Raw genomic sequence first — 51,223 nt, 5'->3', positions numbered from 1 at the left:
AGTTTTCAATGACCAGCAATTAACATGAACAATCATCTGTTTTCTTCCCCTGTGTAGTTTTAATGGTACAGAGTCTGAATGTCCCACACTCAGTGATTGGTTTCAACACCTTAAAGTTTCAGTTGAAGTTGAATTGTGAACAGGTTTTATTTCCTGAGGACTGGTTCTCATTTTAACTAATATCTGCTATCCATCATTTCATAACCCCAGAATAATACCTAACAGTGATTATGTGAGGACTGGGAGTATTAAGTGGTGTTCAATTGAATTAAAGCTGGTAAATTGGGAGATTAACAATTTGGGAATCAGTTTCTAATGATATTGCTGGAGGAATAAGTATTGAAGAATTCCCTGCACTTCCATGAGATCTTTTAAGTCCATTGAGAGGATAAAAGAGTGCCTCAATTTAATGTCTCATCTGAGAGATGGCACCTCAGTCAATGTAGTACAGGTCCTCCCCAGCTTACGAATACCTGAGTTATGTACAGTCCATACATACGAATGAGCATTTGGGAGACCAATGGTTTGGATTTGCTGGCTGCTGCAGGGCTGCAGGCATCTTCCACCATGTGAGAACTCGGGTTGCAGCTGCATTTTCGACTTATGAACTCTTCGGGTTACAAAGTTTACAGGAATCGAACCCTGCCATAACCTGAGGACAACCAGTACTCCTTTGGAGACACAAGAATTCTGCAGATACTGAAATGCTTTGGTACTGCTGTGAGAAAAACCTAAACAATTGTTGGCTGTAATTTATATGGCACAATGATAATAATTTGTATTCATTTAGGAGCTTGAACACAGAAAATCATTATTGGGCTCTTTAAAATAAAGCAAACAAGAATGGATGTTGAAACTTGGTAGGAGAATTAGGAGAGGCAATTGAAAATTTGATTCTAAGAACAGAAGGTTCAAGAGAGGAAGCTGCAGAAATAGAGAACAAGACCATAGAGGAATTTGAAGATAATTTTAAATTTAACTCACTGGGGTGTCTAGTAGATAGTGTGGGTCAGTGAAAGTGTTATAATGGGCTACACTACCTGATGAAGAAAAGAATGTGCATGACTGAGGTTTAAACCAGTTGGAGCTTATTGTGTGTAGGATGGAAGATGGTAAATTGTTAAAGAGATCAAATTGAGTGGTGACAAAGCATGAATAAAGGATACGGTGGCAGTGGGAGATGAGGTGAAATAGAGAGGGATCTTGTGGAAGAGGAAATAAATAGTCCTGGTGATAAAAAGGAAGGTGGGATTTTATATCATTTGGTTTGCTGGCACTAGGTGTTCTTGCACAATGTGGGAAAAATAATTTCTGAAACCTTTCATGCATCATCAAATAACAATTTTACTTATCATCAATGCATTACAGTGGAGTCAGAAAAACTACTGCACATATACTAGAAAACACAAAGATGGGGAAAAACAAGAAGAATGCAATAAAAATTAGGAAACAAAGGCAGAGATAAAGAGAAAAAAATGACTTGATTTGTATAACATTTTCCTGCCTTTCAGATGTCTTAAAGCATCTCACAGTCAATAGATTGCTTATTTGAGTGCAGTTGTAGGTTAGCCTAACAGCAAAGTCCCGTAGATATAGCCATGAGATAGGTGGCTGGTTAATTTGTTTTTGATGGTGGTTGAATGATAAATGTTGAACAGAATGTTGTAAGATTTCTCCTACTTTTCTGCAATACTCACTGTGGGAATTTTATGTCAACAGCTAGATGCTCAGTTTAAATTTCATCTATTAGAAAACATCCTGTATTTCAAATCACTCTAAATTCCAAACAAGCCTTTGAGTGAAACGTAACCCTACAACCTTCAAATTTAGAAGTGAGACAATGAGAGTCGAGTCAATCTAAAGCTATATTGCATTTTGTTATATAATATATGCAATGTGGATAAAGGCCAGACTATTCTGGTCTTTTTTCTTTCATAACCAAATTGATTTCAGTAGTAACTTCTAATCCTGATATTGTGGAAACCACCTCACTAAATCTGCAGGATAATTTGAATAATAATAGAATTGACTGAACACATTCTCAAGTCAAAAACTGCAACTTTTTTTTTCAATGTCAATACCTTACCCAGTAATATCAACAGATAAACCATTTTGCTGGTAATTTACACATTGACAGGAAGTTCTTGAAGGGGTTGGTAGAATTGTGTCACTTCAAAGCAATATCTCTAATTGCACATTCTGAGTTCACCTGACCAAATGTAGTTTCCATGTAAAATCTAAATGAGCAATTGCATCAGAAACTATTTAACGCATCTTATTGAACTGTGTGATTTTTCTCTCATATTTTCTTGTACTTTATTATACAATCGCTTATTAGCTACATAGGAGGGTTGCTGCTGGTGGTGTATGAACTAAATTATCTCTGTATTGTATCTCTCTTCTCCCCCCTTCCACTGGGCAGAAGATACAAAAGCTTGAATATATGTACCACCAGGCTTGAGGACAGCTGCTATCCTGTTGTTATAAGACTTTTGACTAGACTTCTTGTATGATAAAGATTAACTCTTGATTTCTCAATCTACCTCATTGTGGCCTTTGCAGCTTATTTGTCTACCTGCACTGCACTTTCTCTGTATCTGTAACATTTTATTCTGCATCCTGTTATTACTTTTCCTTTTGTACCACCTCGATGTATGTATGTTTGGAATGATCTGTCTGGATAGCATGCAAAACAAAGCTTTTCACTGTATCTCGGTACATGTGACAACAATGAATTAATTACATTTGTTAATCAACAAAAAGACATCATCGGGAGATACAGCATGAAAACAGGTCCTTCATCCCACTGAGTCCATTAACCACCAATTTACACTCACCCTACATTAATCCCATTCTCATACAATGCCATTATGATCTCCTACGATATACTTCAAGCAAAAACTACAGTAAAATAAGAAATGTCCATTATTAACATTGCTAAGATCAACAACTAACTACATAGTTAAAGAGAGATTACTGAAATATTAAACAGAATGCTCATTCATCCCAACAAGACTATTTACAAAATCCACTTATAGGAGTTAAACTACCATAGATAAACGTCAAAGAAAATGAATCTTCTACTTGATTCCGAGTGATCAATCTAATTTCAGAAAATTGTTTGGAATCTACAACCCATTGTAAAAAAAATGCCTGACTGCATTGCTCTGGTTCTCATTCATGATCTCCATAGAACACAACAGCTTTTGTTCCTTATTTGTTTCAGTGTGCCTTATAAGCATTAATTTCAAAGTTATCCCTATACAGATATTTGTCCAACATTGACTTAAATGAGTTAGTCGGCCAAGTATCAATTGTTTCAGCTGAATCTCTGTTTGTGGTTCTGTTTATCTCTAACCTTGAAAGTATTTAAATCAGTAAACCAGATTTAGAATCAATCATATAATTAATTCATGTTAAAGTATCTGTAGTGCAATCTTTTTAATATCATAAATAAAAATGATAATTATTTGCAACGCATTTTAAAATGAAATTTGTTCAAGACTTGCTCTTTAAAATTATCTATATGGCATTAATTTGATTGTATTTGTCTCGCAGTATTTGAGCCTTTTTAGAAATCTTTATATTTAATGATTTCCAACAATGCTCTGGGTAACAACTGTTATCTGCATTCAGTTTTTATGCAGAGGTGTGGAGACCAAATCCAGTAGAACCAAAGATCAAAGCAAACTAGATGTGGACCGAAATTCAGATAGAAAGTTATTTTTTACCCACTCTCTCAATGCAGATATTGCTGGCAAGAGTGGCATTTATTGGCCAGAGATGAAAGTCACGTCCTCTTTAAACCATTGCTGCCTGTGATCTCAAGAGACTTACACAATGCTGCTATGATGGTTATGGCATTAAAATAACTAAAAAAACCTGCATTTTCATTTTAATTTTAAATTGATCTATATTAATTCTGCAAAGATTCACGTACACAATGAAATACTCAACTTTGAAAACAGTTTGAGCACATTTGACGTTAAGTTTAGGTATAGTGTGAATATTAATTTCAATGACCAAAACTCCAATGATTGTAGGAAAACTAATATGTAGAGCAATCGAGTGAACATATCTTTATGATTTAGGATATATGAATCACGAAATTTGGCATTTTGTATATTGGTATTTAACATTCCAGCATCCAGCCCAAGTACCTGTGATTTCTATTGTTTCCTTGCAGGCTGGATATTTCATGGCACTCAGTAGGTGGCAGTAGAGTGGTGCCAGCTTGGTAACATTGCATCTCAACAGCAGCACCATGGAAAGTAAGGGTCTGCAACACTTTAAAAGCCGCAAAATGGAAACTGGTTGAAATTATATTCTCTAAGCAATGTTTCTTGTTTAATCTAGATTCGGTAGCCAATGATTGTACGAGAATTATAATGCGGTGATATTTGTTTCTTTTTTTTAAAAAGCCGAAACTTAAAATATACAATTTGCATCATTATTTCAGAAAGTTTTAGAATAATCATTGTGTTATCAGCTATCTGTAAACAGTCTCCCTTTTTCACTGGCCATCAAACAGAATAAACCAGGGATTCCTGCCTGTCAGCGCAGATGTTGTTTACGATTCACGGACCGACTAAACATGCTGAGTCTGTGCTCCCTACATCGATGTGTTTATGCGTTTTTCAATTATTAAACATTGTGGATTAATTAATTTATACAATTGAATCCCTTTCCCCAATCAAAGGAGAGCTTTATAATTTAATTATTTGAAAATGCGTTCGCTTGCCTTTTTCATGTGGTTTCGTGATATGGCAGCTGTAATTGCGGAACAGTTCAAAAATTACGAGGTAACGTGTTGTTTTTCTTTGAAAACGGCAAGAACATTGTGACGGCACCTGGGGTAACGTGCAATGCAGAGAAGATTGCGGAGGTTGGGATTTGAATCCTAACCCCGCAGTTCTGCATCACAAACTTGCAGCATTGCTATTTCTCCAGGGATTTAAATAGGCACATTTTTAATGATAATATCACTAACGAAAGAAACTACACCATCTCATGATGTGAATTTAAAAATTATACTATCCAAACCACATGAAGGTTCCAGTTACAACTGCATATGGATTAGTCTATTTATTTTAGATCTATCTAAAGGTCTACAGATTTTGCAAGTAGTCTTAAATTTGCCACATATCACTTTCTCACATAGACAGAGGAAGGAAAATGCACCAAGCACTACAAGGGAATACACTATAATTTGAAGCTACAATGGTGGGACCTTCTTTTGGCCTTGGCTATATCAATAATAATGAATGGCGGCTGCACCTTACTACGTTGCGCGTCCACCGAACCAGAAGGCGGGGACGTCTGCAGAATGAGATTGTCGGGAGGGGAGGGGAGGGTCGAAGGAGGAGATGGCGAGTGAGCAAGAGGGGGAGCAGCCCCCCAGGGGGATGATTGGCAGCTCGTCCGCGTGAAGGAGGCGCGGGGACGCTACAACATTCCGAAATAGAACGTAAACAAGGGGGAGGGGGCGGGGGGCAGCTGACCAATCAGGGGCAGCGGCGGCAGGCGAGGGGCGGGGAAGGTGAGGGAGGCGGGGTGGCGCCCGGGCAGGCGGTTGGCTGGGGCGTGAGAGCCAGCCGGCGGGGACGCGCGTACACGCGGGCGCCGCCCCCGCGACACCGCGGGCAGGCGGGCGGGCGCGCGCGCGATTCAAGCCGGGTTGCCAGTCGCGGCGCGTGCGCGCGCGTCACACGTTGTGGGCGCGGGAGCGCGCGCGGAGGGAGGAGGGTCGCTCACATCGGGCGGGCTGCGCGCTTGTTGTGGTTCCCTCTCGGAGGCGGAAAAATAATTTTACATTTAATTGAAAAGAGAGAGAGAGAGGGGAGGGAGTTTAAAAAAAACAAGTGGAAAGTAATCCCGAGTGTGTTTTATTTTGTCGGGGGGGAGGGAATCAGCCGTCTACTCTCCCTCACTCACCACCCCCCTCAGCCTCCTCGCTCTGCTGTTTGTAATTTGTTTTTAATTTATTTGCCGGATCCTGAGAGCGTGTCCCCGGCCGGGGCCAGCTCGCCCGGGGGCTCCCGAGCAAATGGCGAGTCCGCCCGAGCCCAACTCGCCCGGCGCCGACGGCTTCTCGGACGTGAGGAAAGTAGGCTACTTGAGGAAGCCGAAGAGCATGCACAAGAGGTTCTTCGTGCTGCGGGCGCCCAGCGACCTGGGCCCGGCGCGGCTGGACTACTACGAGAACGAGAAGAAATGGAGGCACAAGGCGGGCGCGCCGAAGCGCTCGGTGCACCTGGACAGCTGCTTCAACATCAACAAGAGGGCCGACTCGAAGAACAAGTACCTGGTGGCCCTCTACACCAAGGACGAGTACTTGGCCATGGCCGCCGACTGCGAGAGCGAGCAGGACAGCTGGTACCAAGCGCTGCTGGAGCTGCACAACAAGGGCAAGCTTGCCGGCGAGGAGCGGGAGGCTGCGGCGGGCTCGGCCGCCCACCCCGGCGGCCCGGCGGCGCTGGAGGACAACTACGGCGAGGTGAGCCCCGGGCCGGCCTTCAAGGAGGTGTGGCAGGTGGTGCTGAAGCCCAAGGGTCTGGGGCATACCAAGAACCTGGTGGGCATCTACCGGCTGTGCCTGACCAGCAAGACCATCAGCCTGGTGAAGCTGAACTCGGAGGCGGCGGCCGTGGTGCTGCAGCTGATGAACATCCGCCGCTGCGGGCACTCGGAGAACTTCTTCTTCATCGAGGTGGGCAGGTCGGCGGTGACGGGACCCGGCGAGTTCTGGATGCAGGTGGACGACTCGGTGGTAGCCCAGAACATGCATGAAACCATCCTCGAAGCCATGAAGGCCATGAGCGAGGAGTTCCGGCCGCGCAGCAAGAGCCAGTCGTCGTCCAGCTCCAACCCCATCTCGGTGCCCCTCCGGCGGCACCTCAACAACCCGCCGCCCAGCCAGGTGGGCTTGAGCCGCCGGTCGCGCACCGAGAGCATCACGGCCACCTCGCCCGCCGCCGGCGGCAAGCATCACTCGTTCCGGGTGCGAGCCTCCAGCGACGGCGAGGGCACCATGTCGAGACCGGCCTCGGTGGACGGCAGCCCGGTCAGCCCCAGTGCTGCCCGGACACACTCCCAGCGCCACCGGGGCGGCTGCAGGCTACACCCCCCTCTCAATCACAGCAGGTCCATCCCCATGCCGTCGACCCACTACTCGCCGTCGGCCACCAGCCCGGTCAGCTTATCGTCAAGCAGCACCAGTGGCCACGGGTCCACTTCCGACAGCCTTTTCCCCAGGCGATCCAGCGCTTCCATCTCTGGGTCACCGAGCGATGGGGGATTTATCTCATCGGATGAGTACGGATCCAGCCCGTGTGATTTCAGGAACTCCTACAGAAGCGTCACGCCGGATTCTTTGGGACACACTCCTCCTGCAAGGGAGGAACAGGAGTTAAATAATTACATCTACATGGGGAAGCATTCGAATCTGCTTCCAAATTGTCAGAACAGGGGTACTCAAAGGTGGACTCCCACTAAATCAGAGGATGCAGATTCCGATAAAGGATTTAGGAAGAGGGCTCATTCATCAGGCACGTCGCCACCCACCGTGATGCACCAAAAGACCTCTTCTCAATCTTCCACCGCTTCGTTTGAGGAATACACGGAGATGACACCGTGTTACCCTGGGGGTCATTTATCCACATGTAAAAACTCTGCTTTTGTACCTACTCATTCGTACCCTGAGGAATGTTTAGAGCTCCAACTGGGTGAAGGCAGGCGTTTCAGTCAGATGGATGATGGATATATGCCAATGTCACCAGGAGTAGCCCCTGTGCCCAATAAAAATGACTACATGCCAATGAGTCCCAAAAGTGTTTCTGCTCCACAGCAGATTATTAATCCACGCCAACACTCTCGAAAAGATGGTTATATGATGATGTCACCCAGTGGTAGCTGCTCACCAGAAAACGTGAACTATGGAAAAATATGGACCAATGGAGGGAACTCTAAGTTGTCTGTTGAAAGTAATGAGGGAAAATTATCAGTTAGTGACTATATAAATATGTCTCCTGCAAGTTGTTCAACCACAAGCACACCACCAGACTGCTTCTTCAATCCAGTTGAAGAACCTCATAAACCAGTTTGTTCATATTTCTCACTGCCTCGTTCCTTCAAACATGTGCATCGAAAAAGTGAGGAGTCCCCTTTACGAATTGCTGTAAATTCAGGTCGTCTTTTATACGCTGAGGATTCTTCATCATCTACAAGCAGTGATAGTTTAGGGGGACAAGATGGTGGGCATCATGTGGTTAATCCTGTTAAAAATGAGTTGTATGTACCAATGAAAGGTAAACTTGTACGACCCACTAGGCTATCACTTGATAACACTAAAGCAAGTACACTGCCCAGAACACGAGAGCATCCACTTCCACCAGAGCCAAAAAGCCCAGGGGAGTATGTAAATATCGAATTCAGTGACAAAACCTATTCTTCTAGTTCATTGTCTCTTGTTGAGCCCTCTTCAGGTGTAGGGAATCTCATTCAACAAAGGCCATCAATGTCAGAATACATGAATATGAATTTAAGAACTGATGCACCCAAGTTTTCTTACGTATCAAAATCATCAGTGGACATCAGGTCTGCAGCCAGCTGTGCTTCCAGCACTTGCAGAAAGGATAGAGCACAGGGAAGCTGTGATTATGTTACCATGCAGCTAGTTGCTACCTGCTCAGACTTAGTGGAACCGCCAGTGAGTAACTATACTGAGATGACAGTTGGTGGAGGTGTAACGCCTTCTACTTCCGTTCTACCTCGGGCAGAAGAGAGCTCATTGAACACTGTTTCTGACGTAGTACCTGGTCCTCTGATGGACCAGATTTCAGGGAGGAGTGCCTTTACTGTGCTTAATCTTGCCCCTAATCGGAACCAAGGTGCCAAAGTCATCCGTGTTGATCCCCAAGGTAGAAGAAGACATAGTTCAGAGACTTTCACTTCCACAGCCAGTGTAGCTGGCATGACACTGTCTTACGTTGACCACATTAAGCGACATAGTTCAGTGTCTTTTGAGAATGTGTGGCTTAACAAACCAGGAGATTCTCTGGCTTCAAGTTCCAAAGATCAGTCAGATGATGTAACAGTGCAGAATGATTGTAAAAATGGTATGAACTACATCGATTTAGACTTGGTAAATGATTTTAACAAAGAATGGTCCTCCTCTCAACGTGTAACCCCTCATCAACTTCAAGGAAGTACCTCTCGTGGTGGTGGTAATAATGATGATGATCTGAATTCGTATGCAAGCATCACCTTCCAGAAGCCAGATGAAATAAGCAAGCCTGCAGAAAGGGAAGGTAAAGGCACCACATGAAATCTAACAGTTGCTTTGAGAGTTGCTTGCGTTTCACTTCATTAACAATGTATTTTTGTGGTTTTTGGATCATTTTGCCAATAACTACAAAATACATTTTTCCTCTTTATTTAAGTGGTTAACTTAAAATTGTTATTTAAAAATATTAATTTTCTTTTTGTAAATGCTTTAATATTTTCAATCTTGATTGGATAATTTATGATTTGCAAATACAGACAGTCATATTGGGGAAATAGAATCTAATTTAAATATGTCACTGAATTAGTAGGGAATGTCCTTTCCACATCAGCTGCAGGTTTGGAAGTTATAGTCATATCTGTGGAAAAACTGGCTCAGAAATTATTTACTTTATTGTCTGTCAATAGATGTTGGGCTCCATCTAGTTCTTGGACAAATAATAAAGCAGTTCTGTAAATGTTAAATGTGGCAGAAAACATTTCTCCCAAGCGCTAAGATTTGTATTTATGTGCGTTCAAATCTTCTGAGTTAAGCAGGAGAAACATGAACCTCAAGAATTAGTTGCCTTGGTTGCATGAAATGTTTTGCAATTGAGAAGTATATGCATTTTCCCAATTAGGTCTGTTTATGGAATTTTTAGTGCTCAGCAAGAGTTGGTTTTGAATCAGTCAATTCCAGTGAGAGTTGCTCTTATGGAATCCCCAGCCTGAAAGGGGAACAACATCATGAGAGACCAGTGTACTTAGCTTATCAATTTAGATGCATGATCAGCACTACTGAGTTAACGTGCGGAGCTTCAAAAGGTTTTGATGATTAGAAAGTGAGACCCAGTGGATCCAAGCGTCACTTCCTGTGACTTGGCAGGAACACAGTAGAACCTTGTAGCTTTCCTTGTATCATGCTTATAAAAATAGTGAAATGGCTGCAATATATATTGAATATTTTGGAGAAATCTGTGGAGCCACTGAGCTGCCTTCATGGTTTGGCAGACTGTTACTTCACCACAAGAACACGTCACTTAACCCTTTTGACAACTGAAGCAACAGTTCTCTAGCAAAATAAGTCTTCTGTTAGTTCAACAAATGTGAATTAAGAATAATTTCCTGAATCCATGTGTTTCTCTGATGCAGTGCCTGAAGGGGGAGGAGAGTCTTCAAGAATGTATCATTGAAAACAGGAATCAGGGTCAGAGTTGAAGTTCTTGTAGAGTAAATCATATCTTCTGGAAAATTTCCAAATTGTATTTTTGTGAAGTACAGGTATACTACATTTTATGAGACTGGTTGCTAATTGTGAAGAAGTCTTGATTATAGTGTGCACATTTTTTTTAAGGATTCCGTGATGCAGGTTATGTTCTACAATAGTCTGGAGGGGTAGAGTAGTATACATGTTTACTGGGTACAGCAGAATAGCATTGAAGTAGTTGAAAGTCTTCTAAGGAGTTAGTAGTGGGGGTTGGAATGTGAAGATGGGGAGGGCAGAAAAAATATCCAATTCATCGATATATTTGTAATATAATTTTAATGTAAGTACTTGCTGTGGAAACTAGCAGAGAATGCTTTCACAGAAATGTAACATTACTCTTCAGTGAGTTAATCTCTCACAAATTGAAGAGGCAAATTCTATTGGGCTCTAGAGTGTGGATAGTTAATGCCGTACAGTCATTTGCTTATCAAGGGTACAAAGTATGGATTTTCTCTGGTCGTATTGCAGAAACATTGATGCATTCATAAACAGCATTGTCTAGCAAAAGAGTTTTGATTTTGTGATCTCCCATAATTATCAATTTTGCAGACTGTTCCTTTAGCTTAAAACTTTTCTTACTGTTGGAGCACGGAGTGGGTTTGGGTTAGGGCTGGGGGTTGGTGATGAAAGAAGCATAATGTGTATAACATGTGGCTTGTATATTTAATGGTACTGACCTCTGCTCTGCTCCTGTTTAGTAACTGGTAAGAACCCAAAGCATGTGAAACAGGTCAGTATAATAAAACAAACAAATTGTACTTGCATCGTATCAGAGGAAGATATTGGATGTCTTCCTGTGCCTTCTTTGTTTAATTTTTCAAGGAAAGCTTTTGTTTTTGAATTTTGAAGTACAAACAAAAACGTGATGTGGGGGAAAATGTGGAGAATATTTGAAATAGGTATGAGATTTAATTAAAGCAGTGTGTCACTTCCAATTTGGGGTAGTGATCATTTTGCAATAAGAATCCATATTGGAGCGGAAGAACCAGATAAAGCCTAGAGTTTAGTAACTGTAGTTGGGCATCACCCACATCTTATTGTGGATTTATTTCATGATCAGGCTTGTGTCTATGTTCTAGTTTTGTTTTCACTTTATTAAAATTTTTGATTTATTTAAAAAAGCCATGATGCTTATGGTGAGAGTTTTGTGCATTTGTGACTCTTTCTGGACTTGGCAGCTGCTTTAGCAACTTGTATGTTATGGTAGTAAAGCATGACTTCAGCTCTAAAGAGAGATTGCACCATTTTAAAACTATGTAACATATCGATAGCCTGTTTTAACCACAGAGGTTGATTGGAATGGGAAATCATTGCCAGAGTTGAAAGGAAATTATCTGTTTACTTCATTCTGAAAATCACTTGTTGGAAGAAAGTCTGTGTGTATTTTGCATTCTGTTCTGCACCATAAGAATCAAAGGAGCTTCTTTCATCTATGCCCTATCCATTACATTGCTGATTTGTGAAACCTTTTTATCATATGGTTTTGGTTCACAGCACAGTTTCTGAGGTAATTGCAGACTCTAATGGCTGTTTACACTGCAGTTTTGATACTAGTTACTAATAGTGTGTGAATGAACACGTGTCTGCTTGTTTGTTCATTCAAGCATTCTGACATCTATCACTCACTCTTTCAGTTACCTCTTCATGACAGTCTAAGGTGCACTGCTTTGTCAACCAAACATTTTAAGAGAACTCTATTCATTGAGCTCTTTTCCATTCAACTGTATTGTTGGTTGTGCACTTTATCTGGGCTACTTGGGGTATGCTATTTGATAGCCAAACATGCATTCCTGGAATTATCTAAATTCCTTTGAGGACTTGTCTTTAACTTGAAAGAGGGAATTTAAGTTCAGGGGCATACTTTCTATGATTATACTGTATCTATTGCAGTAACTATCTCTCTCTATCTCTTCATACTCATTGTATACCTCACCCTTGTCCCACCCCTTTTATCTGTCTCTTCATTGCACACATGCATTCTTTTACTGAAAAGCAGTTCTTTAATTTAATGAATTATGCTTTTGAGTATGATATTTAGTTGCTAACTTCTCAGAGCCAGTGCAAAACCTAGCTTTCCAATGCTTTAAAGTTTTTGAAGACTAACCTGGATGATACTTGATACCTTGGGAACTAACATTTAATAAGCTATTACTCATTTCAATAATACTGTGTAAACTGTTCTTGCCATTTAGCTTTCTATGTAGCCCAGTATTTGTGTGTCCACCAAGACAGTGCCTGTGGTTTTGTCCAAAAACTGCACAGCACAAACTAAATAACTTGAACTGAGTGTGTGACTTATCATTTTAATTGTAAAATTAGCGAAAGTTTGGGAAGTTATGAAGTAAAAATGAAAAATCCTAAATACATCTGACAATGCTTGACTATGATAGGTGTGAGACTCAGTTGTCAGAGAAACTGAATGAGATATTCTCCTTTCAAAACAGTGAACCCTGCCTTTGACCGTATTTTCTTCTGTAGGAAAATGTTTCCAGCTGTGTTACATCAGTCTATTTTTCCTTTGTTCCACAATAAATGAACATTGTGGGGGTCAGGGATCAATTAGACATTTTTGTAAGTGGATAGAGATGAATCTGGTTCCAGATGCTTTTTCATGAGATTCAATCATTTACTTCTGTTTCTGATTTAGACCTTTACACAATTTTGCAGTCTTTATTTCGTATGAAAGTTTAAAAAAAATCATATTTGCTGAAGATTTGGAAATGAAAATGGGCATCTTAATCAGTTAATCGCAGTTTTAAAAAATATGTAGTCCAGGGTGGTAAAAGAAGGTAAAAGTATGTTTCCTGCAATGGTAGCAGAGTGGAAGAGGATTATCTGAGGATGAGGTATTGCATAAAAGCTGTTATGGTGTGGGTGTGGAAGCTGCTGTAGGGCAATGGTAGTAATATTATAGTAGCTGGAAATTGGTATCTGCAGGGTGTGGTTTTTAGCTGGTAAAACCCTGTTATATGGGATGCTTCAGCTGTAAGTGTGAACACTTGCACACAGTTCAACTCTTGGTTGGTAAATATTGATGGTCCATAAAGTGTGGGCAGGAACATACTTTGAAGAGATTTTGAAAAGTCATTTAAAAAAAAATAATTCAAGAGGTCTTGAGCACTTTTTAAAACCCACTTTTGACAACGAAGTGGAGTTATCTAGTTAATGTAGCACATAGAGTGGAATGTGACTGCATCATTGTGGGAGGTCTGCCAGCATTGTGTTTTTACTGATTAGGACCCTGAACTAGTTGATGCCTTTACATTAGCTTTTCTTCCTTGTGTTCTGAATGAAATATCTGTGTGATACTCCCTTCAGTTTACACTTCTGTATCTTGCCTATATTTTCAATGCACATTATTGTGTAATGTGAGCTTCATCAGAGCAATCCAAAGGGATTGTGCAGTGGCAACTTGTTTGGGGTTGCACTATCGAAGGGGGATCTATTGTTAATGAAGACTGATAAAAGAAAATGAGCAACCTTTTAGGCTAAGGTGTGCAAAGAAAAGTATTTTTCTCAAATGTCCCCAGTACATACAATACCGACCTGTCATTTTACATCTGCTTTTTATTTTGTGAATTCTTATCCTGTACCTCTTTATAACTGAGAACAGGTTTTCTGATAATGATGGGACTTGTTTTGCAGTTGGGTTTCAAACATTTCTTGACAGCAAACAAGTCTCTGCAGGAAAGCCTTTCCTTTTCAAAGCAGGTGCTTAGTTGCATGTGGTGGGGGAATTGACTTATTGGAGCCTTTGAACTGGATAAGGAATGTGTTGAGAAGAGACTGAATGATCGTTCGCTGCTACAAGCCCCAGGGCCAGAAACTGTTAGGGAGGAATGTCATTGTGTCTTTTAAAGCATGTTTCTCACATGTCTTTATGAGGCAGAGTGCCTGTGGAGTATCCTTCATTACCCAGTCTAACAGAGGCTGCTTGGCCTTCCTAATCTGATCGGAAAGTAATCGTTTGGCCATCCTTGAGGCAAGGAGCATCTGGAAGGTTCCCTGTTTCACTTAACATGACCATCGAGTTGAGTTCATAAGACCAAAGAATGTTTTGAATGCGACCAAAGAAGCATTCCTAAAAGTTAATGGATTTGGTTTTGGGCCATATAGTGTGGACAGAACACACAAACTATATTGAAAGTTAGGTAGCATTTTCCTGTTGAAATAACACCAAATTTAAATACTTATGGTCTTTATTTTATTTCATGTAATATTAGAAAAACCTTGGGAGTCTGATCAAAAGATCAGACATGTGAGTCATGATATCTTGGGTTCAAGTCTCACTCCAGAGACTTGAGCACAAAAATCCGGACCAAGGCTCCTGCTAAGACATTCCCTAGTACTTTGCAGGATTGGTGGTCCAGATTTCTATGCTGTGGTTTTGGCGGCGCAATGTTTTGAATGAGACCTTAAACCAGTTTTCTTCATTGCACACCTCCTGAGCCAGTGGCGGCTCCCATTTGACCCTAAGTGACATTCCTGCGGGAGCCAGAGTGTGGCTAGGAACAGGCCTGTATGTTTGGATAGGATACAGTGGGAGCTGGACCAAATATGCAGATGGAACACCTTGAGGAACATCGGCTGGAATTAGGAGCTGGAGACTAGAGTGGCTGGGCACGTGCGGGTATGGCTGGGGGAGAAAACTCTTATGTGAAAGGGTTCAGGGACGGGGATAATTGGGTGAAAGGGAACTAGGGTAGCGTGATGGAAGAGTGTGGAAAGTGGTGGGGGGGCAAGATAAGGGCACACATGTGTGGTCCCTTTTGGGGAAAAATAGTGAAGGTCATTTTCACTTGGTTCTCTCTGGTTGATAACAAAATATCATTGTTAGGTGGTGTTCTGCCCAATATCCCTCAATCAGTATTAGCAGAACAAATTACGTGGTCATTATCACATTACTTTTTGTGGGAGTCTGCAGTGCTATAGGTAGGTTATTGCATTTATAACAGTACAATTATATTTTGAAGGTACTTCATAGCTGTTAAGGATAACCAGGATATCCAGAAGCAGTGGAAAGTCGTTGTGTAAAGGCTATATAAATGCCTTTCATTTATCTGGATGACAGTATTTACATGGGTACCAGTGATCAAATTAACATTGTCGAGATTGTCCACTTGCTGGGTCACATTAAGCTTTTTAAGCATTCCTGGTGCATTCCATCACTTTGTGCCTTGAAATGGTGGAAGGTAGTTAAGGCTGCAGCATGTATGCCATCATGTAGCAAGTTCAAGGTGGAGACAAATCTCTGTGTAGCTGAGTTGTTGAGGCCTTGTCAGCACTGAAGAAACTCTGCACGTTATGTTGATCAGCAAGTTGCTAGACCTCAAACAGTCTTTCCATCCACCATCTGTTCCTTACCATATACATGGCCAGCAATGAACATCCGTTACAAGAAAGAGTTTAACCAACTTCACTTGATGTTCAAAGAAAATAGTGTCACCAAACACCCACCAAATACATCTTGGTGTGGCTCACCATTGTCAAGAACTGTAACTGAACAAATCATGTCATTATTGTGGCTGCAGGAAATCAGTCTGGGTTTATGCTGCAGTGATGATCTAACTTGACTCCCCATGGCCTTTTCGTCATCAAAACATAAGGTAACAGGGTGATGGAATACACTAGCTACACTTCTAAGACAATATATATATATATATATATTTATTAGTCACATGTACATCAAAACACACAGTGAAATGCATCTTCTGCGTAGAGTGTCCTGGGTGCAGCCCACAAGTGTTGCCAAGTTTCTGGCGCCAACTTAGCATGCCCACAACTTCCTAACCCGTACGTCTTTGGGATGTGAGAGGAAACCGGAGCACCTGAAGGAAACCCATCCAGATACGGGGAGAACGTACAAACAGTGGCTGGAATTGAACCCGGGTTGCTGGCGCTGTAATAGCATTACGCTAACCACTACACTACCATGTCTGCCAATATAGTTAAGAAGCTTAATATGATTGTGGCCACAGCAGTTGCTTCATAGAACAACACCTGTAGCTCTTCTTTACCCTATTGCCCCCACGCTGTGACAACCCCTGCCAAAGAAATGGCTCATAATCACATCACATTCTCTCGACCAATACAAAACAAAATGGTAATGAGACAGATGAAGAAACTAAAAGTGAGTGTAGAAGAGATGAAAAGGGGAGCAGTAAATGTTATTGTACCTGACCACAAGGATCACGGCAACATAATTAGCTAAGTTGAGGGTTTCTTTTTGAATTAAATATATCCTGCTCAAACTTCAAGCCTTTCTGTCTGAAAGAGCAGACGTGGCTTTGGTTTGATAACTTTCGTAAAGGGTGGCACCTAAGAAGGTGTAGCACATTTATATACAGTGGACTGTCAACCTGGATGTCCGTGCTCTGGTGTTAGGAATGGGACTTGAACCCACAGTGTTCTGACATGACTGAGCCCCAGCTGACAGCCTTTGTGTTTGTATTCATTATGAAGTTTTGCTAAAGGATATTTACTTTTAAACCGCAATGACTGAATAAAGGCAAGCCATTGAGAGGCTTACCAGGAGGTTTTAGGCATAAAAGCTTATCATAAATCAGTGCAGCTGTTTTCTAGAAAAGGAACTGTTTCACTGGTTGATACCAGTTGGCTCAATAACATAAAATATGTGATTTGTACATTAAAAGTGATTGTAGAACAAATTGCTTTGTTCATAAATGACAAGACCTTCAGAGACCTTGACGATACATTTCTTAATATTTCAAGTTAGTCACTTTCACTCTAACATAATTGCATAAGGATTAAGACCAGGAGTAGGCCATCTAGACTTTTGAGCCTGCTTATCATTTTTACTGTGTGACAACTCCAACCTCATCTCGGTTTTCCTGCACATACCCCTTCATATCCTTAATATCCAGGAATCTGTTGATTTCTGTTTGAATGATCTTAGTATTGAGCCTCCACAGTCTTTCAGAGTATTCTAAGACTCACCACTGCTTGAGTGAAGAAATTCATCCTCATTTCGATCTTAAATGGCCTATCCTTTACCCTTTGATTCTGACCCTTGGTTCCAGACTCCTCAGCCAGGGAAAACTCTGTTGAGCCTTGTAAGAATGTGCAGGTTTTAATCTGATTGTTCCCTAGATTTTGAAAGAACGAGAGGCAGATGGGTATACAGAGGCATCATCCTGATTTGGGTGATGTCTGAACAGAGCTTGCACATTCTCTCTGTGACCAGGTGGGTTTCTACTCACATCCCAAAGATGTGGTGGTGGTTAACTAGCTACTGTAAATTGCCTCCTAGTGTAGGCTAATGGCAAAAGGAACCGAAGGGGAGTTGATCTGCTTGTGTGTGTGTGTGTGTGTGTGTGAGAGAGAGAGAGAGAGTAAGTTGCAAGCTTACTGGAAATTAAAGGAAGAAGGAATGGGAATGGTGGGACTTGTCAAATTGTCATAAGTATAAGAATACAGATCTAGCCCTTGACAATAAATTCGACTTTAGATTACTGCCTTTCTTCATACGAAAAACTTCATCTCGAGATGCAATCTGATGAATCTTCATTCACCTCCCTGTATGGCAAGAATATTTTAGGTAAGGAGAGCAATACTCCATATTGTGTGTTACAAAGGTCCAATATAATTTCAGTAAAACATCATTACTTCTGTACTCAAATCCCTCCAGAATAAGGGCCAACTTGCCATTTGTCTTGCAAATTGTTCACCGCACCGGCATGTTAGCTTTCAGTGACTTTATAAACCTATGTCCCTTTGAACATCAACATTTTCCAACTTGTTACTATTTAATCTTTTCTGTTTAATGCAACAAAGTGCATTACTCTCACATTTTTCCAGATAATTTTTCACCTGCCATCATGCACTCATTCTATTTGTCTTTATCACCTTGAAGTCTCTTTATATTCTTCTCCCTACTCTCAATCCCATCTAGTTTTATGACATCAGCAAACTTTGGAAATGTATCATTTGGTGATAAAACCTCATAACTTGGAACAAAACTTGCAGTCTAGTGGGTAGCAGTAACTCCTGCCCTCCTATGTGCTTCTGAGGTACTGTAAAAATACCATCAATGATGTCTCCCCAAAATCCTCTAGATTTACTTGAAGGATAAATGCACCAACATCAGTGTCCTCTGCAAGGCTAGCATCCTCAGCATTAAAGCACTAGTAATGCTCAGCTGTGATGGGGTGGGCACATTGATTTGCATGCCCAATACCAGACTTCCAAAGCAGACACTCTAATCTGAGCTGTGTCATGGCAGCTAGATAGAGGAAAAGATTCAAGTATGTGCTCAGCTCCCTGGAGGAAATGCACCATCCCCACTGATTCCTAGCAGTCTCTGGCCTAGGGTGGAGAAGGAACGTGTTTGCTATGGTATTGTAAATCTCAAGTCCACACATCAGGAGCACACTACCTCACAAACTAGCCACCCATATGCCTCATCAGGTGCTTCCTGGAGCATCTGTGCATGATTCTGCAGCTCCCATATTGGTCTCGTCAGCCACCTCAGAACCCACAAAACTGGCGTGGGGGTAAGCCATCATTGATCTTGAGGGACTGCCTGAGGAAAGAGTAAGAGTAGTACTTATTATCAGGTAGGCATCAAAACCAACTTGGGTGAGAGTAAAGTGAAATGATCAGACTTTCTTTCATGCCAAAAGTAATTTTTGTATTGCTCACAAAACTATATTTGTATAGAAATAAAAATTGAAATTGAGTTAATTCTGATACAGGTCTGTTTATTTCCATACTTGCTGTTGCATTAATTTTTTTGTTGACAGCTGATAGAGTAACTGTTACACATTTATATTATATTCATGACTTTCTAGTCAGGATTGTGAAGTGGCCACAGTGTTAGGGAGAATAAAACAATTGGTGGTAAGCATGGGGAAATTACAATGATTACAATTCCTATAGACGTATTGTTGACGTATTGGACCTTTAGCAAAAGATCCATTTGTATGTAAATTTATCTGCATTTGGTGCTAGGCTGACATGTTTACAGTCTTTACGGTCTGGTTTCTCTGTTGTTAAGTGGTATAGTTGCATAAATTCATTGCTAAATTTGGATTGTATTGGAATGACAGTTCTGACAACTTTGATGTGATACTAATGAGAATGAGAAGAAACAAAAGTAATGGATAATATTTGAGAGGTTGCCAACTAGCTGTCTACCTCTCTGCCTGACTGTATTGCTCAGCTGTTATGATAGTTCACCATTACATTGACTTGGATTTCCTAATGGTCTGGTATTTGTATTTTTGTGTGGCAGCTTGCTGTCATTCACAATATGGGGTTGATTGCAATCCTAACTGCTGAATGGAAACTAGTTGAAAAACAAGGAGGTATTTACCTGCTCAGAACTAAGCCATTTCTGATGTGAACTTGCAAGTCCAAAGCAGACGGAGTCTCAAAATTATGCAAATCAATGTTCTATTATGCCAATAACATTCCAAATTAGTTTTAACCAGACCTGAGCAACGAAGCCACCAGGACCAAGCAAAGTAGTCACCAGTGTTTTCCTGCAAGAAATTAGGAGCTTTGCAGCTGTTGTGGGCCTTTGGACAAGTTGAAATGTTTCTTTGTGGGTCTGGAGGACAGAAGTATTCTTTGGGCTCCAGAAGGAAAATTTGCATTACCCTGTTAGGCCCACCCCCAAAACCATTTCAAAACTGTTACCTTACAATTTACTTGGAAGCCTGCAGATGGTTAATAATTGCCTGTGCTGTCTTTGTGTATTGTGGAGAAGTGGACCAGCACTGAAAACTCTGGCCTCCCAGCTCTTTTGGGCAGAATTCAACCTGCTGAAGAGTTTTTTCCATCAGAAGCCTGCTCTGCAGCTTCTCTGTTCTTGCTTGTCTCCTTCTGTTCTGTTTTCTCTTCAATCCAGAATTCAAAACCGGTCAGAGCGTTGAACGTAGTTTCACAAATTGTACATGTGGAAGTTTCTGGAGTCTGGGGCCTTGTGCAGAAACACATTACGTCTCATTAATTCAAACCACATTTTCGAGATATTTTGTTTTCTGCACTAGCTATTGGTTTGAAATCCTCCTAACACAGGATCTGCTGATTTCACAGAGCTTTTGGAGTCAGTTGCTGCTGTCCTTGTTTCAACTTGATTCCCAGCCTTCCTTGGCTCAGAGTCGAGTGCTGGTTGCAGGCCAGTACAAACACACTGGGGACTTGGGGGCGGGCTGGTGTGCAAAGCACTAAAAGTTGGTAATGTAATGTAGTTTTAAAAAGTAAAGTAGGTTAGAGGAGAAGGTTGTATTTCAAAGCAAGAGAGAGGAAACTATATACTAACACCGTTAGTTGAAAGGGAGTGGACGTTCAATAGCTTGATTGAAATTAAACTGGAAACGTAACCAATAACAATAAAATTGAATCAGTAGTCATCAGGCATTCAGAACAATTATAGAAAAAAGGCTTCAGTGATGAGATGAATGAGTGAGAAACTAATTAAATTTGCATCTTAGGCCTGAGCTTTCCATTAAAATTTGCATAGTGAAGGCAATAAATAAATCAGTGGCATGTCATCTTTATTCTTTAGCTGTTAGTGCTTTCTAGCCTGGACAGCCTGTCATGTTGGCTGTCCAGGATTTTTTTTAAATTGGAAAAAATACAACTTTTCCAGCATATTGGCTAGAAACCTATGCAAAGTTTTCAAGATGCTTCATAGAAATATTTAGCCATTTATGTAGCCATGTTGTCACTCTTCTGTCAAAACAGATGGGACATGCATTGTGGAATGAAAATGTTTTATGGGAATAGCCTATAGATTTCACTTATGGCTATTGCAGTGAGCAAGGGAAGCACTTATCCTTGTACATTCATATTTCCTGGCAACATAGAAGGACACCATTTGACCCATCATATCTGTGTCAACTCTAGAACAATCCCATCAATAACATTTCCATCAATAATTTCCCTGCAACTTATGCTTCTTTTTTTACACACATGCCCATTAACACCCCGATTGTCCGGCCGCCTGCCTACACTTTATAGCAGCAAGTTAATCAAGCAACCTGACCGTCTTTGGGACGTGGGAGAAAACTGAAGAAAACCCATGTGGACGTGGGGAGATGAGAGGTCTCCAGACGGGTAGCACTAGAGGTCAGAATTGAACCTGGATCACTGGAACTGTGAAGACAGCTGTACTACCTGCAGCCCTACTGGACTCATTAACAAAGGAAATGTCTCTTGTTTCTAATTGCAATAAAAGAATGAGAATTCAGGAGGAATTCTTGTTATTTTGTTGTTCCATTTCATTAAATTTAATATTTTTCTCTTCAGAATTGGTGAAATTGTAAGGACTAACATCTGCAGAGTTGATGCACAACTTTTTAGTAATGCTGTATTAACAGTAAAATTTTTAATCTAAATAATTCTAACTTTTATTTGCTAAAGACTTGCCCTGGCCAACCATGAGTTTCTGAAAGCCTCAATCTTTACACTTTATCTGTAAATAACCTTCTGGATTGCACATGTTTGGCTTGTTGCATAGGTACAGTGGTTGTAGACCATTATGGCTTGAATATAATGTTCTTAAAATTGAGGTCATGGATTTATAACAGCTGGGCTTTATTTAAAACAAAACACCTACACAGTTCCAATTTCAGTCTGTGTATTTTATTATAATACCACTAAATAAAAGGATTTCAGATGGTGTTAAAATATCACAATTTATTCAGGGGCTGGGGAAAGCATTTCTGTCAGACATGTTTGTATTGGAGAACTATAAAATCCAAGCGGATGCATTGCTTGTGTGGGCAGACGAACTGGTTATTTAATAAAGCAGTTTTCAGCACTTTGCACCAGTTCTCCTGGATTGCCTTTTTATTCAACTTCAACCACACAGGAACGGAGCACCTGTTTAGTTGCTGTCTGTGCTGTTAAAAGTGCAGATATTTCTGAAATAATATTACAGTAGTGTCTTTGGTGGTAGCAATGTAATACAAAGCAGCTGCAGAAACCCTGAGTGTCCCCAGCATTTCTTGGCTTGCCACAGAATTTTTTTTCCAGAGTGAACAAACCTTTCTATATTATTAAATCCATGTCAATAGAACCTGTAATAGTTTCTGTTTAGAATTTTTTTTTCACATATTTCTTTGCAAAATTGACACTACCATTTTGAGTTTTCCTGTTCTGGGACCTCACATATATTGCCTCATTCTTGAGTTTGAGTTTGAGCCTTTTTCAATAGGCCTGAAAAACCATTACATAGATTTAGTAGAATAATGCCATTTATAGGTGGCTCTAACATCTGTCTAAACTAGAAGAAGCTTTGTGGTATCTGTTCTGATGATTCTAACTTTTATTTGTTAAAGACTTGCCCTGGCCAACCATAATGAGTTTCTAAGGGCTTCAGTCTTTACACTTTATCTGTAAATAACTTTCTGGATTGCACATGTTTGGCTTGTTGCGTAGGTACAATGGTTGTAGACCATCATGGCTTGAAGATAATGTTCTTATATTTTTCCATAACAGTGCTTCCAAGATGTCTTCCTTTTCTATTTATCATGGTTTCTGCTCTCAAACACATGATCTTTTTCCTGTACCTCCTGCTCTTGTCGTCCTTTCCCCCACCTAGAACAAGAATAGGTGGTTTGTGTGTTTATCCCATCAGACAAAGGTACTCGACAGCAGAAATTCTGTATTTTATAGAAGCCAGCTACTAAATGCTAATGCATGCCATTTATCTCTAGGTTTCCTTTCTTCAAGTAATACACTTGTGGGTTCTGTTGTATAATTTTTAAAAATCTGAGAAAACTTCAACTTTAAGCAAAGATTCAATTTCTCAAAGTTTTCCTGGTCCGCAGTTCCACTTCATCCTTTAACTAACTTTTTTTTTCTTTTCAAGTACCAAGGATACCAACTCTGGATCCTCCTCCTTCACTTGCCTTGCCCCTTGTGCTGTTTAATTGTATTTTATTATTTAAATTATACATGCACAACAAAATAAACATAATGACATTACTGCAAGTTGAGAGAGAGAAAGAGGAAAATACTCTGGGGTAATGTTAGCGTTTTTCAGATCAGTTCAACAACCTGATGGTAGTGGAGAAGAACCTGTTGTTGAACCTTGAAGTGTGTGTCTTCAGGCTCCTGTACCTTCTGCTTAATGGCAGCATCGAGAAGCAGGCATAGCTTGGGTGGTGGGGGTCCCTGATGACGGATGTCACCTTCTTGAGACATCGTGTAGATGTTCTTGATGGTGGGGAGAGCTGTACCTGTGATGGAACTGGCTGAGTCCACTACTCTCTGTAGCCTCTTGTGTTCCTGTGTGATGGAGTTTCCATATCAGGCCATGATTGAATCACTCCGAATGCTTTCCACTGTACATCTGTAGAAGTTTGTCAGTTTTCAATGACACGGAGTCGTACAGAACAGAAACACACCCTTCGGCCCAACTTGTCCATGTCGATCAAGGTGCCCAGCAAACTAGTCCCATTTGCCAATGTATGACCCATACTCCTCTTAAACCCCTCCTTTCCATGTACTTATCCAAATGTCTTTTGAATGTTGTTATTGTACCTGCCTCAACCACTTTCTCTCTGGCAGCTCATTCCATATACGCTCCACCGTTTGCGTGAGGAAGTTGACCCTCAGGTGCCTTTTAAATTTTTCACCTCTCATCTTAAACCTATGCCCTCTAGTTTTTAGTTCCCCTCTCTAGGAAAAAGACTATATGCATTCAGCCTATCTATCCTCATGATTTTATACACCTCTGTAAGGTCACCCCTTGATCTCCTATGTTCCAAGAAATAAAGTTATAGCCTGCCCAACCTCACCCTATAACTCAAGCTTGTGATCCCAGCAGCATCCCCGTAAAGCTTCTCTGCACTCTTTCCAGTTTAATGATGTCTTTCCTATAACAGGGTGATCAAAACTGTACACAGTACTCCAAGTCTGGTCTCACCAACGTGTTGTACAACTACAACATAATGTCCCAACTCCTATACTCAGTGCTCTGACTGATGAAGACAAGTGTGCCAAAAGCTTCCTTCACTACTCTGTCCACCTATGATGCCACTTTCAGCAAACTATGTAAAAATACCCCTAGGACCCTCTGTTCTACAATACTTCCTGGGGCCTGACCATTCACTGTACAAGTCCTATCCTGTTTTGACTTCCCAGAATTAAACATTTTGCACTTAACTGAATTTAAAGCCATTTGCCAATCCTCTGCCCACTTATGGGGATCTTGATCAGTAAGGTAATTTTTGATAACTTTTTGTACTGTTTACGCTACCACCTATTTTAGTATCATCCCCGAACTTACTAACCATGCCTTGTACATGTACATCCAAATCATTTATTTAAATAAAGACATGCAGTATCTCCTTAAACTTCTAAGAAAGTAGAGACGTTGGCGTGCCATCTTCATGGTTGTATCTGTGTGCTTGGCGCAGGACCGGTCCTTCAAGATCTTGACACCCTAGAACTTAAAGCTTTGCACCCCATAGATTTTTGTGGTAGGAAAACAAGGATCTTCAAAAATAGCTTTACATTTAAGATGACCAAAAATGCTTTGTCTTCATTCCATTAAATTAAGTATTGGATTTGTTACACGTTCCAAAATCTGGGTGCAGAATGATGAATGAGGATTATGGGGTCGTACTTGATCTAGTGTACGTAGTGATAATAAACTTGTATAACAAATGGGGTTTGTCGCCAAGGGAAGGGAAGCAAAATCAGTTGGCAATCTGAAATAAGAACAAAATACTACAAGTAATCAGTGAGTCAGGTAGCATCTGAGGGAAGAAAAATGAATTATGCTTTCTTAAGAACTGAAATTTGATGATGTTATTCCAAGAGTCACTTTGCAGCTGAGTCAGGAGTATTATTTGCTGCAACCTCAACAGGCCAGTTGAGTACTACTACAAACGTGGTTGAAAGCAGGTGGCAAAATAATTGTAGATCGGGAAATTATATCATATTTCAGAAAGTTAACAAATTACAGAAGTTGGTGGTGGTGCAGAATGCATGGGGGTGGTGGGGAGAGCAGGTAGGAATTAGTATTCATTCTTTTTAGTACATCGTTCCATGTAGTCCTTTGTCACTACCACTTTGAATGCTCGTTCCCAGTATTGTATTCTAGAAAGACACTAACATCAGTAGTTCGGCAGAGGATCTACATGATGGTTCATTATTTCCACAAGAAAATTGAAGCATAATTGCAAAAATTACTTTTTTATATATTGATGGAAGAGCAAAAGGTACTGTAATGTTGTAAAGCACAGGGAGGGGATGTAAAATTTTCAATAATTTTCTTCCCCTATTTAATCAGGCTTTAAGTTCAGATCTCTTCAGTGAATGAATAAAAAAAGAAAAAAAACATGGAGGCTTCGTGGGCTTCACTTCGGAGCAGATAAGTTTTTCTTTTTATTAAGTTTGAAGTATAAGGCTTAGTTTTTAATAGGGTTAGAATTTACTAGGGTTAGTATTTTTTATTTTTTATAGGTGTTTTAAAAGTTTTTAGTGGTCGAGTTGGTGCTGGACTGCGCAGGCGCGGGCAGCTTAAAAAGCCAACCGCCTATACAGCGGGCAGCGTCGGAGTGGGCAGCGGAGTAAGTGGGAGCAGAGTGTTCTGGGCTTTGGCTCAAGGGGCTTCGGCGAAAAGGGGTAAGGCAGGTGAGTAGCTGGTAGGTAGGCAAAGGTAAGGTTACCTGTTATCTGTGATAAATATTTAAGTAGAATATCAGGAGGGTTAACTAAGAGGAGCGGCGAGTGTGTGCGTTGCTCAGGGTAGGAGTGGAGCCTTGAGGCTTGGGCTCAAGAGGCTTTGGCAAGCAGAGGCTGAGGGAAGAGCTAGCACCCTGAGAGGTAAGGCCGGTAAGTTCCTTTAAGCTAATTAAAGTCGGATTGGGTAATGAAGGCAGCAGCTCGGACAGTTGTGTACTCCGAATGCAGTATGTGGGAAGTTAGGGACAGCACGCTTGTCCCTGATGACTACACCTGTAAAAGGTGCATCCAGCTGCAGCTCCTGGCAAACCGTGTTAGGGAACTGGAGATGGAGCTGGATGAGCTTCGGATCATTCGGGAGGTAGAGGCAGACATAGATAGGAGTTTCAAGGAGATAGTTACACCTAAGAGTCAGGAGGCAGGTAGCTGGGTGACTGTTAGGAAAGGGAAAGGGATTAGACAGAAGGAGCAGAGCACCCCTGTGGCCGTTCCCATCAACAATAAGTATACCGTTCTGGATACTGCTGGTGGGGACGACCTACCAGGGACAAGTTGTAGTAGTTGAGTCTCTGGTACCGGGGTGGGACCCTCATCTAAGATGGGAGGGAGGGTAAAGAGGAGAGTAGTAGTGATAGGGGATTCAATAGTTAGGGGGACAGATAGGAGATTCTGTGGGAGAGATCGAGAATCCCGGATGGTCTGTTGCCTCCCTTGTGCCAGGGTCCATGATATCTCAGATCGAGTTCTTGATATTCTCAGGAGGGAGGGTGAGCAGCCAGATGTCGTGGTCCGTGTTGGGACCAATGACGTGGATAGGAAGAAGGAAGAGGTCCTGCAAAGAGAGTTTAGGGAATTAGGTGCAAAGTTAAAGGACAGGACCTCCAAGGTTGCAATCTCAGGATTGCTACCAGTGCCACGTGCTAGTGAGGCTAGAAATAGGAGGATCATGCAGCTAAATAAGTGGCTAAGGAGTTGGTGCAGGAGGGAAGGCTTCAGGTTTCTGGATAATTGGGCTTTGTTCCAAGGAAGGTGGGATCTGTTCCGAAGGGACGGTTTACACCTGAACTGGAAGGGGACTAACATACTTGCGGGTAGGTTTGCTAGTGCTGCTCCGGTTGGGTTTAAACTAGATTTGCAGGGGGAGGGGGACCAGAGTGTTAGAGAAGAAAGTGAGGAGGAAAATGATAGTGCAAGGTCTGCAGGTATGGACAGAAATCGAAGGTTTGTACATGATAGTAATGTTCTCAGGTGCATCTATTTCAATGCAAGGAGTATTGTAGGTAAAGCGGATGAGCTTAGAGCGTGGATTGGCACATGGGATTATGATGTTATTGCTATTAGTGAGACATGGTCTCAGGAGGGGCAGGATTGGCAGTTTAATGTTCCGGGCTTCCTCTATCACATCTGAAACAAAGGGGGAGGGATGAAAGGGGGAGGAGTGGCATTACTGGTCAGGGAACAGATCACAGCTGTGCGTAGACAGGACAGCCCGGAGGGCTCGTCTACAGAGGCCATATGGGTGGAGCTGAGGAACGGGAATGGTGTGGCCATACTAATAGGTTTGTATTATAAACCGCCCAGTAGTCAGAGAGAATTGGAGGAACAAATCTGTAGGGAGCTAGCAGACCAATGTAAAAAAAACCAAAGTTGTAATAGTAGGGGATTTTAACTTTCCATATATTGACTTGATCTCCTATTAGGGAACCAGGCAGGTCAGGTGACAGAAGTATGTGTAGGTGAGCATTTTGGGTCCAGTGACCATAATGCATTTAGTTTCAAGATAATTATGGATGAGGGTAGGTCTGGTCCTCGAGTGGAGGTTCTAAATTGGAGAAAGGCCAATTTTGTGGAAATGAGAAAGGATCTAGGTAGGGTGGATTGGGATAAGTTATTTTCTGGCAAGGATGTGCTCAGTAAATGGAAAGCCTTCAAAGATGAAACTTTGAGTGCAGAGTTTGTATGTTCCTGTCAGGATTAAAGGCAAGGGTAACAAGCATAGGGAACCTTGGTTTTCAAGGGATATTGGTGAGCTGGTTAAGAAAAAGAGAGAGGTGTATAGCAGGTATAGGCAACTAGGAACGGATGAAGTACTTGAAGAGTATAAGAAATGTAAGAAAATACTAAAAAAGGAAATCAGGAAGGCAAAAAGAAGACATGAGGCTGCTTTGGCAGATAATGTGAAGGTAAACCCAAAGGGTTTCAACAGGTATATTAAGAGCAAAAGGATAGTAAGAGACAGAATTGGTCCTCTAGAAGATCAGAGTAGTCGTATATGCGTGGAGCCTCAGGAGATGGGGGAGGTCTTAAACAGTTTTTTTGCATCAGTATTTACTTAGGAAATTGGCATCGTGGATATGGAAGCAAGGGAAACCAGCACTAGTGTCATGGAACATATAGAGATTAAAAAGGAGGAGGTATTTGATGCTTTACAGCGAATAAAGGTAGATAAATCCCCAGGGCCTGACAAGATATTTCCTCGGACCTTGAAAGAGACTAGTGTAGAAATTGCAAGGGCCCTGGCAGATATATTTAAAATGTCCTTAGCCACGGGTGCAGTGCCAGAGGACTGGAGGATAGCTCATGTTGTTCCATTGTTTAAGAAAGGCTCGAAGAGTAAACCAGGTAATTACAGGCCAGTGAGCCTGACATCAGTAGTGGGTAAATTATTGGAAGGTGTTGTGAGAGATAGGACATATAAGTATTTGGACAGCCAAGTGTTGATTAAGGATAGTCAGCATGGCTTTGTGCGTGGTAGGTCGTGTTTAACGAATCTTGTGGAGTTTTTTGAGGAGGTCACTAAGAAAGTAGATGAAGGTAAGGCTGTGGATGTTGTCTACATGGACTTTAGTAAGGCCTTTGACAAGGTCCCACATGGGAGATTAGTTCAGAAGGTTCAGTCAATGGGTATCCATGGAAAGGTTGTAAACTGGATTCGAAATTGGCTGAGTGGGAGAAGACAGAGGGTGGTTGTGGATGGTTGTTTCTCAGATTGGAGGCCTGTGACTAGTGGTGTGCCTCAGGGATCTGTGTTGGGGCCATTGTTGTTTATTGTATATATCAATGATCTAGATGATAATGTGGTAAATTGGATTAGTAAATTTGCGGATGACACTAAGATTGGAGGTGTAATGGACGGTGAGGAAGGCTTTCAAAGCTTGCAGAGGGATCTGGACCAAATGGAAAAATGGTCCAGAAAATAGCAGATGGAATTTAATGCAGACAAGTGTGAGGTGTTGCATTTTGGAAGGACAAATCAAGGGAGGACATACACAGTAAATGGTAGGGCACTGAGGAGTGCGGAGGAACAAAGGGATCTGGGAGTTCAGATACATAATTCCTTGAAAGTAGAGTCACAGGTAGACAGGGTTGTAAAAAAGGCTTTTGGCATCCTGGCATTTATAAATCAAAGTATTGAGTATAGGAGTTGGAATGTTTTGGTGAGGTTGTATAAGTCATTGGTGAGACCAAATTTAGAATATTGTGTGCAGTCCTGGTCGCCGAACTACAGGAAGGATGTCAGTAAGATTGAAAGAGTGCAGAGGAGATTTATAAGAATGTTGCAGGGTCTTCAGGAGTTGAGTTATAAGGAAAGATTGAGCATGTTAGGACTTTATTCCTTGGACCGGAGAAGAATGAGGGGAGATATGATAGAGGTTTATAAAATGATGAGGGGCATAGACGGTTAATGCAAGTAGGCTCTTTCCACCTAGATTAGGAGAGATAAGTACAAGAGGACATGGCTTTAGGGTGAAAGGGGAAAGGTTTGGGGGAACATTAGAAGGAACTTCAATCAAAGAGTGATGGGAGTGTGGAATAGGCTGCCATCTGATGTGGTAAATGCAGGCTCGCTCTCAACTCTTAAGAGTAAATTGGATAGATACATGGACGAGAGGGGTATGGGCTGGGGGCAGGTAAATGGGACTAGCAGAATAATGTTTTGGCACAGACTAGAAGGGCCAAATGCCCTGTTTTCTGTGCTGTAGTTTTTTATGGTTCTCCCTTTAAAACCCCTACTATAATTTCTTGTCTGCAAATGAGGAGGCCATGGTGAGTTCATACATTTTAGATAAACCGATTTTACATTATGGATGTGAGGTTGAAGAAGCTACTGGGTAAGCAATAGAGGATAAACCCTGAAGGCAATATAATGGCAAAACAGAAGAATGGTGTCAGATCTGTTTGACACACAGGCGACAGCTAAACATCATTTTCAAGTTGTCAAGACACAGGACATCTTCCTAAAACATTAGTAATTAAGATCTTGCTGACATTGGTTTGGATGCTAAGTACCAAGATTTCTGTTTGTGAATTACAATTTGAATTCCTCAATGAATTGCTTGTGTCTCCAGGAGCATAAGTGTTTCCATGGCAAATGACTTTTTTGGCTGAGACAAACTAGTGGATGAAGTGATCTCAATATCATTTGCAAGAGAACAAAAAACTATCAATCCCCTGCAGTGCTGACCACATACAAAGTTAGTGGACACCAGCAAAGAGTTTTGTGTCTTTTAAATTTAGATCTAGTGCAGTGAAAACGACCCAGCAACTTGTATTTAAAATTCAGGAGTTGTCTTCTCTAGCATTACATCAATGGAGTGCACTGGTTTTAAAAGGAAATGGTTGCTTTCAACAAAGGGGTAATTCTGTGCACATAAATTGAAGGGTGTTGATTTGAAATTACCTTAAACTGGATTTTAGTTATATTGATTTCAACTCCTTTTAAGTAACCTGGTTTGTAATGCGTATTGTCACTTTTTTAAAAAAGTATGTATGTTTGAGTGTATTCATTGTACTGGCTTAAATATTTAAGGTTATTTCTCCTTCCTTGACTAGTTGAAGGTGCGTTTATATGTAAACGTAAATATTTGTTGTGGGACTGAGTAGCACTTGGAGATGTCAAGCTGCTATGAAAATAAGTTCACTTATTTTTCAAAATGTTTACTTTAGCATTTCCTTACTGTTTTGTAAATTTTGGAATAAGAATGTGTAATGACTATTTTATATCCAGAAAATTAACCATCTTCGGTATGGGTATTTTGTAAATTTGTATCAAAGTAATTAGCAGTATGGTCTGTATTTTCCTGCTATGATCACCATGGTATAGTTTAATAGAGACCATACAGTGGAGATTTAAGTTCTCTAGTGGAGAAGTGGCTGCCTAAAACATGATTTGTGTAAAAGATCAATTTTGTTTAAGTCCATAAAATATTGTCTTTCAAATTCTTTTTTTGTAGTGGATTGGTTACTGACAGCAGCAGGCTGTGTTCCCATTGAACCATGAGTGTGTCATGTGTGCAATGATTCCCAAAGGTATTTTTTGGTGCATTCTTTTGCAGAGATCCCATGGATGCCAGTAATACTTGCTCGGTCAAAAATGAAATGAAATGCCAGTTATGATTTCAACACCACTCTGCTGCCTCTGTGCTGCCTTGTGGCATAGTTTGATTCGTACATACTTGTCACATTTGCTCTTTGTGTTAGCTATAATAAAATTTGTCCAGAAAGAGTGAGGAAAAACTATGTCAATGTACAAAATGTATTTGAAGCACTTTTTATTTATTCACAGGATGAGGCTGTTGCTGACAATGCCAGTAATTATTAACTGTTCCATGGTTAATAATTAGTTTGAAGAAGTAGTGGTCTAACTTTGAGTTGCTGCAATTCTTTTGCTAACGATACAAGGTGCTGTTAAGTTGGAAGTTCCAGGATTTTGACCCACTAGCATAAAGAATCGGTGATAATATTTTCAGTAAGGTGGATGTTGAGGTAGTGTTGGTGAAATCTTGTGATTTGCTAAATGGCAGCTGTTGTCTTCTAACATCAGTGGTGAGGGAGTGAGGCAGTTAGAGTGCTGATAAAGTGGTTGTCTTTGTTTTGAATGGTGTTGAGCTTTTGTTGGAATTGTAATCACCAAAGCAACTGGAGAATATTCCATCACACCGCTTGCTATTACATGCAGTCCCTGGGTTGCATAAGGGTTCCATTGCTGAGAGCTGTCCGTAAGCCGATTTTCTCCGTAAATCAGATGTCAGTTTTCTATAGCCACCCGTATTGTATCACTACATGTACTTGCTATAATTTAATTTCATTGAATATTCACCCTAACGCTACCTATAATTAAATTAATGGAATACATACTGTATTCAGTCATTAATGATTACCACAAAACATTATTATCTTGAAAAATGCTTTGGAAAATGAATGGGAGAATTTGAGTAAAGTCGAATTTCCGTGAGTCAGGTCATCCTTAAACCAGGGATCCTCTGTACCTTCTAGGTGGTTGAAGACTCACCAATTGAGTCACTCTTTGGGGAATACCAGACTTTGACCATCTTTGCAGCCACAGTATTTATATGACTGGTCCATTTTAAATTTTCTGTTTTTCATGATCTCCAAGACATTACTGGCAATGACACTGATGATTACATTGAATCTCAAAGGCAGATAATTACACTCTGTCTTGTTAGACCTAGTCATTGTTTGGCACTTGTGTGATGTGAATGTTACATGATACTTACCAATTCAAGCCTGGATGTTGTTCAGATCTTCATGTATGTGGGCACTAATTGCTTCATTATCAGAGGAGTTGCAGATGCAAATTGACGCTGTCAATTTCTGTGTGAACTTCCCCACTTTTGCCTTGTGTTAGAGGATAGGTCATTGATTAACTAGCTAGAGATGGTTGTGCATATCAGCATATGAACATTTGTCAGGATCCAGAACTTTTGCTGTATTGAGTTATTTCTTGATATCACATGGAGTAAATTGAATTGGATAAAGACTGCACATGTGATAAAGGGGATCTGGGGGAGAGATTGAGGTGGATCTTCCATTTTGAAGATGGTTGTGAATGCTTCAACTTTATCTTTTGCACCTGCATTCTAGGCTCTACAGTCAATAGGTATGGTTATGTTTAGGGAACCACCATCTCGTTGTTAACTACTTAGTTGTCCTCTATCATCTGCATAATGGCTGAAAAGATTTGATTTGTTAGTTGTGGATTGATTGGTTTTCTTTAGCAATTCTCTTTAAGAAGATCCGTACCAAAATTTCCCTCCCTCAGTTTTCTTTAGCAGGCCCCTCATGCCTGCTGTGCCATTTAATCAGATATGGTCTGACCTTTCCTGCACTAAGCCCATGTCCCTCGTGCTCCCTAATAGGTGAAAAGCTATCGATCCCTGTTTTGAACATTTGAGTGATTGAGTTTCCATGGCCACCTTGGGTAGAGGATTCCAAAGATTCACTACCTCTGGCATGAGGAATTCCTTCTCTGTCCTGGATGCTAACCAGTGTGACCCCTGGTTTAAGATACCCCAGCCAGGGGAAACATCAACCCTGTGAAGCACCTTAAGAATTTTGTAAATTTTGTGCTGCTTCAACAATTTAACATGCATCATCATTATTGACATCTTGTTTTCGGGTACAACTGGTACTATTTCTGACAATCCCATTTACCCAAGTGTCCATGATCTTTTGAAACTTAACATGTCAAATTGATACTTTATCAATAACTAATCAGCTGATGTTTACTATGTATCTGCAATTACTTGTATTTATCCCAATATTTATGCAATCTTTATGCCTGAAAGGTTACTGCTATATCTGTTAACTTTCTGTTACCTAAACCTGTAATTATGATCTTTATAATCTAGTATACTTCTATTTTAGTACCATTAGACTATATTGAAAACCAAACTGACAATTAGTATTTGTTTTTGTCCTACCAATTTAAATTTCTTTGTTTTGCTCAACCTTCTGTGCAAATAACCTTGAGATTGTGTAACATTACTTAGGGGCAACATTCCTATCATGCACTGTAGTAGCTACTTGCTATATCTGACCTTTCAATCTGGTGTAGTGCGTAGAGTCTGACCTCCTGGTACTACTATTCAGTCAACTTTTTATGCTTGTAATTATACCCTGCTCCCAAGTTTGCAGTCAGCACTGTTCAAAACATTCAATGAAAGATAAATTCAAATCATTTTATGACTTTTATATTTCAGTGTTATGGTCTCTGTGCATATAGTTTTCCTTATTAGAATGTCAGCTTCCAGTCTTTTGATTTCCTGTGATTTAACAAGGTAACTTAGACATTCAAAATATCTTAATTTGCTTCTTTAGATTCAAACTGGGTTTTATTCTTTACAAATAGTTTGTAGTTATGGGGGTGCTGACATGTAATTGAGCCAAGTATAACCTACCATAACATACATCTGTCAAATCCAGTAAACCCTTGGACTAAAAGTATTGCTTTCTCTTTTTCAAATATAATAACCTGATGACCAAAGGTGGCATAACCAGTGGGGTCATTTATCACATCTGTTTGCCTTTTTTTTAAGTTGGTAATTTTAAAGTGTGAGTTGATCCTGAGGTGGTTAAATACGATGTGTATTTTTCCAAACTGGCAAATGGTGTAAAGCTGAAAGTGTGAGCCAATACTGTGCAGTTTGAGAAAAGGCCCTGGAAGAGAGAAGCCACTAAGAATGGTTACCTTTTGGAGCGCAAGCATTAAGGATAACATTAATGGCCAATTAAATATGTCTGTCACACAGATTTTGAAAGCCAGCTTAATGGTTCTCCTTCATGGGTCAGAGGTGGAGAGAGAAGCAGCTTCAAATTCCTGGGTGTTAATATCTCGAATGATCTGTTTTGGGCCCAGCACATAAATGCAATCACAAAGAAGGTGTGCCAGTGCCTTTACTTAGAAGCTTAAGGAGATTTGGCATGTCAGCAAATACTTAAACTACTCAGATGCATGTTGAAAGTAGACTTGTTCTGTCATAGCCTGGTATGGCAATTCCAATGCACAGGAACACAAGAAGCTGTAGAGGATTGTGGACACAGCCCGGTCCCTCATGGGCACAACCTTCCCCACCATTAACAACATCTACAGGAGGCACTGCCTCAAGAAGGCACCATCAAGGATCCCCACCACTCAGGTCATGCCCTCGTCGCTGCTACTGTCAGGAAGGAAGTACAGAAGCCTGAAGTTCCACACCGCCAGGTTCAGAAACAGCTACAACCTACTTTCCTACAACCATCAGGTTCTTAACCGACCTGTGCAACCCTAACTTTACCTCAGCAATGGAACACTCTGGACCACCTCTTGCATTACAATGGTCTTGTCTTGGATTGTGTCTTTGTTTTTCTTTGCACTAAAGTCTTGTTTTGCACAGCCTATTTTATTTGTCTTTTCATTGTCTTGTATAATGTATATTCTGTGTGTTGTCTGTGCCTATTTGCCTGTGATGCTGCAGCAAGGTTTTCATTGTACCTGTACCTTACCGTACTTGCACATATGACAATAAACTTGACTGATAAACATCTGATGCCTATATGTCATAGTTTAAAGCAAGAAGAGATGCTGTGGATGACATTGCGTTTTTGTATTTGTATTTTGTTGAATGGATGGTATTTCATTTCTGGTGAATAGTTTGTCTGCTGTACAGTGGAACCAAACACATCTTGCATTGATTAAAAACACTACATCTGAAGAGGTGGCTTGGGTAGGGCTGTGGCATGTTCCTGTTTCAGGCACTTCTTGAACTGGCTGCAATGTGTTGTTTTAACCAGGTGACATAAATTATGATGGGCTAGGGGCTTTTGCAGTTGAGATGGAGAAGTTATAGAGTGGGGTGCATATACAGTTTTTGTACTATTATAGAAAATGTTTGCAGACATTTTATATACTCAACATTTTTTGGAAAAAATATAATTGAAAGTCTCTCAGATTTTTGTATTCTGGTTTTTGTTCCTTATTGCAGAAAATTATTTAGTGTACTGGTACAGTGATGAAAGTTGATGAATATTTGTGATGCTTCTAAGCACTGATGTTTTACAAATAGACTTTCTATTGGGTAATCAGCACAACGGAAAAGTGTTGGAAATAGCTGTGCAGAGAAACAGTTCACATTTCAAGTCAATGACCTATCATCAGAACCCTTAAGTTAGTTCTAGATTTCAATTTGGGGGCATTATACAAACCAGCCTATGACTGATTTATATTCTGTGCACATCATGTAAATATCTAACAAATATATTGGAAATGTGTGATTTTCTTTTAAATTATTTCAGCTAATTTACATTGCTGTTTTCTGCTGTTTCTGTCATATAGTGATTAAATTTTATATAAAAATTGAAAGTGATTTTATTCGATCTTAAGCAAAGCAAGCTACAAAGCAATGAAGCACAAGTTGGCTATGATAGATTGGAGAAGCAACATTAAAAGGTATGGCAGTAAACATGCAATGGCTTAGTTTAAAGAATTAAAGCACTGTTTATCCCTTTATGGCATTAAAAAATATTAGGAAAATTGGCCAAGATGTAACTAATGGGAGAAATTAAAATTAATATTACAATAATGGAAAAGACTTGCAATGTTGCCAAAAAGAGCAAGTAAACCTGAAGAGTGGGAAAATTTCAGATGACCAATAAATTGATAAGCAAGGAGAAAGCAGAATGCAAAAATCTTGAGGAACAAGAAAGCACTATGAAAGCTTCTATAGCTACATAAAGGGAAACGATTAGCAAAAGTTATTGTGGTTCCCTTATAGACTTATACAGGTGAAATTTATGTTGGGGAAAAAGAAATGACACGGGGGTGGGGGATAAGGAAGTTGCAGATAAGTTAAATAGTGTGTCTGACTTCATGGAAGAATATTGTTTGTACTAGGGAACCATTCGATTTATAACAGTGGGATAGAAGCTGTTATATCAATGAGACCAAAAGGCAATAAATCCCAAGAACCCAATTCCCTGCATCCCAAAATTTTGAAAGAAGTGACTGTAGTACATGCATTGGTTGTCATCTTCTGAAATTCCATTGTTTTACAATATTTTTGTGAAATTAACGGTGCTTTAACATCAACCAGTGATTCAAAGATGAGCATCTCTGCAAAATCCCTCTTGTTTTATGGGGAAACGTTTCTTACATTCTACACCCCACAAAACTTTGTCGACCTCAATCAAGTCCCCTTTCAGCTTTCTCTGCTCCAAGGAAATTAAACCTTTCTGCGCATTCCTCCAAATTCACTGGATAATCCTCCAGTATATCCAGTCTCTCCATGACTGAAAGGCAAAATCCCTGGCAACATCCTGGTGAATGTCCTCTGCAATCACTTCCTTCCTATAATGTGGTGACCAAAACCGTGGCCTAACCAATGTTTTATAAAGTTATACCATAACCTACCTGCACTAACGTTCAATAATCTGCCTAATGAAGGCACGATATGCCAGCTTGGGAGATCTATCCAAATCCTATGCAAGTTCATCTTTCACAGAAGCATTACTGCAGTTGACAATGATTCCATGGTTTAAAAACAAAATACAAGACCTGTTTTATTGCACTGTGTGAAGGCAGACACCGATGATGAAATTTACTACCACCTTCAATCCACCAGCACAGTTTTTGGTCGATTGATGAAAAGGGTATTTGAAGATTAAGACTGGCACAAAACTCATGATTTACTGTAATCGCTGTCCTTCTATGTAACTCTTAGATCTGGACTACCAACTGCAGTCATCTCAAACCATAAGAAAAATATCCCCAAAGCTTTATGTGCATTCCTCCAAATTCACTGGATATTCAGCAGATCAGTGTCGGAGTCATGTCCCACGGCAACATCCCCAGTATTGAGGCCCTGGTTATGTGCAGTCAGTTCTGTTGGATAAGCTACACCTTTCAAATGCCTGGCACTAGACTCCTGAAAGAAAAGCTCTATTTCTGGCTCTGTAATGGGGAAGAGATTGCAGAAGAAAAGATTCAAGGATGATGCTCAAAATGTAACATCTATGCATAGAACCCATGACTGCTTATAGTGCAGAAGATGCATTCGGGATGGTATTGAGAGCCTCAAATACATGCTTTTAGAGCCCACAGAAGCCCTGAATAAACAGCAGAAAGAGTGCACCAGCTGACAAACTGCCCATCCGCCTGCCCCATCAAAGAGACTGATTCCCACATTGACCTCATTAGTCATCTCAGAACCCACAAAACCAGAATGGAAGCAAATCATTGTTGATCCCGAGGGATTGGCTAAGAAGAGGGAGATTTAAGGTCATTTTGATGTAGGTGAATCTCATTTACAATTCAGAGCTATCTACAGGAATAAGAGGGTTGGTGAATGATATATTTTCCCAGTCAGCAGAAAGAAACATGGTTTTACTCAAATTTTGCAAGCCACTTCATTTGGGTATCAGCAACATGCATCCCTTTTATTTTGTCTATTGTTGGAAATGGTGTACCTCCTCAAATAAATATTCCCACAGTGTGTGCCTACATAAAAGTGGAAAGTGGAATGCATATGAGGACTTTGGGTGTAAAATGAATTCTGTATGTCGATGGTTTGGCTTGTATGGGTGCTCTGTCAGTTTTGAAATAGTGCCTGATGTATGTGTATATATTTGACAAGACTAATGTTGCAAAGTCACATTTGTTATCTGGCTGTCACGGGTCAATATCTGGAAAGTGCATGCAAATCTGAGTGTGAGGCATGCTAAGTGTTTGTCGATTAGAAGAACCACTGAGAGTCCTGATTAAAAGAAATTATTGCTAAGTGAGTAATTAGGATATGGTGAATTGTACAGTGTCCAAGTCAGTGATGCAGCTGGTGGAATATGCCATAGGAAGAAGCATTCATTGACCTTTTATTAGTCATGTGAGTCAAGTGAGGCCATTGAATACATTGCTGCACTTCATCAGGCTTGGGCTTGACTCCTGGCTTTCATGATCATGCTGATCTGGACCTAAAAGGTTATGTGGAGGGCCTTCTGGCTTTGTATGGATAAAACTCTTCTCCTCCTCCTCCTTGCCCCTACCTCCCATCACCCCTCAAGACCTGCGCTGTTATATCAGAAAAATTCAGCCTGTCCTCTCTCAAATTCTGTCATTTTTCAAACATCCTTGGTCAGAAAATTGCTGTTAGGTTCTGCAGCCTCAATTCACCATCCCTTAGAGATGTAGGCTAGCTTTAAATGCTGCTTGCCACAAGATACTGACTCCTGCTAAGGCATTTAGCTACTCAGCAGCACAGATAGTGTTGGCTGGACACTACAATTTTTTTTAATATGTGGGCTGCACCAGCTTGGTGAGCTGCTTACTTTGGAGGCAGTAGAAGTAGGTTAACCCTGCATCACAATTTCCCTTGTTCCCCCACCTCCCGACCCCACTTTCTCTATCACCTGTTTTCATAAACCATCCAATTTAGACCCTTGTTCTTCAATTATGGCTCACCAACTACTGGAACCCAGATCATTTATTTATGCTACTTTGTGGTGCAATTTATATTTGCTGGAGAAAAGTTTTTTTTTCCCCCTTGGGTTTCTGGCAAAAGTTGAGATGACCAAATCGTGTACTGTGATTTGATTCCAGAATTGAGCTATTTGATACTGTTAATGTGGCTTTAATGAGATTTAATAATGATCTCCAGGGAAGATTGTTCGCCTGGAGGAAGGGTGTGAGTAATTTTGAATAGCAGGGAAATGTATTCATCTTATGCAGGTGACAGGTGTGCAGATGAAGTGATATACGTCATACCTCTGGTGCATTAACTGATCTCTAATTATTTTTTAACAATATAAAGAACAAATGTTGAATATGAAAATTACAAATCAGCCATAATGAAAACTGCATTAGATGTTTGACTTCAATAGTGCTGTACAAATTGTTCAGCAAAATCAGTTATTTGAAAAGACCCCCATTTGAGGACTAAACTGGGGTGTATTCCATGAAGGTACAATATATTGTAGTGTAGAGAGTGATTATAGGTTCCAGAATTGTCTGTTATTGTACATTGTGTGTGTGCTTGTGTGTATACAACAGTGAATATCTGGAGAGTGACATTATAGCATGTTTTCAGTAGAACTATTTGGTCACACTGTGCAAAGCCATGTGATAAACTCCACTGCCCAAAATTTTGACTGCAGACTAAGAAGCAAATTCATAACTAAAGAGTAATTTACTTTGACTAATGGGGGCACTAATCAACCAAGTCGAAAAGTCCTAGATGTGGGAATGCACAGCCAAAAGTCTAATGTTACAGGATTGAATTCGGTGGGTGCAGATGGAAGACAGATTAGTCTTTCTGATCACTTAAAAGAGATGGTTGTTAATCTCATATTTGTGGAGGTGGAATAGACTATTTTACTGTACTCTCCATACAAGATGATGACTGCCTGTGTTAGATATTGCCAATTACAGTATATACCTGCATTTTTCAATTTTTTCTCTTCTTTCTTTCAGATTTTTTTTGCTGGAAAATTGTTCTCAGAGGCATAGATTCCCATTGTACCTTGTCTAAGTGATTATTGCATCATACATATATCATGGGTGGGCTTGATGTAATCCTCAATTTCCACAGATGTACATTTACGGCAGAAATGCAACTTCTGGAATTTTCGATTTAATCTCTTTGAGACCTAATTCAGTATAGATTGGTATTTGTGTATCCATACATTTCTAATTTGCTCCTTCCGCTGAAGTTGAAAATAACTCGATTGTAGTTATGGAAGTTATCAAGTTGGTACAATCTCCATTTCAAGTGTTCCTGCGATCATGAATGTCTGGTTGTTCTTATTCTGTTGTCGCTGTCTTTCTGCTGCTGGTTTATACTGCATATTTGTGCTACCTTTTTTACACAGCTAGAAATCATCAAAGCATTAGAATTGGTTTATTATTGTCACTTGTACCAAGGTAAAGTGAAAAACTTGTCTTCCATACCGTTCATACAGATCAATTCATTGCACAGTGCATTGATGTAGTACAAGGCAAAACAATAGAATACAGAATAAAGTGTAACAGCTATAGATAAAATGAACGTAGACAATAACTATGCAAGGTCATAACAAGGAAGGTTGTAAGGGAGTCCATCTTATCATACTAGGGAGCTGTTCAATAGTCTTATAGCAGCAGGATAGAAGCTGTCCTTTAGCTTGGTGGTACGTGCTTTCAAGCTTTGGTATCTTCTGCCCGATGGGAGAGGGGAAAGAAGAGAGAAAATCTGGGGTGGGTGGGGTCTTTGATTACACTGGCTGCTTTACCAAAGCTACATTGTCAACAGGAGAAAATGGTATTAAATCCATATATTATTGCTGCATGTTCTTACAATCGTACAGCTAACAGAGCAATTTGGGACTGTGGTAATCTGAAGATCGGGTGTAATTGGGTATAATTTTACAGTCGTAGATTAAGTTAGAGAAGAAATGTTTTTCTTCATACCTCTAGTCATCTATTTGATTTTAGTGCCTTTTTATTAAATGAAGTCCTTCAGGAGAGCTATCAGTGTTTATGGTCTAGATATCCTATTGAAAAAAGAAAGGACCACATTTTTCACAGGAGTCATTACAGATTAATCCACTAACCTCATTGTACCTTTGGGAAATAAACCACTCACTGTTGCAAATCCGGTGTGCCAGACAGTAATAAAAAGACCTACTGCACAGACTGTTTATCTGATCAATAGAATGTGATAGCTGATATTAAATGAAGTGCACCTGCGCATTTCTTTTCTTGGCTATGTGGTTTTTGGATGAGAGATGAAGATGCATTACACAACCATTTAAAATTGTGATGTTTTGTATCCAGTTACAGATGGCTGTTTCTCATAGGTGGTTTATTAATTTTTCAATCTATGAAGGTGATTGCATTTTTGAAATCTTTGTGGTGAAAGAAATCTTGTCTCTGTGGTTGTAAATATAGTGCAAAATTGCAAAAACTATATTTGCTCTTCCACATTAGCAAATTCTGGAATTTTAGAATGTTTTCAGGAAACTTGGCCAAGTATTTTTTTTATTCTTGGCTTCAGACTTTTTACAAGTGATACCTTTTGCTCTGTGATAATTTAGTAGATTTGAAATAATATATTTTCATTATTTAGTGGGAGAGATGTAACTAAATATTATCTTTAAAAACCAGGAAAAGATTGTGCTACAGCAAATTATATTTAACCTCACTGTAATGAATTCCCTAGACTTTTCAAGGGCCCCTTGACCTTTCTGTAAAGCTCCCTATGGTGTGATAACTTTGATATACTGATCAGTACCAACTGGAAATACATTTTTCTCAGAACTATTGAAGTTTCACTGGGATAATTGTCATGATTTATATTGTCAATATTAGTAACTTTTGTAAAGTACTAGGCATGAAGTACTTTACAAAAACATCATGTTGTTCACACTTTCTTTATCCAGGATTCCCAGCATAAGAAGTTAATCTGACCACAGTGACCTTTACTATTAAATGTGCTGGTACTTTAGCATAATTACATTTATTGTTTATGGTGGCCACAAATAGTGCTGTTCCACGGTATGGTTTAAAGTCGTTAAGGCAGCTGGTGTGAATCGGTATCTAGATGCAGTACAATTTTTCTCTTCTGAATCTGGGTAGTTTATTTTGTTTACATGAGTGGAAGATATTGACAGTGTTGCCTTTATTGTAGCAGTTACAGTGCCAGCGACCCGGGTTCAATTCCGGTCACTGTCTGTAAGGAGTTTGTACGTTCTCCCAGTGTCTGCGTGGGTTTCCTCCAGCTGCTCTGGTTTCCTCCCACATTCCAAAGACGTACGGGTTAGGAAGTTGTTGGCACGTTATGTTGTCACCGGAAGTGTGGCGACATTTGCGGGCTGGCCCCCAGAATACTCTACGCAAAAGATGCATATTCCACTCTGTTTCGATGTACATGTGGCTAATAAAGATATCTTTATTGGCCATCATTAACTGCCTTAAACCAGTTCTGTATAACCAATGAAGTTGTAGCTTACCACCCGTAAGTACATACGTGAGCTTGAATTCTTATGGCAACTTGGTGTTGGTGTATAAATTACCAGTTTCATAACTTGAGGGTGTGAGTTCCACCATGGTTCCACACATAATTTGGAGGAATGGTTCTCTGAATTACCTATAATCCTTGCCTTCTTTTTGAGAGGTCTTGAGAGCCGTTCAATTGTAGTTTAGATGGAATTTTGTATTTTTGTTTTTATCCTTTGTGCATCTGTAGTGCATGCTTTTCACTGCAACATTTAAAACCAACCCACCAGCTAAGAATGTCCTCTGGTAGTTTGCAAGAAAGCAGTCCACATTGCTTGATTTGGTAATTGATCAAGTGAGTAGTTACTATGCTTATCTGACAGGCAGTTGCGTTCTATGTCCACATCAGCATTTCCAAGGTATCCAAGCCACTGTGTATCGGTGCACATTAACATGATGTACAATTGTGTTATTTTGATTAACGGTTTTGTAACTCTCAGGAACATATAAAATATGAATTTTTATTGGTTCTTCGATTTGTACAGTTTCATGGCATGTAGGTCACCCCGGCAAAGTAGGTCTCAACAAACATTATGTGCTTTTAGATGAACAGATTTTTATTTTTGGGATTAGAGAGTAATTTTAAAAGCAAATTAAAAATGCAATTTATATTTTCATCTGATGTATCTTGCTATTGTATGATTTTGCATGTTCAATCTGAACAGTGCAGATATTTTCAGTTTAAATTTTATTTAGTAGAAAGTTATTAATATCTATACATTGTATCACACTTGCTGCAATGCATTTCAAATTTGTTGGATTGGTTTAATCAAAGTAGTAGGTTACCTGAGGAATTCTAACTGGACCTTAAGACTCAATTTACAAGGGGACATAATTGAAGCATTCAGAGTCATGAAACCATTGAAAGATTCTGTATTACCAACTGTGTTTATATTAGTCATGAAAAGATGGTGTTACTTCGGAAAGGGTGGTTTAGGATGGAACATGAACCTATGAAGGTGGTCTTAATCACACTATTTTACAAGCCTCTGTTTTTGAGGGAAGATTTAGTTTCTTAACCAGTCCATTTAAAAAAAATCATTGGAAGAGAGTGTTATCACTTGTGTCCTTGACTCATAAACGAAGCAGAATCTTAAAAAAAAAATAATGTTCAATGCTTCCTTTTGCATAGTGAGAGCTCATCTCAAAGAGTTGGAGGTTTACAGGCAAGCTCTGCCACTTTTGCTTTTGCATGGTTTGAAACATCCCTTCGAGTTGGTTCAACCAACTCTTGGGCACCTGTCTATTTGCTGCATAAACTGTGTTATAACTTGGATTATATTGCAACCTGCTGCAATGCAATTAAAGTTTGTTGGCTCGGTTTAAGCCATTATTGCTTTGAATGCTTGTCCATGTGGGCAAACCTGAAACTTTGTAGAAAGAGATTGTGGAAAAGGCATGATATTATCCAATCCACTGTTGTAGTGGAACAGAGCAAGTCAAATTCTCCTCATGGTATATGGAATTTCAGGATTTTGTTATTCCACTTATTCTGTGAAAATGGAAAACCAATACTAGCCAACCATTAGTAAAAGAAATGTTGGCAATTGCTATTGAATTACTTTTCAAGTACAATGTTATAAAATAGAAAGGGAGCACAGTGTCCCTGTACTTTATCTTTCTTGTGAGCCCTGAATAACAATTTAAATCTTTCTTGTAACTCATACATTTGCCAGCTCCATGATATACTGTAAATACTAAAGCATCACAATTTACAATAATTATATAATCTCTTCAAAATTCAATAAATCTATTTTAGCATTTGGAACTATTAGATCTAACCCTTTTTAATAAGATACTTGTTTTCTAAGTCTATCATTAAATCTGCAGTACATTATAAAACTTTTATTTTTAGCATTAAGAAAGTGCATCTTTTATAGTCTTCTGTAAAGTGAATAAATTTCATTCTTCACCGACTCTTAGGTTCAAATCTGATCAAGGATATAGGTGCCATTTTGAAATAGATCATTGAAGGCATTGCAGTCTGTTTCTCATCAGAATTATGTGCTTGCATGTATTTGCTAACTTGCATTTTTTTTTATCCTGTGACTGAACATTAATTGAAATTTGTTTTTGCAATGAAAGCATTGTTTTCTCTTGGTTAGCTGACTATGTCTTTTAAATATGAGACAGAGTTCTTGTGGGTGTAACTATTTCTAAGGCATTTCCCAGGGAGGGTTGAAAACCAGACCTGAAGATGATAAAGTAACTGGACTACATTCATAATTAGATAAATGATTGAAGATGGTAAAAGACATGATAAATTCATAAAGAAATTAGATTAGAACAGATGTTCTGATAGGGATGTTATCATCGGCACAAGCTCTTCCCCAGTGGCTTCCTGTGCTGACATTTTTTTGAAAGGCCCAGTGGGCTGGTAAGATTGCTTGGACTTTTTTCAAAAAGTTGCATTTCAAATACAATTTTCAGATATAAATGTGACCTATAGAAGAACTTCTGACTACAATTATTTCTTCCAGAATAAGGTCACTAATTGATTGGTCATTGTCCTGACATTAATCTGGACTTCAATCCATTGACCTTGCCTGTGGTTCAATACAGGCTGCTACAAGCATTTGAATTGAATTTCTGTGCTTGTGCGAAATGTGGATGATTAATAGGTCACAAAACGGAATAACGTGAGCAATATCTTTCTGGAACATTTTTAAAATTACTCTGATTAGTGTAAATGGTGGTTTAAGTGCCATGAGAAACTGATACAGGTACATTGAAATGAAAATTCTTGATTATATATTCATCTTTCAAATTATTATGGAGCAAATAGTAAATGATAAACAATATGCTCAGCTTTATTTTTAAGTATTTTTACCTTTTGAAATTTTTGAAATGAAGATCTCCAAAACAAAAACGTGAAATATTGGGAATCTAGTAGTTGTTTTCTTCCAAAATTAAGTGAAATACTTTCTGTAAACTGTTGACAAGAGGATTAAAGATTTGAGGATATGTGGCCATAGGAGATGAAGAAGAAAATCTGTGCAGAGACCATGAAAAGATTTGAAGATAAAGACAAAAGATTTTATACTTGAAATATTTGGGCTTGGAAAGCCAATTACTGTTAGTAAGAACTGAAGCTATGGGAAAATGGGACCAGACATATGTAACTGGTTAAAGTTTGTAGAGTCTAGCAAGGGGAGTGTTTTGGAGAAGGAACCATATGAAGTGACTGGAAGGATCACTTGAATCTCAAGGTTTAAAATTGTGGACAAAATCAGTCCAACCTTTTGACCATCTTTTTCATCCGTTGCTGTTTTAAAGCTGTTGTGGAATTGCAGTGGTGGGAAGAAGAGTATTTGTTCAACATCAGAGCTTAACATGTTTGTGATTTGGCCTGATAGAGATGTCCTCTTAAGTTTTTTCCTCAATTTTCTATTGCATTTGACAGTTTGTACATTGAAAAAATAGTTGCTACAGAGGAACATAATGGTTATCAGGTGCCCATGGAAATGCAAACTAGTAAATACACTGCCTTGGCTCATCCTGAGAAATTGCATCTGACTGCCATTTAATTTGATTTCCTTCCTGAGTACTATAATTATATGTAATTAGATTATTGAAATGACACAACCTGATTTGGCTGCTAAAAGACTCTTGACCCTGGTTAAACTCTTTCATTCCAGCATTATCTTTGAAAGTTTCTCTGCACTCCTAAATTTCATCACTTGTTAATAAAACAAACCTAATAGCAAAATAGAAAAACAGGACAGGGAAAAGTGCAAGCTGCCTTTAGCCACAGTGCTCTCTCATTGGTTTGAGTGAGGCAGCTTTTGGAACAATGGCTGATCCTAACTAAAGAAAATAGGCCATATGATAGAAGATATCCACATGCACAATGGTTATAGCATTTTTAGCCAATTTAATTCTGTTATGTACAAGAGCCACAACTCTAAAAGTTGCTGAATATACAAATGGGTATCACTTCTTATTATTGTAATATACAAGTCACTAAATGTATGAAAATGGCAAAACTTGGGGATTTATTTAAATTGGTGGTTGAGAATGAATTGGTTTTAAGTGTAAAATGGGAGCTGAATTGTATATTGATTTGCTGTTAACAAAGGTGTTAGGGTCTTAACAGTTTACATCGACAGGGTTAGCATATCCACATGTTAATGGCAGTTGCTTGTAGAAAATGAACCTCCATAATTACAAAATATCAGTTCTATTCAAGAGTAGGATTGAAACAACAGAGTAATTTTTCTTTGGATTCCTTTTGCTGGGTTTCCATCACAATTGTGGTGGCCATATTTTGCCAAGGATACAGTGTAGGATTGGAAGGTGCCTGTGGATTGACTTCCACGGAGATTATTAAATTCTCTCTACCTGCAAATTAGGACGAAACCAATTTTATTTGTAATTGTGGACTGGGATGTTGCTGCTTTCTCCAAAATTTAGGCTTGTAACTGCATGTTCCCTTTTCTGTATATGCATGCATGAATGTATGTTTGGTTATGTTATGAACTAGCAGTTGTATATTGTAATATAAAGCTTTATAAAGAAATGGTGAGGTTCATTTACCGATAAATCAGGAATCCAAAAGATAAGATTGTAAAGATTCCTTCTTAGTATATATACTACTTTTGCTTCATATATAGATGTATATATGAATTGGCTGTTTTTTTTATTTGCTCAGTGAGAAAATCCTAATTTGCTTTGTGCTTCTCTTTTCCAGAATGACATCTCCCTAGCCTTCGGCAAGCCTTACATGGACTTAATGACGCCCCAGGCTTCGAATAATTTGTACAGTACAACTAGGACCTCACTCTTTCACATAAGTTATGGTACGACACATCAAGATCACTCCAGTTTGCTGCAAGAAACCTCAGGACATAGTTTTCTGACTGGATTGCATGTTCGTCATTGTGTGTGTCCTTGCGCATATGTGTATCTGTGGGGTGCACAGTGTGTGTTATGGCACATGCACAACAGCGAATCTGCCTCAGTTTCCTCAGTACATTCTACTTCAACAATCTCAGTAAACAAATGGAAAAACTGTCAGCAATGCAACTCAAATGCCTAACCTGGACTGTAACATACATGCATTAACCTTGACTTTCACGTGCTGCTGAAAAACATTAAGGTTTTCACTGTAAATTATTAAGTATAGAGAAGTATTGATTTTTAAAAAGTTGCTAATGTTTGGAAAATACAGAATAATATTTAACATTTTTGCTTCCTTTATATTGATACTTTTTTGAACTGAAAGTGTAACTTTTTTTCCTGATGCACATCCATTGTTGATGTGTCTGGAGGTAAATTACAGTTCTAAATATAAACAGAAATTTTCTTTAAAACTTGTGAATATACGTAGTGAGAATGGATTATGTTTCTATTCTTGGATAAAAGCTGTTTATACATAGCATAATCCTGAAGTACAGGCTTTGGTGTACAGTCCCTTTCACTGATATGGTACCAGTAATGCAATCCATCTGCATAGAAATAATTTCACAATTTTGTACTCGGCCTTCCTATGTGAGATATATTACAGACGGGATGTGAACATCACTGTACATGGTACTGAACTTCGATGGAATTCAAAACCTTACTCAAAAACAATCACATTTAGTCTTCCTTTTCTTTCTGTATATATTATGTACCTGGGCAATGTATACATCCATGAGCTGCCCTGGGATGGGCAGTGTTGTGTTTGTAATTTCTGGAGACTGACTCCCCTCCCCCAACTCCCTGTAAGTAATAAATTAGAAAATGATTACATTTTTTTGTCCCGATGGTGACTTGATTAAGTAATGGGCTATGTCCTTACTGCTCACAAGATAATTCACAAGATGCTTTATGTATAAATTTGCTGGAAGTTGCAAATAATTGCTACTATTTAATGCTTAAATATTGTTAATTTTTATTTCTGAATTGATAGTTTGGGTTCTTAAAAAAAATTAATGGTTTTGTAGGATTGACATGCAAAAGTGAGTTTGGAACAAGATGCAAAAGTAAGTTTGGAAGAGGATGAAACATTTGGGCAATGTGGAGGAATGTTATGGAAATATGGCCTCTTATTTAAAAATTAATTTCTAGTAACTAGCCACTTTAGCATTACACTCTGTTCCCTATTTTGTTAAAATGGAGGTAGGGATTAAACAGTGCATTAACAAGCAGGTGATCTGCAGTGTCTGTTTTATACTTGGTAGTTATTTAAAAATCTACCCCATATTTGGAACATATTTTCTTGTATTGGTGAGACCAGTTCCATTTCTGGTGGCCTTCAGATAAACCTGTCTGAGTCAGGCTTGATGATCAGTGCTGTGTTTTTGGCAGTTTTAGGTTATGAAATTTAAGATTGAATTGAAACTGACCCACGTATGCTTTGCTAGCAACCCTAAAAGGTTGCGGTGAAATAACATTTGTCCTATCAGCCTGATGGGATTTGTGAATGTCAAGAGGCAAGAAGACAGTATGCTTGTAGAACAACTATCTTTGTCTCTAATGTAGAGATCTTGTAATTAGGAACTTTTCAGTGTAAATATTCACTTAACAGTAAGAATTGGCTTTATAAATTGTAAAAGTGACATTTTGTAATCAGTTCTGAATAGCTGTCTCAAAGGACAGCTTGTTTCACTGGATTGCTAGAGGCATTGATCTTGGGCATTGTGTAGGATTTTAAATACATATCCATCTCTCCACTGTATAAAGGATTATTACGGTACTTTCAGCTGTCATGATAACGCATATTACCATTTCAAGTGTGGTCACTTCCCACACGATTACTTAGCTGCATTTTTTACGAGTTTGATTCCATATTCATAGGAGATTTTATGACTGTCGGATTTTACTACAAAAATGCTGAAAGCAATACATCTACTTATGTGAAAGTTTTGACACTGTCACACTTCAGATGTTTTCTTATGTAAAATATCAACTAATCACAGCTGAACAATCTAATTTCATAAAAAGATATTTCTCTTTTTTGATTTAAAGATAACCTGGAATCGTTATTAAAGTAAGAGGAGTCAGGAGAGACAAATGAGTGAAACTTCCAGTGGAATCTGATTCAATCAGGTTTATTATCACTGGCCTATATGACGTGAAATGTGTTGTTTTGTGGCAGTAATGCTGTGCAAAGACATAAAAATTACTATACATTACAAAAATAAATAGTGCAAAACAAAAGCAGCAGCAAAATTTAGGTTCTAATTGATCTTAAACTGTTTAGATCATCTGCTGCAGGAAGTGTTTGAGCAGTGGCATTAAACCAAAACGCAGTGTTAAAAACGAAATAATACCATGCTCCAGATTGCCAGCAAGGAATGCTATTAGATCTCAGCTGGTGTACCTTTTTTAAAAAAAAACTTAAAACCATGTTGGTTATTTTTTTTGCTTTCTCCCAGTGAGCCCATATGATCATAGAAGAAGTGACAAGTTGGATTTAAAAATGAGCTCAGGAAAAGCAAAAGTTGAGAATAGTCTTAGTGACTGGAGGACTTGGTAATTGTTCTGCTGGCATAGGTTCCTTTGCTTTTCATGGCATGCACAAATAATTGGTATTTAAAAATAGATGCCATGGTTAAGAAGTGTGTGGAAGGTACCAAAACTGTCAGTGCAATGCTCTAGACTGCAGGAAGGCATCAATGAGCTGGTTAGGTGGACAAAAAAAAAGCCAAATAGAAGTGGGCTGGCAAAATGGTGTAGCTCGTAGAGCTGCTGTCCTGCAACTCCAATGACCCAGGTTCAATTCTGACCTTGGGTGCTGTCTGTGTGGAGTTTGCACCTTCTCACTTGTGACCATGTGTGTTTCCTCTAGGTGCTCTGGTTTCTTCCCACATGCCAAAGACATGTATATTGGTAGGTTAATTGGTAACTAAGTTGTCTCTAGTGTGTAGGTAAGTGGTAGAATGTGGAGGAATTAATGAGAATATGGGGTGAACTAAATTGGATTTGTGTTAATGGCTGCTTCATGGTTGGCATGGACTTGGTGGGCCAAAGGATCTGTTCCCATGCTGTATGACTCTGACTAAGTGCAAAGGAAAACAAAGCATGAGAGTACAAGATAAATTGTAGATTCAGTTTGTTCCTCCATGTTTCCTTGTATGTCCATACATCCCTGAAGGTAGCAGAGCAAATTGATTCAGAATGCACACAGGATCGTTTTTTTGTGTGTGGCATAGAATATGATACTGAGGAGATCATACAAGAACTGTATAGAGCACTAGTTAGAACATACCTAGTGTAAAGTTCTTATCATACCATGGGAAGAG

General features: G+C 39.6%; 1 protein-coding gene across 1 annotated transcript; it reads left to right on the top strand.

The window, feature by feature from the left end:
- Nucleotides 1–5,697: 5,697 nt before the first annotated feature.
- irs1 (insulin receptor substrate 1) lies at nt 5,698–48,729 on the top strand. The gene is made up of 2 exons (XM_052017754.1): nt 5,698–9,308; nt 47,686–48,729. The coding sequence occupies exons 1-2, from the start codon at nt 6,047–6,049 to the stop codon at nt 47,688–47,690; spliced, it is 3,267 nt and encodes a 1,088-aa protein (XP_051873714.1). The 5' UTR covers nt 5,698–6,046; the 3' UTR covers nt 47,691–48,729.
- Nucleotides 48,730–51,223: the final 2,494 nt, after the last annotated feature.

The sequence above is a fragment of the Pristis pectinata genome, chromosome 6 (genome assembly GCF_009764475.1).
Source record: "Pristis pectinata isolate sPriPec2 chromosome 6, sPriPec2.1.pri, whole genome shotgun sequence".
In the NCBI taxonomy this organism is placed as follows: domain Eukaryota; kingdom Metazoa; phylum Chordata; class Chondrichthyes; order Rhinopristiformes; family Pristidae; genus Pristis; species Pristis pectinata.
This window is presented reverse-complemented; position numbering and strand designations above follow the sequence as displayed.

Bases quoted from the DNA above. Each gene is read 5' to 3' on its own strand.
- irs1 (XM_052017754.1), top strand. From the start codon at position 6,047: ATGGCGAGTCCGCCCGAGCCCAACTCGCCCGGCGCCGACGGCTTCTCG.